General features: G+C 35.0%; 6 protein-coding genes across 11 annotated transcripts in view; 3 read left to right on the forward strand and 3 right to left on the reverse strand.

Annotated features, from left to right (window-relative positions):
* Positions 1–9,194, forward strand: part of LOC104904650 (N-terminal acetyltransferase A complex auxiliary subunit NAA15) — a 17,014-nt gene extending 7,820 nt beyond the window's left edge. Inside the window, exons 7-26 of the mRNA XM_010692967.3 lie at positions 1–14; positions 103–218; positions 533–665; positions 1,002–1,079; positions 1,161–1,214; positions 1,378–1,448; positions 3,610–3,664; positions 3,765–3,860; positions 4,029–4,157; positions 4,247–4,329; positions 4,415–4,645; positions 6,112–6,244; positions 6,318–6,425; positions 6,517–6,648; positions 6,847–6,903; positions 7,065–7,162; positions 7,253–7,311; positions 7,401–7,509; positions 7,619–7,713; positions 8,448–9,194. The exon at positions 1–14 is cut by the window's left edge and continues 58 nt beyond it. Of these exons, the coding sequence (XP_010691269.2) occupies positions 1–14; positions 103–218; positions 533–665; positions 1,002–1,079; positions 1,161–1,214; positions 1,378–1,448; positions 3,610–3,664; positions 3,765–3,860; positions 4,029–4,157; positions 4,247–4,329; positions 4,415–4,645; positions 6,112–6,244; positions 6,318–6,425; positions 6,517–6,648; positions 6,847–6,903; positions 7,065–7,162; positions 7,253–7,311; positions 7,401–7,509; positions 7,619–7,713; positions 8,448–8,641 (2,045 nt within the window). The 3' untranslated portion in view covers positions 8,642–9,194. The remainder of the gene's footprint in view (positions 15–102; positions 219–532; positions 666–1,001; positions 1,080–1,160; positions 1,215–1,377; positions 1,449–3,609; positions 3,665–3,764; positions 3,861–4,028; positions 4,158–4,246; positions 4,330–4,414; positions 4,646–6,111; positions 6,245–6,317; positions 6,426–6,516; positions 6,649–6,846; positions 6,904–7,064; positions 7,163–7,252; positions 7,312–7,400; positions 7,510–7,618; positions 7,714–8,447) is intronic.
* Positions 9,195–22,054: 12,860 nt separating this feature from the next.
* Positions 22,055–25,742, forward strand: LOC104905040 (probable LRR receptor-like serine/threonine-protein kinase At3g47570). The gene is made up of 2 exons (XM_010693486.4): positions 22,055–24,955; positions 25,109–25,742. Exons 1-2 carry the CDS (start codon positions 22,252–22,254, stop codon positions 25,513–25,515), a joined length of 3,111 nt encoding a protein of 1,036 aa, XP_010691788.2. The 5' UTR covers positions 22,055–22,251; the 3' UTR covers positions 25,516–25,742.
* Positions 25,743–26,192: 450 nt separating this feature from the next.
* LOC104904651 (probable calcium-binding protein CML22) lies at positions 26,193–30,101 on the forward strand. 5 transcript variants are annotated; one of them, XM_010692970.3, is made up of 6 exons: positions 26,265–26,391; positions 27,824–28,279; positions 28,759–29,022; positions 29,146–29,348; positions 29,432–29,603; positions 29,721–30,101. In XM_010692970.3, exons 2-6 carry the CDS (start codon positions 28,249–28,251, stop codon positions 29,843–29,845), a joined length of 795 nt encoding a protein of 264 aa, XP_010691272.2. In that variant the 5' UTR covers positions 26,265–26,391; positions 27,824–28,248; the 3' UTR covers positions 29,846–30,101. The 5 variants fall into 5 exon arrangements, with proteins under 5 accessions (XP_048493353.1, XP_048493352.1, XP_010691272.2 ...); XM_010692968.3 differs by having other exon boundaries at positions 26,271–26,391; positions 27,819–28,279; XM_048637397.2 differs by having other exon boundaries at positions 26,309–26,391; positions 27,883–28,279.
* A 370-nt stretch (positions 30,102–30,471) lies between these two features.
* On the reverse strand, positions 30,472–34,291 carry LOC104904653 (receptor like protein kinase S.2). Its single transcript, XM_010692975.4, has 2 exons — positions 33,970–34,291; positions 30,472–33,491 (listed from the first exon to the last, which is right to left on the reverse strand). The coding sequence occupies exon 2, from the start codon at positions 33,311–33,313 to the stop codon at positions 30,731–30,733; it is 2,583 nt and encodes an 860-aa protein (XP_010691277.2). The 5' UTR covers positions 33,314–33,491; positions 33,970–34,291; the 3' UTR covers positions 30,472–30,730.
* Positions 34,292–42,584: 8,293 nt separating this feature from the next.
* On the reverse strand, positions 42,585–54,285 carry LOC104904654 (coatomer subunit beta'-1). 2 transcript variants are annotated; one of them, XM_010692977.3, is made up of 26 exons: positions 53,957–54,285; positions 53,767–53,787; positions 53,595–53,656; positions 53,424–53,478; positions 51,718–51,754; positions 51,306–51,631; positions 51,085–51,216; positions 50,845–50,993; positions 50,197–50,265; positions 49,713–49,863; positions 49,533–49,598; positions 48,913–49,101; positions 48,461–48,601; positions 48,266–48,340; positions 47,964–48,140; positions 47,782–47,873; positions 47,567–47,683; positions 47,086–47,200; positions 46,939–47,010; positions 45,743–45,939; positions 45,565–45,658; positions 44,886–44,992; positions 44,559–44,724; positions 44,220–44,316; positions 43,637–43,706; positions 42,585–43,051 (listed from the first exon to the last, which is right to left on the reverse strand). In XM_010692977.3, the coding sequence occupies exons 1-25, from the start codon at positions 53,957–53,959 to the stop codon at positions 43,687–43,689; spliced, it is 2,730 nt and encodes a 909-aa protein (XP_010691279.1). In that variant the 5' UTR covers positions 53,960–54,285; the 3' UTR covers positions 42,585–43,051; positions 43,637–43,686. The 2 variants fall into 2 exon arrangements, with proteins under 2 accessions (XP_010691279.1, XP_010691278.1); XM_010692976.3 differs by having other exon boundaries at positions 44,143–44,316; positions 53,957–54,284.
* A 15,713-nt stretch (positions 54,286–69,998) lies between these two features.
* Positions 69,999–72,089, reverse strand: part of LOC109133762 (uncharacterized) — a 4,949-nt gene continuing 2,858 nt past the window's right edge. Inside the window, exon 2 of the mRNA XM_048635898.2 lies at positions 69,999–70,193. Coding sequence (XP_048491855.1) covers positions 70,170–70,193 — 24 coding nt within the window. The 3' untranslated portion in view covers positions 69,999–70,169. The remainder of the gene's footprint in view (positions 70,194–72,089) is intronic.

Consider the following 72,089-nt stretch of genomic DNA (forward strand, 5'->3'; position numbering starts at 1 on the left):
AGCAACCCAAAATTGTGAGATGAAAATATCTTATGACTTGTGCCCTAGGCACCTATTTCTTGAGTCAATAGGTTTTGAATTTCATTTTCATTTTGGGTTTAGGTTGATAGATTATCTTACAAAGAGCAGGAGGTTTCTCTTTTGGCGAAACTTAATCGCCTGGAAGAAGCTGCTAAATTATACAGGATACTGCTTTCCATGAATCCTGACAATTACAGGTGATTGTTTTTATATTCTCTTGTTTGCTAGCGAAGCCTATATGCGTATATTTTGGTGGAATTGCAAATATGTCAGGGGATCGGCTTGCAGGATTTGTGTCATTGTGTGTGGACTCTCACTTTTTTGTTTTGAGTTTTGGAAATGCTCGCTCAATTGTGCATAGTGAAATTAGTGCTTAAAAGAGTGGTGTTAGAATGTATTTTTATTATTCTGTTCCTGTTCACCCCCACTGCAGTTTTCTGGAATGTTGGGTTGGGCCTATCTTGTCCTCTCTCTCTTCTTTGAGTAAAATATTCTCCTTGCCCTTGTGTAGATACTATGAAGGGTTGCAAAGATGTCTTGGACTGTATTCTGAAATAGGGCAATACTCTGCTGATGAGATAGTGCAACTTGACGCCTTATATCAATCATTGCAGCAAGAATATAAATGGTCATCCGCTGCTAAGGTTGGATCACGATCAGTATTATAATGCTAAATTCAATGCTTGATTCTTGTTCTCAATTTGATTCACTAAGCAAATATGATGTTCCTTAATTATGTCCCTCAATTTTGATCGCGTTATATGTGTGTCACCCATGGCTAATGCTGTGTTCTTTTCTTTTTACTTTTATTGTTATTTTTCATCCTTGTGTTACATTATGGCATATCTGTTGGATGGATTCCCATATGCTCTGGATTGTTTTTATCCTTCATTTTAGTGTATCCCATCAACTGGCCACCCCCTTGTTTAATAACCTTTTTTAATCTCCTTTTTCCTGTTTTACCTATTTTTCTATACTAGCGAATTCCACTTGATTTTCTACAAGGGGATAAGTTTCAAGAAGCTGCAGACAACTATATCCGGCCTTTGCTAACCAAGGTATAATGGTCCCTGTTACTACATATATCTGATTTATCAGTCTTGTCAAATTAATTCATGCTTGCTATTTGATGCTTGCAGGGAGTTCCGTCTTTATTTTCAGATCTGTCTCCACTGTATGATCAACCTGGAAAGGTCAGTGTGCTTTATATTTTCAATAATGTGGAATAAAGCAGTTATAAATTTGGTTGACATTCGCTGTTTGGTTTTGAACTTTTATCCTTGTCCTATACTTTGTTTTTGTTGGTTTTACCATTTCTTTTGTATTTCTTATCTTGCTCTTTTTTCTTTTTAACAGGCAGACATTCTTGAAAAGTTGATATTTGACTTGGAGAGTTCGATCAGGAAAACAGGAGGTTATCCTGGGAGGTAAAGTTGACTACTTGATTTTTATGCCGGTTGTTATAGATAAAGATGCATCTGCCATGTTCTCAGGCTAGGTGTGATCTTGAAACTGTAGGTTACATATGTCATAAGGTGGTAATGTCTTGTAATGTGGTGCTTTCATGAATGTGATGTACATTACATGTTTTCCATTAGGTTTTTAGCTAGTTGAATGCCTGCATGTTTCAGTACACATATAAAGCTTTTAGGATCTGTTGGGATTTGAGGGACAATAGTTTTAGAAAAAATTGGATACTGCTTATACATTATGGGATCTTGGTGTATATTTATTGATAGTATAGCTGTGTCTATGCTCTTATTTTCTCACTGCCATGGTCAAGAGTTCCTATACCCTGTACTGGGTAGTGCTGTCTCATCAATAGTTTCCTTGTTCAAATTTATTTGTCTCCTATTTTTGCGGAGTTCCGTTGGCAGAATTCAGAACCGTGTGGTTATGTTGGTTGTCTTTTGTAGCCAAGCTTATCTCTGCCTGTTCGTAATGCCTCAATGAACTGAATTTGGAACTCTACTCGCAGTTTTAGAGGCAGACTACTTTTAGTTGCATACTTCTACTTGCTAACATCCCCTTATTTCTTAGAGGGGGATTAATATGGAACTTCAAAAGACCTGGTTTTCAAATGGACCTGAAATCAACAGCTGACACAAAAAGTTGTAGAAATCCTGTTTTGATGACTCAAAATCAATATCAACCTATTCAAAATTGTGCTGATTTGCGAGGTCCTTTTATGGAACCCCTCCAATGTGTTGATGAGCAAAATAGCAATTACTATACCAGTTGTATATGAGAGTTATGCTGGCATTGCATGACCCGTTGAGGACACAAAGCATTGTCCTCATGTCGTCACTTATGCTCTAACTCAAGAATACCCTATGCCCCACCAGGAGCATTTTAGAAATGTCATTTTCTAGTAAACCAAAGTTGCCCTTTATGATTTTTTTTTTTTTTGGAGATGTAGTATACATCAGTTGTATAAAGCTCAAGCCTTTTCTACTAAACCAAAGTTGCTCTTTTCATCTCTCTTTCCATGTTACCAGATAAGTTCACATGGTAGGTGAACATTAACCTAAAGAGTCCTTGATATCTAATCTTTGCCATCATCGAATGAAAATGATAGCTTTTAAAAATGTTATTTAATGTGAAAAGAGATTGTCTTTGACTCCTAGTGTTGATTTGCCTTCTTAATTCTTATTGCGTTTCTTGCTTATAGATCCCTTCAGAAGCCTGAGAGCCTCTTTACTGTTGCTTGTCTCTGGTTGCCATGGTCCGAAAACAAGGGTTGGTGATGGTTGTGGAAACGGTTGCGGTTCAGCATGGACCGCATGGTTTATCATACTGTTATTTGCACTATATATCATAAAGTGAACTTAGCATTTATCTTTTCCCCTATAAAACCACCATAGATCCTATGATTATTGTTTGTTCCCCTTTCTTCTCTCTATCTATATCTTTTTGTGTTGATTCATATCATTATTGGAGGGAGGTGTGGGGAGCAGTGGGAATATTTAGGGGAAAAAGTTCTGAAAAGTAGCGTCTTGATATCGGAAATGCGAGCAAAATTGCCTTGTCACGGTTGGTTGGGGTGAAATTTCGGCTTATTTAAATTCACTGGTTTGAAATGGTTAAATTCGGTTTGCCAAAGTTGAATACCATTCCAATACCGGCGAACTAAATTGATTCACATTACCGGTTTGTGGTACTGTAGTTATCAGGATGTTATGTCTCTAATCACAAATATAAGAGCAATCGATTATTGATTAATTTTTGTGATATCTTAGACTTAAGAGTGGGTAGGGGATTGACTTTATTCTGTTAAATTAATATTTGTAAAAAGATAGAGTGGGCAGTGTGGCTGAGGCCATGCAAGTTTTGTAGAGCAATATATTTTCCGATGATACTAGAGGATAGTGAAGCATGCTATAGTGGGTCTGCATATAAGATCTGGGATATTGTACAATGTGCATGAAGGCAAATGGAGGCTTTCAATGAAAATTATGGCGGTGTCAATTTATTTTGTACAAGATTTATGGTTGCTTGTGTTTATTTCACTGTAGATATTGTTTCTTTTCTTATTTTCTCGGTTTCATTTTGACTGCTGAAAACTTGTAACCTTTTTGCCTGTTGCAGAACCGAAAAAGAGCCTCCTTCTACCCTATTGTGGACCATGTTTTTAGTAGCACAGGTCTGTTTTTCTAACATATGATTATGTATACACTATCAAGATATATGCTTTTGACTTTTTCTGAAAGTTTGTTTGCTTCTCTACACTTTTGCTTTTTCAGCATTACGATAGGCGTAGTCAGTACAGCAATGCTCTTGAAAAAATTGATGAAGCTATAAATCACACTCCTACTGTGATTGACTTGTACTCTGCTAAGGTTTGTATTCCTTCAGATATTTGAGGAATTCTCGAATTTGTCTTGTGCAAGCTAGTTTGTGAATCTATCACATAATGCTGTTTGTGGAACTGAACAGTGGACCACCTTTGTTCTTTGCAATCTGAACTCCTTCATTGGTGCTAAAGACCTTTTACAATGTTATTGCAGAGCCGAATCTTGAAGCATGCTGGTGACTTGAAGGCCGCTGCTGCTTTGGCAGATGAAGCTCGATGCATGGATCTTGCTGATCGCTACATAAATAGTGAATGTGTCAAGCGTATGCTGCAAGCTGATCAGGTCGGGCAATTCTTTCTTCTATTCTTAACTTGTTTGCACATAGTGTGTTGCTTCTATGTGTTGATTTTCTTTATTTGACTTCTATGCAGGTAACTTTAGCTGAAAAAACAGCTGTCTTGTTCACAAAAGATGGTGATCAGCACAACAATTTGTACGACATGCAGTGCATGTGGTATGTATTTGATTTGCATTGAGTATCTACAATGCAATACATACATATAAGAAAGATTTTTATTGTGCTTCTGATGGTATGAAAGGTATGAGCTCGCATCTGGTGAAAGCTACTTTAGGCAAGGTGATCTTGGACGTTCATTAAAAAAGTTCTTAGCCGTGGAGAAGCATTATGCTGATATAACTGAAGATCAATTTGATTTCCACTCATACTGTTTAAGAAAAATGACCTTGAGAACGTATGTGGAAATGCTGAAGTTCCAGGATCGTTTGCATTCACACTCGTACTTCCAGAAAGCTGCATCTGGGGCAATCAGGTGAATCCTTCTCTCCCCCTAATATTATGGTGATGATCCGTGCATTGTTCTGTATATTTATTATTCAAGTCAATTGCTATTTTCAACTGTTTCTAATTTGGAGTCATATCTTAGTTTTCTCACTTTATATCTCAATGAAAATTTGTCTAAAATATTTAAAGATCTCAGGTAAGATATTACTTTCTTTGTTATTCCTTTTTTGTAAAGTTGCAATGCTTCCCATTTTAGGAAGTTGCATAATACTTGTAACATTGACATTTTTGGTAGTACATTCTCTCTTCCTCTCTCCTAGCAAATGGTGTCCTTTTTTTTCAATCTCTCTCCCCATCTTTCTTCTCTCCTAAATTCTTGTGCCATGCTCCAATGTTGCAACTTGCAAGTAAAAAAAGAGGAAGTTTGCTATTAAAAGCTGGCTAGAACATCCAGCTAGAACTTACAGAAACAGTAAAAATTTCAAAACTTCTCCAGTTCTGCAATGTCTTCTAACAACAGCAACCTTAGCTATAAGTGGTGCAATATCTAGAGAGTCCGTGACCCAATATGTCTGCCATTGATACTACACAAGGTTTGAGGCGAAGGTGAGCGCGTGGAGGTACACTTTTGCTTAAAATATATCTGATATACTTGTAAATAATTTATTGAGACAAAATTCCATTAATTTGCCCAAAATCCAAAGACAAATTGGTACAGCCAAAATGTATAGCCAATAGCCCAATAGCTCCAATAGGCTGATATTTGAAATGAAAAGAATACTAGATATAAAAGCCTTTCTGGAGAATAAAACGAGAAAAAGTGACAGCTAAAAGGTATTTGTGGTCCACAAAATTCCCATAGAGGACACCTTATACAGAGAGAGGAACGAGATGTAGAGTTCAGAGATTTCTTCAAGTGAGTTGTTGGAGAAGATGCTGTCGCCTCTGGCTGCTGGAGCATAGGCATTCTTTTCAAAAATATAGACTGCAGCTTTTAATCTGTTCAAATGTTGAAATTTAGGTAAAATATCTTCAGAAATTATGTTTATAAACCTTCGTCGTGTAGCATAATGTATATGTTCAATTGTATGGTTCACTTACTCTTCTGTATTTTGTGTACTATAGGGTTTAATTGTATTTTGCGTATTTGCATATGTTCAATCTTGTAACTTTATTGCTGCTACTGCATAGGAGTGTCATATCTTAGTAGTTCAGCATTGTAGATGTTCATCCGATGGTAAAATTATTAGTGTGTAAGAGATGGCTCAGTGTATCCTAACATTTATTTTTTTCTTTGGCATTCATTAAGATGTGTACTAAAATGTAGCTTATCTTGTTCCTGCCACCTATTCTAGTTTTGTGTTTGTAATGTCCTTTTTATGTTTTAGTTTTCCAAGTTTTTGCTCAAAAATATGCTTGTCAAGGTTGATTTTCTACTGTGTATTTATTTATGTTTTTTTTCCTTTGTTGCTGATTGTCTATATCTGGCTTCAGGTGCTATATTAAGTTGTTTGACGCCCCTTCCAAGTCAGAAACTGAAGACGATGAGGAGATGTCGAAGTTGCTTCCTTCACAGAAAAAGAAATTGAGGCAAAGGCAGAGGAAGGCAGAAGCACGGGCTAAGAAAGTACAGTTTGTCTTCATATGTTTGCTGATCATTATAGCTCATCAAATGTTTACTAATTTCTGTGTGATTCCAGGAAGCAGAAAGTAAAAACGAGGAAACAACTACAAGCAATGTTTCTAAATCTGGGAAACGACAGGTCAAAGCTGTGGATCCTGACCCTCATGGAGAAAAACTGTTGCAGGTTCTTTTTTTTTTTTTTTTTGTACGTTTATCCTGTCATTTAAATGAATTTAAATTATATTACCTTATCATGGAACAATTTGCTCTTGTAGGTTGAGGACCCAATGATGGAAGCTACAAAGTATTTGAAATTGCTGCAGAAAAATTCAGCCGATTCCTTAGAAACACATTTGCTCTCTTTTGAAGTAAATATGAGAAAGCAGAAGGTTCTACTTGCGTTTCAGGTAATTGGTCTGCCTAATGAACTCAAAAATTCCAATAGGACAACTGTAAATTTGTAATTTCATAATTGGCTTTTTTATTTGGAAATGTCACTGTAAATTGTAATTCCTTTCATTTGAGTGCATGCACTCATTCATTTGTTGTTACTACATAAAACACTATATGTCTTGCTCTCTAATTTACATTTATTTCGCATGAAGGCTGTGAAGAATTTATTGAGGTTGGATGCCGAAAATCCAGATTCACATCGCTGTTTGGTACACTATCCTCTCTTTTTGTCAAACTTGAGTTAAATTCTTGAGGGTTTCTATAATAGTTTAGCTAGTATACCATAATTTGGTTTGTGTCATTGGCCGTCTTTGCACTACATTTATTATTAAGAGTAGGTGAGTGCTGATTTTTTTTCCATTGACTGCAGATAAGATTCTTTAATAAGGTGAGCTCTATGCCTGCTCCTGTCTCTGATGCTGAGAGGCTTGTCTGGAACGTCATTGAAGCAGAGCGTCTATCTATCAGGTTTTCTAGTTTTCTGTACAGCAATAGACAATTATTTGGATTCATCCGGTTTATTTAATCTAATCGTTTCTTATTCCTTTCTATATACAGTCAAGTGAATGAAAAATCATTAATGGATGCAAACATGTCGTTCCTGAAGAAGCATGAAGGTCTCATATGGAAATTCATTGGTCTCATTTTATTTTTTGTCGTGTTCTATCGACAATGCTGACTATTTTTGTTTGTTATATCTCTGCAGACTCCTTGATGCACAGAACAGCAGTTGCAGAAATGCTCCATCTTTTGGAGCCAAATAAGAAGTCTGAGGCTGTCAAATTGATTGAGGAATCATCTAATAACATGTCGATGTAATATACTCTCATCTTTAGGTCTCCCCCTTGTCTGTTATGATGTTCTTGCTGTACAACATATACCATTTATCAAACTTCCTGAGTTATGTGTTGGAACTTTCTACAGAAATGATGGCCCTGTCACACAGTGGAAGCTTATGGACTGTATTGCAGTTCACAAAGTCTTAGAAAATGGTTTGGTTGATAAGGATGCATCAACTAGTAAGTTTGTTGTGACCTTTCCTTTTTGATCTCCTGCATCGACATAGTTGTGCATCATACGTAGTGCTGGAGTATTAATTGTGTGTCTTGTATATGCAAACAATTTTTGAAGTAGTTTGTTCAAATTCTGACAAGTTTTTCATGTCTTCCAAAACATGTTCAATTTTTCACGTCAATAATTTATCGGTTATATCTTAAGGATACTCGCAATTATGGCATATAAATGTCCATTTATATAAACCAACTTCCTATCCTGGTCCCACTAGAATCAGGATACACGATATTACTAGGATATGATTTAGGAGATGCCAACCTAATAAGAAATATATTTTTGCAGTTAATACAGTATATCCCTGAAGTGCAACACATAGTGTATAATGTATATGTCCATAATCCTAAAATAACGTCGATTAATGTTATTAAAACTAACGCGAACCATCAAAGTACTCTGAACGTGTTGCATCAACGAGCTTGAGAAATCATGGGCTGCAAATATGAAATATCCAATTGGCAATCAAACTCTAAAATGCTATGAATTCACTATGAATCTTATAATCACGGCTTTCAGTTTCCACTATCCCATGTTGGGTTATTTCTCACGATATCTGTAACCTAGCTGATCATATTGTGAGTTAGATGTATGCCTTTTTCTGGGTAAACTTGGATCGTTACTGTCGTAATTTTTGTTTCCTTCAGATCATTTAATCTTCAACATGGTAATATGAATCTTGCAGGATGGAAGACCCGATGTGCTGAATATTTCCCTAATTCAGTGTATTTTGAAGGGAGCCGGAGCTCTGCTGTCTCGAATGCCTATCTGAATTCTGCAATCCAAAATTCTGAAAACGGTGCTGCAGATCATCCAGAGATTATTGGATCAGTTGGATCAAACGGGAAACTGGAATCATTTAAAGACCTCCAGATTTAACATACTGACTTCTGCTCAGCAGACTGATCTACGAGTATAGGACATGCCTATTTAAACATGACAAGGTCAGAAAGTCGCAGAGAGAAGGGATTGATTGTGATACTGTCGAGTCAAGGCAATCTTTATCCCGGATGATATGCAAGTCATACTTAAGTTATCGAACTCAGAAGCCGCAGGTTCTATTGTGCAAGTTTTGGTCCCCACGATTCACGATTATCTATATGCCTTGCAAATGTGTATAATTAGATCCATTATGATTAGTATTTTTTTTCTTAATTTTTCCCCACCTCAGCGCTTACAGTGAGATCCTTGCTTTGGGTTGTGATAATGGTTGGGTCGCATACTCTGCATTTGGAGTTTGATTCTTCTTTCCAAGGAACCCGGACGGATAACAGAAGTTTTTGAACTACAGGGTTCCGTTTTGTGATCTTAAAAATGTGGTGCTCCAAATTGTTGTATTTCTTTTTGAGATTTTTTTGAAATTGTCTTGTATAAACGCCATATTTCATGGGAAAATTTTGGTCAATACTATAATTTAAGTAGGGTTCATGTCTTTTTGGATCGTTGCTACTCTTGATTAGTTCATTGATCTTTATAAGCTATTACTAGATGCCAAACCTTTACAAGGGCTAATATAAAATAGTTTGCTTGTTGAGTTTCCTAAATATGGTCTAATTGCTTTTTTAACTACTTGAGGATTGGAAAATAAAACAAAATCTAACATGTTTTTCTGTAAAAATTCCGAAATACCTAAATTTTCCAAAATTTACATATATATCAGTCAAGAGGGAAAGTAATGGTTTCTCCTTTAAATTTACATATTTAACCCTCTACAATATAAAGATATTATACACATAACCATACCAAAAAAACTTTAACCAAATCTTTATTAAATCTAATCAACTCATATAATTGTCAATCACATAAACTTGTTAATAAAACAGATTCAATCAAACTAAATTTAGATCCAATCAACTAAAATAATCGTAATTATGAACTAACCAAAATTTAATAACACAGACAATAAAAAAAAACTATGGCGTTCTCATTACAATGATAACTCATACACAAGATTAATTACAAATACAAACATAAAAAAAAAATTCAGTTTCTTCATTACCTAGATATACAATTTCATCACTTATAGACTTATAGTTACTTTGAAATGTTTTTAGATACTATTTTTAAGTATTTAAATAATTTTTACTCACTCACCAATTGAAAGTGAATCTAGATACGTGCTTTCATAATTTACTTTTTTTCATTTCTTTTAATACCGAGTAATAGTTATGTCTAAAATGTCATCGCACGCATAACGTGCAGAAAAAACTAGTATATGTAAAAGTCACGCTTTTAGACGTCCACGAGACCCATGCACCGAATGCCGTGGGATGCCTCGAGGGACATGGGATGGTATATTAAGGATCCCATGTCCCCTCGAGCCATACCACGGTATTCAGTGCACGGGTCCCGATGACGTCTAAAACCGTGACTTATAGCCTTCAATTTTGAACGTTTTAAAGCTGTTTCGGGTCCGGTCATATTTTTCGCCAAAAACATTCTTATGAGTGTGGCACGACTTAAGATGCATCCTGGACGCTTGGCACTATATGAATTGCCCCAGAATGCCTCCAAACTACTCATTTATGATTTTGTGGTGCAGCCACGGAATGACTCTGAAACGGTCGTAAAAGTTGTTCTAATACCCGTTCAAAGTCGTGGAAGTCACTAATATACCATCCCATGTACCCTCGAGGCATACCACAATATTCAGTGCACGGGTCTCGGGGAAGTCTAAAACCGTGACTTATAGCCTTCAATTTTGACCGTTTTAGGGCTACTCCGGGCCTGGTCATATCGTCGAAAACCTTCCTATGTGTGTGACACAACTTAAAATGAATCCCGGACGCTTCGCACCATATGAATTACCCCAAAATTCCAAACTATCCATTTATGATTTTGTGGTGCAACAACGGAATGGCTCCGAAAAGTTCGTAAAAGTCGTTCTTATACCCGTTCAAAGTTTGGGAAATCCCTAATATACCATCCCATGTACCCTCGAGGCATACCATGGTATTCGGTGCACGGGTCCCGGGGAAGTCTAAAACCGTGACTTATAGCCTTCAATTTTGCCCGTTTTAGACCTCCTCTGTGCCCGGTTATATTTTTCGCCGAAAACCTTCCTATGGAGTGTCGCACGACCTATAATGCATCCCGCATGTTTCGCACCATATCAATTGTCCCAGAATGCCACCAAACCACCAATTTAATATTTTGTGGTGCACCGAATGAATGGCTCCGAAACGGTCGTAAAAGTTGTTCTTATTCCCGTTCAAAGTTGTGGAAGTCCTTAATATATCATTCAATGTCCCCTCGAGGCATCATACAGCATTCGGTGCACGCGTGGCGGCCGACGACGTCTAAAATCGTGACTTATAACCTTCAATTTTGACAGTTTTATGGCTTCTCCGGTCCTGTCAAATTTTTTGCCGAAAACCTTCCTATGTGTTGCGGCAAGATTTATAATACATCCCGGGTGCTTCCCACCATCTGAATTGGCCCACAATTAGGGATGGCAATGGGCAGGGTCTGGGTAGGGTAAGGCTAGACCCATACCCATACCCTAATTTTTGGTTGTAGACCCATACCTTACCCATACCCATAGGGTATTTTTTTTAGGACCCTTACCCATACCCGTAGGGTCTGATAGAGTCTGGGTAGGGTCTAGGGTCTAAAATGGGTCCAACACAAAAAAAAAATTCCGCGTACATTATCACATGTATATATAATCGTTAAGCACAATTTTATATATTAATTTTGCAATTAGCTTCTACTAGTTCTACACTTCTACTTCATTATATTATTTATATAGTGAGAATTCAGAACTTTACCTGGCTTGGCTATTCGGCTAACAATAATTGAATGGTCACCGGTGGAGAGTGATTAGAGACAGAGAGTAGACTAAGAGAGTAAGAGTAGTGCGTGAGAGAGAGATGGTGAGTCTGCTAGACGTGAGATTTGCGGCTAGTAAGTGAGGGAGGGTAAGGGTTTTAATTTATAGGAAGTCTGCTGGAAGTTAGATGTTCATGTTTATATCTATATTTATTTTAATTTTAAAAAATAAAAAAATATATATTTTATTTAGATGGGTCTATGGGTAGGGTCTGGGTATTTGAGAAGTGGACCCATACCCTACCCTTACCCGATAGGATCAAGACCCATACCCTACCCTTACCCATAGGGTCCAAAAAATTAAGACCCATACCCTAATTTTAGGGTAGGGTCTGGGTAGGGGCCTGGACCCATTGCCATCCCTACCCACAATGCCATCAAACCACCCATTTATGATTTTGTGGTGCAGCCAAGAAGTGACCCCGAAACGGTCGTAAATGTTGTTCTTATGCTCGGTTAAAGTCGTGGAATTCCTTAATATACCATCCTATTTCCCCCCGAGACATCACACGACAGTCAGTGCACAGGTCCCGAGGACGTTTAAAACCGTAACTTATAGCCTTTAATTTTGACCGTTTTAAGGCTCTTTCGGGATCGGACTTATTTTTTTGCCGAAAAGCTTCCTATGGGGTCTGACACGTCATATAATGCATCAAGGGTGCTTCGCACCATCTGAATTGCCCCATAATGCCATCAAACCACCCATTTATGATTTTGTGGTGCAACAACGGAATGACTCCGAAACGGTAGTAAAAGTCATTCTTATCCTCGTTCAAAGTTGGGGAAATCCTTAATATACCATCTTATGTCCCCTCGAGGCATACCATGATATTCAGTGCACGGGTCCCGGAGACGTCTAAAATCGTGACTTATAGCCTTCAATTTTGACCGTTTTAGGGCTCCTCCAGGCCCGGTCATATTTTTCGTCGAAAACTTTCCTATGTGTGTGGCACAACATAAAATGCATCTCGGACGCTTCGCACCATATGAATTGCGTCAGAATGCCTCCAAACTACCCATTTATGATTTTGTGGTGTAGCCACGGAATGACCCTGAAACGATAGTAAAACTTGTTCTTATGTCCGTTCAAAGTCGTGGAAGTCCTTAATATATCATTCCATGTCCCTCGAGGCATCACACGGCATTCGGTGCACGGGTCGTGGGGACGTCTAAAATCGTGACTTATAACCTTCAATTTTGATTATTTTATGGCTCCTCCGGTCCCTGTCAAATTTTTTGACGAAAACCTTCCTATGTGTTGCGGCACGATTTATAATGCATCCCGAGTGATTCACACCATCTGAATTGCCCCTACAATGCCATCAAACCACCCATTTATGATTTTGTGGTGCAGCCAAGGAATGGCCCCGAAACAGTCGTAAATATTGTTCTTATGCCCGGTTAAGGTTGTGGAAGTCCTTAATATACCATCCTATGTCCCCTCGAGACATCACACGATAATCAGTACACGGGTCCCGGGCACCTTTAAAATTGTGACTTATAGCCTTCAATTTTGACAGTTTTTAAGGTTTTTGTGAGCCCGATCATATTTTTTGCCAAAAAGATTCCTATAGGGTTTCAGTGAAGGCCCCGAGGAGCCTTAAAACGGTCAAGTCCCCGAGGAGCCTCAAAACGGTCAAAATTGAAGGCTATAAGTCACGGTTTTAGACGTCTCCGGGACCCTTGCACTGAATGTCTTGTGATGCCTCGAAGGGACATGGGATGGTATATCTATGACTCCCTTGGCTTACCGGCATAAGGACATCTTCTACGATTGTTTCGGGGTCATTCTTTGACTGCACGACAAAATTATAAATGGGTCGTTTGGTGGCATTCTAGAGAAATTAAGATGGTGTGAAGCACACGGGATGCATTATAAGTCGTGTCGCACCCCAAAGGAAGGTTTTTGGGTGAAAAATATGACCGGGCCTAGAGGAGCCCTAAAACGGTCAAAATTGAAAGATATAAGTAACGCTTTAAGACGTCTATGGGACATATGGACGGAATGTCGTGGGATACCTCCAGGGGACATGTGATGGTATATTTAGGACTTCCACGACTTTGAACAGATATAACACTTTTACAACCGTTTCGGGGTCATTCCGTGGCTGCACGAGAAAATAATAGATGGGTTGTTTGGTGGCATTCTGTGGCAATTCAGATAGTGCGAAGCACCCGAGATGCATTGAAAGTCGTGTCGCACCCCATAGGAAGGTTTTGGGTGAAAAATATGACCGGACCCGGAGGAGCCCTGAAATGGTCAAAATTGAAGCTTATAAGTCATGCTTTTAGACGTCCACGGGACCCGTGCATCGAATTTTGTGGCATGCCTCGAGGGGACATGGGATGGTATATTAAGGACTCTCATGGCTTTGAACGGGAATAAGAACAACTTTTACGACCGTTTTCGACGTCATTCCGTGGCTGAACCACAAAAACGTAAATGGATGGTTGAAGGCATTTTCGGGCAATTCAAATGGCGTGAAGCACCTGGATGCATTATATGTCGTGTCGCACCCCACACGAAGATTTTTGGCGAAAAATATGACCAGGACCGGAGGAGCCTTAAAATGGTAAAAGTTGAAGGCTATAAGTCACACTTTTAGATGGTATATTAAGGATTGCTCGAGGGAACATGGGATGGTATATTAAGGACTCCCACAGCTTTGAATGAGAATAAGAACAGCTTTTACGACCCTTTCGAGGTCATTCCGTGGCTGCACGATTAAATTTTAATGGGTCCTTTGGTGGCATTCGGGGGTGATTCAGATGGTGCGAAGCACCCGAGATGTATTATAAGTCGTGCCTCACCCTATAGGTAGGTTTTCGGCAAAAAATATGACCGGGCCCGAAAGAGCCCTAAAACGATCAAAATTGAAGGCTAAAGTCACGCTTTTAGACGTCATCGGGATTTGTGCACCAAATGTCGTGGGATGTCTCGATGGGACATTGGATGGTATATTTAGAACTTGCATTACTTTGAACTGCTATAAGAACAACTTTTATGACTCTTTCGGGGTTATTCCATGGTTGCACGACAAAATAATAAATGGGTCATTTGGTGGCATTCTTGGATAATTCATATGGTGCAAAGAACCCGAAATGCATTATAAGTCGTGCTGCCCCCATAGGTAAGTTTTCGGCGTAAAATATGACGGGGACTGGGGGAGCCCTAAAACGGTCAAAATTGAATGCTATAAGTCATGTTTTTAGACGTCCCTGGGACCCGTGCATTGAATGTCATGGGATGCCTCGAGGGGACATTGAATGGTATATTACGGAGTTGCATGACTTTGAACGGGCATAAGAACAACGTTTTCGACTGTTTCGGGGAGAATCCGTGATTACACCATAGAATCATAAATGGGTGGTTTGATGGCATTCTGGGGAAATTCAGATGGTTCGAAGCACTCAGGAGACATTATAAGTCGTGTTGCACCCCATAGGAAGGTATTCGGCGAAAAATATGACCAGGCCTGGAGGAACCCTAAAACGCTCAAAATTGAAGGCTATAAGTCACACTCCTAGACGTCCATGGTACCCGTACGCCGAATGTCGTGGGATGCCTCGAGCGGACATGAGATGGTATATTACGGACTCCCACAACTTTGAACAAGAATAAGAATAACTTTCCGACAGTTTCAGGATAATTCTGTGGCTGCACGACAAAATAATAAATGGGTCGTTTGGTGGCATTATGGGGCAATTCAGATGGTGCGACGCATCCGAGATGCATTATAAGTCGTATCGCACTCCATATGAAGGCTTTGGGTGAAAAAAATGACTGGGCCCGGAGGAGTCCTAAAACGGTCAAAATTGAAGGTTATAAGTCACGCTTTTAGATTTCCACGGGACCCGTGCACCCAATGTCGTGGGATGGCTCTAGGGGCATGGGATGGTATATTATGAATTCCCACGACTTTGAACAGGAATATGAACAACTTTGACGACCACTTCAGCACCATTCTGTGGCCGCACCACAAAATCATAAATGGGAGGTTTGATGATATTCTGGGAGATTCAGATGGTGAAAAGCACTTAGGATGCATTATAAGTCGTGACGCACCCCATAGTTAGGTTTTCGGCGAAAAATATAATCGAGCCCGGAGGAGCCCTAAAACGGTCAAAATTGAAGGTTAAGTCACGCTTTTAGACGTCCACGAGACCCGCGCACCGAATGTCGTGGGATGCCTCGAGAGGACATGGGATGGTATATTTAGGACTCCCATGGCTTTGATCCGGCATAAGGACATCTTTTACGACTGTTTTGAGATCATTCTGTGGCTGCGCAACAAAATAATAAATGGGTCGTTTGGTGGGAGTCTGGAGCAATTCAGATGGTGTGAATCACCTGGGATGTATTATAAGTCATGTCGCACCCCATAGGAAAGTTTTGGTTGAAAAAATGATCGGGCTTAGAGGAACCCTTAAACGCAAAATTGAAGGCTATAAGTCATGCTTTTAGACGTCCACGGGACCCTTGCACCAAATGTCGTAGGATGCCTCCAGAGGACATGTGTGATGATATATTTAGGACTCCCACGACTTTGAACAGGCATAAGAACAACTTTTACGACCGTTTTGGGGTTGTTCCGTGTCTGCACGAGAAAATAATAAATGGGTGGTTTGGTGGCATTCTGGGGAAAATAAGATGGTGCGATGCACCCAGGAAGCATTGAAAGTTGTGCCGCACCTCATAGGAATGACCAGGCCCGGAGGAACCCTAAAATGGTAAAAATTGAAAGCTTTAAGTCACACTTTTTGACGTCCCTGGAACTTGTGCGCCGAATGTCGTGGGATGGCTCGAGGGGACATTATATTAAAAACTCCCACGACTTGGAACGGGCATAAGAACAACTTCTACGACTGTTTCGGGGACATTCTATGGTTGCACCACAAAATCATAAACGGGTGGTTTGGTGGCATTCTGGGGCAAGTTAGATGTTGCGAATCACTCGGGATGCATTATAAGTCGTACCGAGCCGTATAAGAAGTTTTTCGGCGAAAAATATAATCGGGCCTGGAGGATCCCTAAAACGGTGAAAATTAAAGGCTATTCTTTTAGACGTCAACGGGTCCTGTGCACCAAATGTCGTCGTATGCGTTGAGGGGACATGGGATGGTATATTAAGGACTGTCATGGCTCTGAACGGGCATAAGAACGGATTTTATGATCGTTTCTGGGTCATTCCGTGGCTGCATGACAAAATAATAAATAAGTCATTTGGTGGCATTCTGGGCAAGTCAAATGGTGTGAAGCACCCGATATGCATTATAAGTCATGACGCACCCCATAGGAAGGTTTTTTGGGTGAAAAATATGATCAGGCCCGGAGGAGCACTAAAACGATCAGAATTGAAGGCTTTAAGTCACGCTTCTAGACGTCCATGCGACCCATGCACCGAATGTAGTGGGATGCCTCCAGGGGACATGTGATGATTTATTTAGGACTCCCACGGCTTTAAACGGGCTTAAGAACAACTTTTACGATCTTTTCGGGGTCATTCGGTGGCTGCACGTCAAAATAATAAATGGGTCGTTTTGGTGGCATTATGGGGCAATTCAGATGGTGCGAAGCACCCAAGATGCATTATAAGTCGTGCCGCACCCCATAGGAAGGTTTTGGGTGAAAAATATGACATGCGCCCGAGGAGTCTTAATACGGTCTAAATTTAAGGCTATAAGTCAGCCTTTTAGACGTCCCCGAGACTTGTGCTCCGAATGTCGTAGGATGCTTAGAGGGGACATGGGATGGTAATATATATATATATATATATTGCCGTAACTGCTCAGGATGTTCTTTGTCGAGTTGACTGGCTTTAGTTCATACAGCGGATCCTGGTTTTGGGTTATAGCCCGGAAAGGTCAACCACTACCCCCCTATTTGTTGCTAAAAACAGGCTCTGGAAGCGGTTTTTGCTAGGATGAATACAGGATAACAAATTCTTTTGTCGGGAAGGGTTATATATAGAAGTGGGTTCATATGAAAATACATACTTACATGAGACATGAGAATGAATTTTACGCGTTATAACTTTAATGAAAAAGTGATGTAATTCAAAAAAAAGAATATTAGAATAAAAAAAATTCATTTTTTTTTTTGGCTCAAAATATTTTAGGGGGTATAACTCTAATGAACCAATGTTGTAACTCTAATGCATTCGTGTGGTTGAGATTAATTCTCATTTCTCATGTGAACTGATATTTCCCATATGATATTTCACTATTTTTAATCAATACAATTTGACTTGCTAGTGTAAAATCTTGTCTGTTAAATTACTAATTCTAAATAAGTTAAAATTATAAAAAGTTAATAATTAAAAAGTACATATTGAGACTAATCTAATAAGACATTACATGACTACTTCTTTCAATGACAAATGATGTTCAAAGTGAATTATGTAATCAGCGTCAAAATACAAAGTGTATAGAAAGAAACGGGAAGTATATTTTTTGCCTATCATGTTGATGATTTAGGAATTACTCAACTTGCATACCCCATCGATAGGTAGTTTAAGAGTATCTTCATTGCTTATTGGTCACGCAGGAGGCTATGCCATGTCTACAAGCAAGAAACTCGAGACTTGGTGAGTCAATATTGAAGAAAATGCTGTCTATGTAGATTCTTTACATTCAATCAAGATTTTAATTTTTCAGTCAGAATTTTCTTTTGGATTGTTTGACCCATGAAGCTTGCAATAGTTAGTACTTCTCCGCTTCCTCTGCTTGCTTTCATGTAGTTTCTTCCGGCTAGACTTTCTTCTTGTCTTGACTTTCTTTTCTATTCGTTGACGTACTTTTCACTCTTTCGAGGATGTAACAAGTCCTTCTTTCCAGTCCTTTGATGCTTACTTTTCTTTTTTGAAATAAAAAAAGGTAGTTTCTACTCACTTACGAGCGTGATGTAGCTATATGTTATATTGAATGCAAAAGTTATAAATCACATGTTATGATAAGCATTAATCAACAAGCAAAACAATCAAATCATTTAAACATAATGAGCTTTTACCAATATGAACAGTTGAACACATCCACACGCTTATCTTCAGACCTTTCACAAACGTGGTTTGAAGTTTGAACAACGTAATTAACAATTCCATGCAACAACGTAACCTCGATAATTATTCGAATCGTTTTGAGCATATCTTAGTAACTCCATAATTTATCGCACAATTAAATTAGTCATATCGAAATTAATCATTTGAATTGATCCGACTTAATTAACTTAATATATGACATATTACTTTTCTTTAGGCAAAATTGACCACAACATCCTGAACTATAGGTTTAAAGCGCAGGTACACCAAACAGCCCCAACTACGACTTATAGCCAAAACACCCCAAGTACGAACCTGGGTGCAGTCCGTACCATAAATGAGGTCCGTGACCGGAATTTTCATGGGCTATACTTTGAGTGCTAGACATTGGGAAGCATAGAAGCATTTTCCTTAATTGTGGTTGAACTTCCAAGTATTTTGGACTTCTGCAGGCAATCGATGTCGACTTTAAATCCTACAATTAGCTAAACTGGTATTTGAATTCTTCTTGAAACTTGAAGATGAAGTTGAGCTTGTTGTTATGCGAATTCTCTTTCAGAACTTAGGGTTCATTTGGAAAGAGAGAGGAAATTTGGGGAAGTAAGAGGGAATTTGGGGAAGAAAGTCTTTGTGTTCAGTGAGGAAGAAGAAAATGAAGGCACACGCTTTTTTTTTTGTTTAAGTAAAAAAATTAAGGTTAAAAAAGAAGAAAATAAGAAAGCGGGGAAAATCCAATGAGAATTTTGGGCACAACCTCATTTATGGTACGTACAACACCTAGATCCGTACTTTAGGGTGTTCTGGCTAGTAGTTGGGGATGCTTGGTGCACCCGAGCTATAGTTCAGTTGAGACCAATTTTACCTTTTTTTTTTAATAGTTATAATATTTGATTATTTTAATACACTCATCAAAAAGGCAAATGTTGCATCTAAAAAACATAGAGGAAGTATATTTATTATTTTATCATAAGAAGTCGTTAGACAATCATTATGGATATAACTTGTAGCTCATCTTTTGTGTGATGTGTGATTGTGTGACGCATTAAGAGTAGCATAACTTAGGTAGGGTTACTAATCTATTATTTTATGGAGGTACTTAAATCTCAACAGCTTAACTTTGTTAAACTAAGCTTATATTTGTAGAAATTAACTAATTTTTACTTATCTTAATGCTTTGAAAGAACAAAACCCCTATTATTTGAAAATTATTATGTACATCACAAAAGGGTTCATTATCATGAAGTATTATTTATGTACTACGTACCGTACTATACAAGGCTGCCTAATACTCCCTCCGGTATTTATTAACTAGCATTTTTTGCACGCGATGCGTGCTTGAATTCTTTTCAAGACATGAACTCGATTTTTTTCGACTTATGTAAAAGTCAAAATTTGAACATTAGACAAATAAAGTATAATTATTTTTAGTTACAAAATTTAATTGGTTTAATCTCTGTCACTTAAGTCTCTCACCAGTCTCTTTTCTTTTTTACTTCTCAAGGTCAAAATTCTATGAACAAAATAGAAATTTTATTAATTTATCTATGATTTCTAATATTATAATTTTTTAGTTGATTTTTAAATTAAGTACACTACTTCATATATTGTGAAGAAAGTGGACACTTGGATTTCAAGTCAAATTTTTGTGAGTATGTATTGACGTGGTAGTGTATTGGTTGTAGTTTGTAAGTTAATTTTTTGTTTTTGTAAAGTTTCATCATTTGAGTGATTTGATAATGTAAATTATGCAATTCTATGTTTAAGTTGACTTGTGAATGATTGTTATAATTTTATTTCAGTATTTTTATTTAATCTCCTTTGGTTTTAAGTGATTTGTAATTTACAAAGGAAAAGGGGTAAAATAGTCTCTTCATTCGGGGACCCATACCCCCCTCCCTCCCTTATATAATAGAGATATGTTGTACTTTAATTCTTGAATGATATTTACATAAATCTTTTTACCTTGATAATTAATTGCTATTATATAATAGAAAAAGATAGGTCCAAATATAGTAAAAGTTTATTATATATAGGAAACACTATAAAAAGTAAATAATATTTTTTTTCCTTGTCTAACTTCTAAATTAGATTTCACTACAAATACACCTCAGGTTTTTTTCCTTGTCTAACTTCTAAATTAGTTTGCACACATTGATATTTAAAAATTTTCATCGTTTAATTTTTGTCCTTTTCTAAATTTTAACACTTTGAGCTTCAATTATATTTGAAATGAAATTTTGATTTTTTTCATACACAATTTGATATTGATTTTTTTTTGTAGAAAAACAAAAATCGTTACTTTTCGCAAATTAATTTAGTTTTTTTTTTTCTGAAAATGGATTTTTGAAAAATTGTTCGCAAAAAGTTTGATATTGTTTTGTTTTTCAAAATTTATTTCTGAACATGGATTTTTTGCAAAAGTTATGGGCAAAAATTTTAATATTGGCATTTTTTTTAGAAAAAAACTAAATTTGTTTTATATGAAAATGAATTAAATTTAAGTCTATTGTATAAAAGCCCTTTTGAACTCATTGTTGTCATCTCCATTTTTTTAACTACATAACAGTCAACTAATTTGCTATTGTTTATTTCAACTTATGTGAAATAATTTTGAAGGTTAAAAGAATTATGTACCTTTTTGAAGTTCGCAAATTGCCGATGGATGAATGTGTGATATCGCCGTCAAAATCTTATCTTTTCTCAAATTTTTGTTTATAGGTAACTTTTGTGAGTATGTAATTGTGAATGGTTCTTGAGAACAGTGATTTGTAAGTAAATTTTTGTAGTAAATTTTTGTATGTATTGACGTTCTAGGTTATTAGTTTTACTTTGTATGTTAATTTTAAGTTTCAATAAAGTTTCTGATTATTTGAGTGATTTGCGTGATTTTTATAGCATGATTTTCTTAATTATGAGTGATTTGTAAAATTTCTTCTTTTAAGTGATTTGTGAGTGAGTGTTAAATTAATTTTCGGTAGTTTTTTTGAGTCCCAATTTTAATTTTGAGATTCCTTTTGTAATTTAGAAAGGGAAGGGGGGCAAAATAGTCCGTTCAAAAGAGGACACCATAGCTCCCCCCTTCCCTTATATAATAGAGATTTACCCGTATTCTTCTTGCGATATCCCTTATTAGTTTACTTATTTCTTTTGTTTCTATTTTTGGAATGAGATCAAACTTTCCATCACATACATCGATCCAACTTTAACATAAAATAATAAAAGTTTCTTTTAATTTCCTTCTATGTCCCACAACATTGTTTCTCCTAAAACATTGTGCAAAAGAAACGGATAAACTAATAAAGATCGGAGGGAGTATATTGTTTAGGGATAGACTTATTGCCTTGTAAAGGGGGTTATTAGAGAGATTACTTAGAGAGTGACTTGTACGTTACATTATTGTATTAAAATTTGTGTATTACAACATGAACCAACTAGGTAATAAGGTAGCCACCTCTATAGACTAACTAATCACCTAAGTCAACACATCACTACAAAATATTGCATCAAGTACTCTATATGTCTATATATATATAGAGTAGTATATATATATGAACTAGTAATATGCATACAATAAGCAGCAAAAAGAGTTAGCTAGGAGCTGAGATTTTATCATCTTAAGTCATGATTCTCATCTTCTTTACTTGCTTCTTCTGTCTCCATAACCTTTTCCACACCTCAAACCTTATTTTAGCCACTTCTAACATACATGAAACCAATCATCAAGGCTCTGAATCTAATGATAATAATACATCAGACATGGTTGCCCTCTTAGCTATCAAGTCTGAGATCATTAATGATCCTCAAGGTGTTCTTAACTCTTGGAATGATTCCCTTTCTATATGTGAATGGCAAGGTGTCACCTGTGGCGCGACACGAAAACGAGTAGTTAGCTTACATCTTGTCTCCTATAGTTTACAAGGAACTTTATCACCTTCTGTAGGAAACTTGAGTTTTCTACACCATCTTAGATTGTCTGACAATGATCTCAGTAATCACATTCCACCTCAAATTGGTAGACTTCTTAGATTAAGAACATTAGTATTAGAAAGAAACTCTTTTGAAGGCCAAATCCCAGCTAACATATCACAGTGTTCAAAATTAGAAATACTTAGTTTAGCAGGAAATCATTTAAGTGGAAACATTCCTCCTCAACTTAGTAAGCTGTCTAACTTAAGACTCTTATTACTGCAGAGGAATCAATTCACTGGTGATCTCCTTAACACAGTTATGAATATGACTTCCTTGCAGAAGTTATCTGCAGCTTCAAATTTTTTTCAAGGAACAATTTCAAAAAATATTGGAAGTGTTTTAAGAAATTTAACTTACATTGGTCTTGCACAAAATCAGATATCAGGTACTATACCTTCTTCTTTTTACAATCTTTCTTCTCTCAATGTTGTTGATTTAGACCTTAATAGATTAGAAGGAACTCTTCCATTCGATATTGGGTTTCGTCTTCCTCAACTTACTTACTTCAAAATTAGTGGTAACTCCTTCCATGGAAGTCTTCCTGTATCTCTTTCTAACCTCACCCAGCTCCAGGGACTAGCTGTTTACTCTAATAATTTCGCGGGTAAATTTAAGTTTAGTGGTACAAACATGCCGAATTTAGAACGTTTGGATATCTCCCTTAATTATCTAGGAATGGGAGAATCTGATGACTTGAGTTTTATACAAACTCTTGATAATTGTACCATGTTAAGGTGGTTAGAATGTGGTTCTAACAGATTTGGTGGGAATTTGCCTCATTCTTTTGGTAACTTGTCAACTGAATTAACTGTCATAGACTTTCAGCAAAACTTAATAACAGGAAGCATTCCACCTGAGTTATTTAACCTCATTAACTTAGAGCGATTAGGATTGTCAGATAATCAACTCACTGGACATCTTCCACATCAAATCAAGAATCTAAGAAAAATAGAGCACTTTTCTTGTAGTAACAATCATCTCATTGGAGATATTCCTAATTCATTAGGAAATTTATCGCGGTTGAGTGAGCTATATATGGATAATAATAGTTTTGAAGGAACAATTCCCTCAAGTCTAGGAGAGTGTACAAATTTATTGTACCTAATTCTTTCCAAAAACAACCTCACCGGACCTGTACCTTCTCGCCTATTACATGCTTCGATGTTGCTTGAGCTTCGATTGGATCATAATCATCTAAATGGAGCCATCCCTGTTGAAGTTGATCAACTTAGGAATATGGTGGTGTTGGATGTGTCTGGAAATTCCTTCTCTGGGGATGTGCCTTCTAGCCTCGGTAGTTGCATTGGCCTTCTTGAGCTACATATGGGTGGAAACTTGATTAATGGATCTATTCCTCAATCTTTCAAGTCATTAACTAGTCTAGTGCAATTGAATCTATCACATAACAGGTTTTCAGGCCAAATTCCAAGCTTTTTGTCTAATTTTTCGTTGCTCAGACTCGATTTATCTTATAATGACTTGGAAGGTGAGGTACCAAGAAAAGGGGTTTTTGCAAATTTGAGTGCTGTGACAATTTTGGGGAATAGCAAGATTTGTGGTGGGATATCCGAACTTCATTTGCCAACATGCTTAATCACAACTACGACCATAAAACGATCTAAAAAGAAGGGTGGATTATCAGTTGTTGTGACTTTGATAATTGCAATAGCTTCTTTGGTTGTTAGTGTGTCCATGGTGTCTGTTTTATACTTCCTACTTTGTTCTAGGAAGAAACTGTCTAAGGTATCATCATTGAATCTGAAAGAGCTGTTTCCCAAAGTATCCTACGGTATGATTTTGAAAGCAACTGACAGATTTTCAGAAGAAAATTTAGTAGGTGCAGGGGGTTTTGGTTCTGTTTATAAAGGAGTTTTTGATCTAGAAAGCAGCATAGTTGTGGCAGTAAAGGTTATCAGGCTTGAAATGAAAGGTGCTAGAAAGAGTTTCATGGCGGAGTGTGAAGCATTGAGAAATATCCGTCACAGAAACCTTGTAAAGATCGTTACTGCTTGCTCGAGTACTGATTTTCAAGGCAATGATTTCAAGGCTTTAGTTTACGAGTACATGCCAAATGGAAATCTTCAACAATGGATTCATGTTGATCAACTCGAGAAAGCCTTGAGCTTGCTCCAAAGAGTAAACATTGCTATTGATGTCGCTTGTGCACTGGATTATTTGCACAACAATGGTGATGTTCCGATAATCCATTGTGACTTAAAACCAAGCAATGTTCTGCTTGACAGTGACATGGTTGCCCATGTTGGGGACTTTGGTTTAGCTACATTCTCTATACATGCAAGCACATATAATAGCAGTTCAGTTGCAGTTAAAGGGACAGTTGGATATGCTGCTCCAGGTAACTATACTGGTCCTCTTTTTTTCTCTTTTAAATTAGTACGAGCCTACAAGGCCTTAATGTTAGCCGACCTCAAATCATTTTGGGACTAAGGCGTTGTTGTTGTTTATTCATATATCGTTTCTCACTTCTGATATGTTCTGTTATGCACAGAATATGGCTTGGGAAGCATGGTATCTAAAGAAGGTGACATGTATAGTTATGGTATTGTATTGATAGAGATGATGACAGGAAAAAGTCCCACAGATAGGATGTTTGAAGAAGGTTTAGACCTCCATAAGTACGCGAAATCAGCATTTTCTGAACAATCAACAAGTATCATTGATCCCACGCTTCTGTATGATAGTGCAGTTGCAAGAAATGGAACCCAAGCTGAAATTTTGGCAGAAATTGACAGTAACATAAATTGCATAAGATCTGTCATTGAAATTGGAGTGAAATGTTCGATGGAGTCACCACAAGATCGAATGAGAATCGAGGATGCCATCTTAGAGCTACACATAACAAGGGATGTCTTCCTTAAAGAGCTAAGAAACATTGGGGAAATAATGCAGTTTTAGACCTGTGTGATTCCTGTTTAAGAAGCATTTTTTCATAGACATTGCTTGTTTTAGCTCTTACAGTTATTCTTTTTCATACCAGTCTCTTCTCATCAACTTGCAGCAGATTGCTTCTAGTTAGTACTTGGTAGATCTTTGTATTAAGCCCATCAAATGGATGAAAAATCTCGTTCTTGATGTTTTAGATTATCTTTTATGTAAGGGTTTTTATTGTTGTAGATATTGTATGACAGTTTATTAATGACAATTTTCATGTTCTTTTTTTGAAAAAACCTACCAAACTTACCATGCATATAGAAGTACATATATAGATATATTTAGTGATTATAGTAACAAGGTCACTTATAGTTGCATACTTGCATTTACGGATAGCTAAACTAAAGGATTCATTCCTTCAAAATTAGGGTATGTTCTGTTCGACATAAAATTACTGAAGTGAACTGAAATGAATTGAACTGAATTAAACTGAATTCAACTGAAATGAATTGAACTGAATTGAAATTAAATTGAGATGAGATATGTGAGAGTAAAAGTATTATCCAAAGCTAAACTGATCTGAAATGTACTAAATTAAACTGAACTAAAAATAACTTGGGAAGAGAGGTCCTACTACATTTCTCAACATAGATTGGATTGAAAGTAAAATAGTAAAGCTTTTTTTATTTCTCTCCAGGAAGACTTTACCAATTAAACTAGTCGACATCGAACTACTATCTTGATAGTATTAGACCATAGAACAATTAGTTACAAACTTGCAATGTTTCAAAGAGGAAATTTATAGTAAACCTCCATTAAATTCCATGGTTTTTGAAACCATCGCAACTCGCAGCCTCCGAGAAGAAAACCAACAACCTCACATTTCCTCGCCGAATTGGGGTAATTCTCTCTCCATACTCTCACCTACAGAATTATATTTTGTATTGCTCAATTGTTTGCTTAAATCTTTTTTTATATATAGTTTGATTTCAAGTATAGTGTTGGTATTCTATGTAAACCCTAATTGAAGTTGAGTAGCGAATTTAGGATTCTGGCGTTGTTAAAATTTGAGTTTATGTAATCTTCAAATTTATTGGTTTTCTTTACATTTTCAAGTTAAGCATAGAATAACTCTGCTTTTTAACAGTTGCAACGCTTTGACTTTTGCATTATTTATGTACTTTGACGGGAATTTGTGACTAATGTATAGAAGTAATAGAAACTTTAGCATGTAAGATGCTAGATTTATCTCAATATATTTATACAGAGTTAGGCAATGGTAAGCCTAATATTAAAAAGAGAATTAGTCTAATAGTGACTACTGACTAGTTTAATTTCTTTCGGTTACTAGTTTAATTCATTTAGTAACTAGGTCTACTTTTATATTAAAATTAGACCGTCTCTTTTTAACAATTTTTGATTTATACAAGATCTCAACTTTTTATAATTTTCACAAATAGATAATTAGAGATATTAATGGTCCAAGTTGTCTATTAGGAAGTGTCAAATACTCAAATTCAAAATGTTGTAACTAATAAAAACCGGGGGAAGTATACTACTACGACTTCATTGGATGTGCAAAGTCAGCAGTTTACCTGATGAACTTTTAACTGGCAGCGACTTTGGCGCCAGGGTTGCCTTAATCTTCGACGTAGGAAAAGTTTAACACAACTTGATGCGTAGATCTCTTTTCCGCTCAACCAAACACTTTCTTAGGGAGACTAACCTTTGGATTTATGTGATAGTAAGCTACCTTAGGATCTTTTTACGTGTGAAATGTTTGAGGTATTCAAGCTCTATGTCAACCGTGGTCTTGATCAAGTTCCCATCACGCCATTGTATCGTCTTCCAAAGTTGGAACAACTTCACTTATGAGCATCTCTCATATATGATGATGACTTATTGACGAGGCTAGGTGGAACCATGTCCATTGCACAGTCATTGCTTTGTCTTCTCTTCAGGGTTTTTAAGGTTTGCAGAAACTTAACACAATGGATAACAGTGACATTTTGGTTATCAATACTCCAAACATGGAGTTCCTTGAGTTCTTGAATACCATAATATCTTATCATTAAAGCTTATCTGATTATCTCTGACAAGTATTATCAAGCTTTTGAATGATGTGTGCTGCATTGTGTTCCCTGGACCTCTACTCCTGCTTTTAATTAGACTTCAAATTGAGTCATCATTTCGGCTGTGCCTTTGTTATGTGTTTTGTACTTCTTTTTTCTTTTCAAATACATTGATGTCCCTATATTGTTATCTCTGATAGTTATTGTAATGGAGAAGTAAACAAGAAAAATGTAAAGATAGTTTTTTTTTTGGAGGGAAGGTAAAAAGAGAAAAGAAAGCAGAATCATATTCTAACTTGTTTTGCACTACATTTTTAAGCAAGAAGAGCAAGAAAGAATTCCAATACAGTACTGAGTTGTCGCTGTTTCAAAGATAAGGATTTTTTTGATGGCCCATTTTATAGGCGATGGTACTGGTAAGTGGTAATTTGTGATCTTATGAGAAGAACAAAATTATTGATAGTAATGACTAGAATAGGCAGGGTATGCCCCTCAGCTGCATAGTTCATTTCTAGTCTGTGTTTTTGCTTGTTTGTTGGTGGATGTGATTGTGAAGGTGCCTTGTTAGTTGTCACTTAATTTTGGTCACCAACCACCACTACCCCTTCTCTTTTTTGTGTCTCCTTCCTTGTCTCTACTCCCTCCTTCCAAACGCAAAATCTTTGCAAGGCATCAGCTATCAGGCATGGACAAATCGACTTCATTGACTCACACTGGTAAGTAGTAAATGATGTATTGTTTCCTTCTTTTTTTTGCATTAAGTTCTTCCTGTTTCTGAAGTTGTGACTTTTATTATTACTAGTTTACTATTACTAGTGTTTCTCAAGCTCATCCCTTCCGTTGTCACTTGTAAGTAGATGTATGTCGAGCCTTTTCTCTAAACTTTATTGCAGTAAGTGGCCTTCTGTATAATACAATTATGTGAGCTTCCTTGTCCTAGATTTCAAATTTTTTGAAGACCCTCACTCTTTTTGCTAGTATCTTTTATTTCTATGTCACATTTAATATAATAAGTTATTTGTTCTATTTAACAAGCAACGTCTAGATGAGTCTTCTGGGTAATCCATAGTTACTGCAGATACCATACCAGGAAGTACTCTTTATTTTTACAAGTTGATTACCTCCCTGCTTTGCTATTAGAAACTCTCTCTGGCTTATGCTTTATGCCCTATGTGGTTGTCCATCAATTTTGAAGGGAGATCTCGTTCCTGCCCTGCTCTCAAGTCCATCTGTTATAAAGTTGGAAGCATGCTTTGGGGATGTAATTGTGCTAGTAGTACTACTAACAAATATAGGAGGTTGGATGCCAAATTGGAACGGAAAATGATTGAGCTTAAAAGACAAGCTTCAACTTCAGGACATACGAATAAAAAATTCCGGTCAATTAACAGTGTCATTATGAAATTTCCACAACTCAAAGAGCAGGTCAAGAAGCTCAGAGGTGTGTTTGAGCATTATGGTGAGTTTCTAGCCACCAAACTGTCTGTGACCATAAGCTAAGTCACTCTTTTCCACTCTTTAGACTGCACTGCTTGTTTTTCACAGTCAAACAGAACTACTTATGTTTTACCATCTCTATCAGATGAAGATGGTGATGGAAGTATTGATCGTGAGGAGCTTAAGCAATGCTTCAAGGAATTGCAAGTCAATCTTACAGTAGAAGAATTTGATGATCTTTTTGAATCGTGTGATGTAGATAGGAATGGACGCATACAGTTTCTCGAGTTCATTGTTCTCCTCTGTCTCATATACCTCATAACTAAACCTTCCAGTCCCACTGATGCTGTATTATTCACCAAAAACTTGAGATTTTGATTTGTGGCCTTAAGCCCATCTTAACCCTTCTGAATTTTGATGCTTCATTTTAGGTCTCAAGGACGGAATCTCCCAACTGGGAAGCAACCTTTGACATAATTGTTCAAGTATTCATCTACATGGACAAAAATGGTGATGGAAAACTTAGCAAGAAAGATATGGTCGCGGCATTAACTGAGCCTCCTTGGGAGAGATCACCTTCACATGTCATGAAAACCAGATTTAGTATGTGAATGCGAGCTATATTTCTCTTCTTCATAGTTACTTGTTTTTAATCCCATATCTTTAAAGCCTTAAATGTTTTCATTTTTAACCTTAGATTCATCCTTGAACATATTGCAGTGGAGATGGACAAGGACAAGGATGGGAATGTCACTTTCAGAGAGTACCTTTTCGGTTTGACCAGTTGGCTCGGGATTGATTCTGATTCCGATTCTGATAAAGAAATTCATGTCACTGATGAGTGACGACAATAACCGTGTGTTACTTTGCATTATGTAGCAGCCAATGTAAATATAAATTGTTTCATGAACAAAAATAACTGACTTCAGGTCAGAATTGTGTGCATCCAGTATGATTTTCCCTAGATGTGAAAAATGTTGGATTATAACAAGCTAAAACAGTGCTGCACAGAACTTCTAATTTTATCTCGCTTGCTTGTACATTGTAACAGCTGAAACAATGCTGCATCCTGTGTGTATATGATGTCATCTGGTTATGATTTGTTACTGCTTTCATTTTTCTTAAGATATAAATACATGAAATTCAGTATGAACTACAGAACTCTGAAGATACAAAGTTTCTTGCATATCTATTAATTCATAAGCAAAGACAAGGCGTCTCCCTATTTACCACAGCGTACTGGTGTTGTAGTAGAATATTTTGCTGATAGATTGAGAAACACCGTGAACACAATTGTTAATTAGCAAATTTTGTATTATAATATAATCACTAAAGAAATACTCCATAACTAATCAAATTAAGGTTCTTTCAGTTGCAGCAGCATACTGTATAGCACTGTATTCTGTCTTTATAGCCAATGTTTCCCAGTAGATAGGGAAACACCTACAACTACAACACGGTAAGTCGGTAATAGAGACAAGTGACAAAATTTGAATTACACCATCTATTTGTACACTATATATGCAATGCAATTGCATATTAATATAAGCGAATTTCGTTCTAATTGCAGTTGTATGCTGCATAGCATATCTAGTATGCCAGTAAATTGGGACACACAACTACGGGTTATAGCTACAACACAGTAGTAGGGACAACGACAAACTATTACAAACACTATCTTACTCTGTAGGCTGTACATTGTATCTCCATGAGTGATTTGAATCAGTTAATTATTGGATTCCTAATGCCTGAATTCTTCTAATCATTGACAATGAATAGGCATTTGCTCGTTTCCAATCACCGATTCTCTCCGTGCAACCTTGGATGAAGCACAAACTGTTACCATCGAGTATGCTAGTAACCTGTCTCATACTTGGTCGTAAATGTGGATTAGAATGTGTACATTCCAATCCTAGTTTTAGCAGTCTTACAAATTCTTGATGGTCATACTCTCCATCCAACTGTGAATCTGCCAACTCTTCTAAAGCCCTGTCTGTAGCCTCAAATTCACGGATCCTTTTGACTAATAGCACCTCAGGATGCCGAAAATCAACAGCCATCTGTCCAGTGACCACCTCAAGCACCACAACACCAAAGCTATAAACATCAGCTGCAGTGTTTGCTTCTCCAGACTCCATATACTCGGGTGACATGTACCCAAAGATCCCTCGAACTGAATTATCTGTGCTGTCCACATGATGCCCATGCTCATTTCTTGTCAAGAACTCAGCAAGTGCAAAGCTGGTGAGCCTAGGATTCATGTCTGGATCGACTATTATAGAAGAAGAGGTAATATGCCTATGGATAACTTGTTCATCCCATTCCTCATGGAGGTACACTATAGCGGATGCAAGTGATCTTATTATATTGTAACGATGATGCCATTGCAGGACCTTGAAGTTGTTATGAAACAACAAATGGGTGAGGAGGCGGCTGGCTAAGTAATCATAGACGACGAGCATTTCTCCTTGCTCTGTGCACCAGCCACGCAGCTGTACTAGATTGCGATGACGAAGCCTTCCCACATTCTGGAGCTCAGTTGAGAACCGGGCTCGTAGGGCAGGGCAGGTTTTCATTCCAAGCCGCTTCACCAAGACATGATGACTATTTTCGAGGAATCCTTGGTAAGCAGTCCCAAAATCTACCTCTGCCACCCTGTTTTTGTCTGAGAAATTGCGCGTTGCAGAAACAATCTCTTTGTATGATATCTCCCTTGGTGTCTCAACAACTGGAAGGGGGAAGGAGTTCTTAGCAGGCAGACTGCCCTTACTCTCTGTATCCGCAACAATAGAACCCTCTTTGTTATCCGGAATACCTTCAGCTGTTATAAATATGGTTTTCCCGGCAGCTGTAATATAGATAGTTGAAATAGATGATTCAGAGACGGTAGTAGTAGTAGTACTGGTAGAGTTGACAGCAGGGTTCACTCTGCTGGTGTCGGATGAGCTGCTGCTGCTGGACATGGAGATATAAAGAGGGTGTGTCTTAAAACAAGGGAGGGATGGGAGTTTGCCCGAAAGGTTTCCACAAAGGGCATCCAGAACCCATTTCATGTGAGGGCGTGATTTGGGATTGTGAAGGGTACAAAGAAGTCCCAAATGGATCAAGCGCTCCATGTCATAAAGCTGGTAAGATCCATCAGACAGTCGAGGATCTGCAGCTCTTAGCATCTTACCATTATCAGCCAATCGTCGAACCCAATCCAACATAATGATCTTATTATCAGGATATGTAAGATCAACAGCTCTTCTACCAGAAGCAACTTCCAAGACCACAATCCCAAAGCTAAAAACATCAGACTTCGCAGTGGCAATGTAGCGCTTCTGGAAGCTTTCAGGAGGAAGGTACCCTATAGTTCCGCCAATCCTGCTAGTTTCTGCAAGTCGAAATTGATAATCTGTTGATCTCCTAGAAGAGGACAGAGTATTGGGGGTGTTCTTTTGAGTAGTAGTAGGTCCTACCACTGGTGTATGAAGTTGGTAATCCTGCACTGGTTGGTGAAGATCATGCTCAAGCCAACGTGCAAGGCCAAAGTCACCAAGCCTGGCATTGTAGTGTGAGTCGAGCATAACGTTGCTCGTTTTGATATCTCTGTGTATGATCTGAGTCTCCAGCTGCTGATGCAGATAAAATAAGGCAGCAGCCAAACCAAGGACTATGTTACTCCTCTTTCGAAAATCAAGAAGAATGGTGTCGGAGTTGGAGTTGGAGTTATTCTTGAACAGGACCCTGTCAAGACTTCTGTTAGGCATGTAATCATAAACCAGCAGCAGCTGATACTCATGCACACACCAACCCCTTAACCTCACCAGATTCCTATGGCGTAAATGAGCCACAGCAACCAACTCAGCCGCGAAACTCTTATCAATATCTGTTGATGCTGCCTTATTATTGAGCAAACATTTGACAGCAACAAGTGTGCCATCACTCGGTAATTCAGCCTTGAAAACTTTACCAAATCCACCACTTCCAAGAACCTGATCTTCACTGAAACCATTAGTTCCAATATAAAGCTCAGCAAAACTAAACACTTTTGGGTTTGGATTGGGTTGACCATCTGAAAATTCTACACCTCTTATATCATGGAAAGCCACTTCTTCATCCATATTTTTATTCTTCCCACATAATCCTGATCCATTGATCATTAGACCTCTTAATGATCTTCGCACCATTGAAACTATTTGATCATGGCAGCTCCTGGCGCGACGACGTCGTCTTTTAATGTCTTCTGGTTTAGGTGGTTCAGCTTGAGCTACATCCTTGCTCTCCATCTTTGTATCCATGGAAAGTATGTGTAACGCCCCGACTTTCATAATCTTAATTAACTGTAACTAATCATAATTTACAGCAGAAATTATCCTTAAACTTGTGGGTTATGTTCCTACAGATACAATAATAATCTTACACAGTCCTTAAACTAAAAGAATATTATTGACCCACGTACACAATACATCTTTGTCATAGTTCAAACTTGAGTCATCGTAAGAATACCTGAATATTCATAGAAAAACAAAGAAATAAGCAAACGGATAAAATATTCCGAAATGAGTGAAAAACTCGTAACTTTTTGGTAAAATTTGTAGAACCCCTTTGAGTTATACATAAAACTCAATGTTCAATAAACGCATAGTTTTCTATGGGTTAAAGAGTTGGATAAAAATATTCTTCTTAAATGATTTTACTTCAAAATTCCCAAAGAGGCAATTTAGTTTTCTTGAAAACCAAAATATATCTTTGGGCTTCAATGAAATGACCAACAAATGATCAAGCCTTTTTTTCAAAAATACAAATAAAAAAACAAAACATTATTTGATTTTTTTAGTATAGAGAGAGGTAAATAATATAGACGGAATTTGATCTCCAGTCTTGATAACACTGCTTAAGACTTTAACCAACTAAACTAGCGACATACATTCAAAACATTATTTGGTCAACACAAGAGGAAATGGGATCATATTATGAATCATACCTTATTAAAGTGAACAAATAACTTTGGGTCTTTTGATAACATGAGTAAGAAGTATGTGGAGCTTCTGGTGGAGCTATGGAGGGAACAACGCGAAGACGACAAACGCCGAAAGAAGGTGGTGTAAAGTCAAAGGAGAGAGAAAATGGAGAAAATAAGGGAAGAAGATGAACTTTAAAATTGGAGATACCAACAAAATTTTATTGGTTAAAGTTGGGTATCTAGCTTGAACAATGGAGTATTAGCTAAGTATATATAGGAGCACATAAGAGAGTTTTAAAAAACTACTACTTGCATATTGTCAAAGGTGGTGGGTGGATGAAATGAGGGGTTATCTTAAACTACCCATTTTATAGGTGATACTAAATGGCGATAATGGTTGTTCATTAATATTTTATATAGTGTTTTATTTTATTTTAAAGGAAATAGAAAAATTATTATTAATAATCTCGTATGACATCTAAAATGATGGTAGTGCTATATGAGATTTTTCGTTCAATTTATTAATATAAACTAGTTATTAGGCCCGTGCTATATCCCGGGTAAGAAAATTTTCATTTATTAATATTGTACTTTGATATGATAGTACTAAATTCTACTTGGTCTAGTGGATAAAACTTTAGTACATGAACTTGAGGTCACGGAATCAAAACCTATACTATGTAATTTTTAATTTTTTTATTGTACATAGATTACATGATTTAAAACTCCTAGGCAGAGCGCCACGTGGCAGTGGCACCGTTCTTGATTTACGCACGCCTTTTAATATATTAGTATAGATGTTTCGAAAATGCTTCTTTGATATGGTAATATTTCAACTACAAACGAAATATGACTCAAACATATTCTATGCTTGATATAATAGTAAATTGAAATCTGATCGTCATCGTGTTATTCTTGATCTTCAACCAATAAATATCGTTTCTCATCTATTCAGACTCGCAGACTAAACAATAGAATAAGATTGTCAAGACGAGAGTAGATAAAACCATCATATTGATCGAGAAAATGCTCACAACAAAAGGAAGAGACAACCCTCACAACAGGAGGAGAGTTATTATATATATATATAAACTTGTAGACTAAAAGAATCAGGTGATGAAAACAACAAATTTAGGGTTTTTATCGATACTAAATGGTGATAATAGTTATTGATATACCGTCATTTTTTTTTTTGGGTCCTACGGGATACCCATTGTTAAGAAAAATGACCTTACTAGAACAACATCTCGCTTAGATTAGCCAGCCCAACTATACAGGTCAACACTTAAAATACCGTCATTTATTAACGTCTATCAAATAAGTGGTGGAGTATATAATAAAGTATTGTATTCATGTGACAAATTGAAATTCCAATTAATTGCTAATTGTGTTAAGACAACGCGCTATAGTGACAAGCATTTTCCAACCGACTTTTTATCTTTTGTAGGGAGGGAGTGGAAGTGCTTTTATTGAAGTCTGGGGTTAGGTTTCATTGTTGAATTTGTTGATGACACATCAGATAAACAATACTATCATCTCACTTTCATATTTTTAGGTCCACTACTCCATAATTAATAATGTGAACCCTTTTAATAAAGATACCCTATCTTATTATAAAAACTTATTTAATTACCCATCCACGTGTTTCAACTTACAATCTCATCAATATATATTTTCTGAGGCTTATGCTATATGCAGCGTTATATATTGCATATAAGACACTAGCAAATTCAGCATGCAATGCGTGTCTGGATCTTTTGTCAAACATAATTCTAAACTTTTTGGATATAAGTAGAGGTAAAAATTTAAACATTAAATATCTTTTTCGCTAAATTTGTAGGTTAAGTTTCTGTCATTTAACCATTCTTTTATTAATTTTCTAAAACTTGTATGCTTTCTTTCAAGTTTTTAAAATTAAACTTGATGAACGGTAAAAGAATGTTAAGTGAATTTTTGTAGGATTTCTTATGTTTTATGAACATAGTTTTTTGTGTTAAAATAATCATTTAACTTTTTTTAATTAATTGAATTTTCCATTTTGATGTAATACCTGGTTGTGTTAGTGAATTGATTGATAAGATATTTAATTGATGTAATATCCTTTTTACTTTTTTAAGCATAAATATACTAAATCTTATGATCAATGTTTTTTTTGGTGGTTCAATTATACCTTGATTGCCTTTACTATTTAAGTTAATTTCTTAATGTTATATTTGAGTTTAACTTTCTTATTTCTTTTTTTTGGTTGTAGTTGATAACCTAATGGGCAATTAAGTAAATTAATAAGGAGATACCATCCCCTCTCCCTTATATAATAGCAATAAATACATTGCTTAAAATGGAAATTAGCTAGTTGTCAATTTATGACAAAAGTTTGCATTAATCTATGTAATAAATGATCAGTTAATGCTTGTTTTTTTTTCATTTTTAACTTCTTATATACAACCTTTAGAGCTGCATTTAGCTTTTTGCATTTTGTAATTAAGAATCTTCACATTATACATAGATTTACTCGAACAAAAGATGAGAATATAAAAAAGCATATACTAACCTTTGTTTTCAGGGGAAGTATGTCACTTATTAAAAAAAAAAGAAAAGAAGGAAGTATATAATAGTATTAGTCAAATTATGAGATTGAACATTATTTTAAGGTTCGGCTATATATGATATCAAATTGTTAAGCGTCTCTAAGTTTTCCCGTCACAAAGATATGCTATGATACTTACAACACGTCAAATTTTCTCATAATTAAAGTCATTGATGAAAAATTGAAAATGCTTAAAGTAACATATACCATAAGTAAGTGAATCGACATTACTTTATTGTGGATTAAGTTAGATAGTGTCTTATAAAAAGATTCTAACTAAAAAGAACAAAAAGGAATTGAGAGAGTACAATTACAATATATGTTTGCATTTTTTGGGGGTTATAAAATTGGATTTGTCCAGTACCCTACTAAGATTATGTTCATACATTAAATTTATTTTCATATTCAAAATATCCCACGTAACTTCTTTAGTAATAGTAAACTTTTTATTGTTCAAAAATGGATCTTATTATCCTTTTTTTCTAGAAACTTGTGAAATATCCAAGTAGTCTCGACGAAAGACCCATTCTTGGGTCAAATTCTTGAGCAAGAAAGTATAATATTATCTCATTTCAATTTTCATCTCACATCACATATTTACTTTTGTTTTTAAGAATCTCGTGAACATCAGCACCTCATTTACCATCTAGGGCGCTGTTCTAGATAGTACTTGACTGGTTGTAGGTATACATGCATACAATTCAAGCTTGTCTAACTTTTGCAAAATCATGACTTTCATGTCAACTCCAAACCATTAGAGGTTGAGCTAAGGTCAACACAGGCCGTAGTTGCGGGTGTGCAACGAGTCCTTTCGCACAGACTTTTCAGTATAATTTTTTTGGTTTTATTTAAAAGGACTTAATTTGAAAAACATCATGCTTTATATAAATGACAAATGTTTTATATTTTCATCTCCAGACTCCACAATTCATGTTATCCCTTATCATCTTCTTCAATCTCTCACCAAAAATTCAACATTTCATGTCTTTAACTTTAGTATTGTCATCAATACATTTTCATAATTATCAATAATAAAATCAATCCATCACTTAGTATTGATTTTCTCTACTCTTTATGAAAATTTGTATGGTCTTTTTCTCTCACTAAAGGAGAAAAAAAGGACCCAATTTTTATTATAGAACAGAGTCTCATAAATATCTAAGACAACCTTGAGCTCAACATGTGACAAGTGTGTTCTTAATTCTTAAGTCTTAACTCCCATTCTTTAAAATATGTAGAGAATCATAATTCATAGATGTAGCATTATGGGGAAAAAAATTGATCCAAGAAGTCATGGATGGGTGTCACTTCAAGATTCTAGTAATTAAGTTAGTTGATATTTAGTGTTTGGTTGGTTTAAGTTATGGAATGAAAAAAGAAAGGAATTATACAAAGGAGATGATAACAAAATGCATTATCTGTATTTGATTTAAGCCATGAAATTTGAAAAGGAATGGTAATCATTACTATCAAGTAATGCATTTTGTTATTTGAGGGTGAAGCGGAGATAACAAATTAGGGAGTCTGTTGCCACTAAGTAATATTAAGAAGGGTTTGAACCAAACAAGAATAAAAAGAATAGATAATTAATTCCGTTTCATGAAGCGAAAATTTTTGAACCAAACATGCTCTTACAATAATAAAGCCTTAATGTTGAATTATAAAACAAAAATATAGCTTTAATGATGCTCATTTGTGCAATAGGTAGCCCTTTCAAGTGGAGAAAGGCTTGGTAACCAACGGTTTGAGTCCAAAAAAGACTCAAACACCCAAAATAAAACACATTGGTACCATTATAACCTGACATTGGTATCAAATTGTTATCAGGACTGGTACCAAGGTATCAATATTTTCGAAGAATGGTACCATTATAACCTAGCATTGGTACCAAGCAAATGTCATCCACACGCGCGTGAAATCTTCCAGCGCATAAAATGACCAAATTACCCCCGTTTGAGTCTTCTAAGAGACTCAAACAGTTGGTTGCCAAGACAAGCTCTTTCAAGTGTCTTATCACTTTCAAGTTCTCAAATCCCACATTAATATTGCCCTCTACCCCACCCCCCAACACAAATGGTAAAACGTTTAAAAGAATGCATAGTTTAGGAGTGAAGTTGTGAGGTCTTTTTCCTAGTTAGTTGCATATATGGGTAAATGTGATCGGATTTATTAGTAAACTAGTTCTAAAATGTAGTTTATGGTTTCTAAATTTAGTTTCACATTTTTTCGTAATTTGTCTAGAAAACTGTATTTCATTATCTATTTGCTTCTTGAAATTAGTTTTTTGCTTTAATTATTCAACCAGATGGTTATATTTAATGCTTTTCACCAAATATTCTTCGTTCTCTCTCCTAAAATCATCTTTTCTCATACAACATATATTTAAATAAACAAAAAATCTTTATTATCTCTCTTAGATTCTACGTACCTTGATTCCCGTGAAAAAATATAATCATGAACTATATTTTGAAACGGAGGGAGTACTAAGGGATTGTTCTCTTCGGCATAAAACAATTGAACTGAATTGAACTGAACTGAAATGAATAGTGATATGTGAGAGTAAAAGTATTGTCCGGAGCTGAACTAAACTGAACTGAATTGAATTGAACTAAAAAAAAAATTGGAGAGAATATGCCCGAAGAAGAAAAAGATGGATTTTCAAGATTTTAAATTGAATATCTAAACTAGTCTAATAATTGGTTAAAAAAACTAATATGAACCCGCTGCACACTAATTATTGTGCACCCGATCCATATCACGTGAGTTTATGATAGTGTATATTGATATGATATATTGTATGTTAAAATGATATAGTGTATGTTACAGTGATATAGTGTATGTTAAAATGATATAGTGTATGTTACAGTGAATCAGTGATATAGTGTATGTTAAAGTGATATAGTGTGTGTTACAATGATATAGTGTGTGTTACAGTGATATAGTGTGTGTTAAAGTGATATAGTGTGTGTTAAAATGATATAGTGTATGTTAAAAGTGATATAGTGTATGTTAAAGTGATATAGGGTGTGTTAAAGTGATATAGGGTGTGTTAAAGTGATATAGTATATGTTATAATGATATAGTGTATGTTGAAGTGATATAACGGGTCACGTGCCTGGACCTAGTCCACACTATCTTTAGTGTAAATCGGGTCCACGCAAGTCGGATTGATAATTGGTAAATTCTTATAAATGTTAAATCCAAAACTTCAAATCGAATCTTGTCTATATTATTATTTTTCGTGGCACTTCATACTAAGAAAAAGAAAATTTTCTATCTATCTGGAATTACTCATAACATCAGTTTTACCAAGCTACTTCTAAATTCATTAGTAAATAAAGTTGAATATAAAGTATTAGTTTATTCACTTTGAGCCAATTGGATCCAAACTACTTTTACCTAGTATGGAACCATGAGTATTGTGTAGTATTCTGAATACTAAACGTTATGCGTCATTTGACGACCACTCACATAAAAATTGGATGATTCCTAAAATAAAATGTTGTTGAAAAAAAAGGCTTCATATGATAACAACGAAAAGAATATAATATCCAAGATCCAACCTAAAATTAACACAAGACCCAAATTATTAGAATGGACGGTCTAATTTTAACATAAAATTAGACGAACTCAAGATTGAATTTTTCTAACAAATTCATTCCATTTCACTCTAACCCAACACTATCCTAGTCATCCCTCATCTTCTCCTTCCTTTTTTTTTCTTGATTATTGAACTACAACAGATAACTTCAAAAAAATAACTCTAGTTTTACCGAACGGATTAAACTAGTTACTAAATGGATTAAACTACTCACTAAATGGATTAAAAAATGTCATTATTCTATAAATTAAACCGGTCACGGAAAAGATTAACCTAATTCCTAAATAAATTAAACTAGTCACTGTTCTCCTCTTAATATTGAGCTTCGGTCGTGACTCTTTTACAAGACACACTGCAAGACACAAATTGGAGTAAGTATGAAATATGAATTTAATTATTTGAACACCCACCAGACAAATAGGATTAGTTCACCTATCTTCGAGAAAAAGCAGCAAATGCCAAATGGGTTCAAGTCAAAAAGTTTAAGGTGTTAGTGCAATTAGGCCACCCTAATGTCAATGAATTTTGATATACTAACCAATTTCACCATATTGTTATATCAACTTTTTGTCTTTATATCAACATTTGGTTGATATGGCGCCAATTTAGGCGGAGATCATAGCAAATATTCCCTCATGTCCCTCTGTCCTGTATTTTCAAAGTGATTAAATCGTTTCTGAAGAGGACACATATATTTCAAAATGATTCCATCTATAAGCGCAAACCATAATTGTTAAAATTCCGATTCGAATCTTACGATTCTACGATTAAAAAGGATCTCATCGACCCCAATCCTACATAGGATCTTTCGATCCTATCCAACGATCCTACAATCCACGATTAGAAAGAACCTCATCGATCCCGATCCTATCCAACCATATCTTAATGCGATTATACGATTCTATGACTCTATGATCTGATCCTACCATAAAAAATATTATTAAGAAATTTCACATAATATATTTCTCCTATAAGATTATGGTTGCATGCTATTTCAATCATATAGTATTGAAAAACTATCACCATTTGTTAATGAAATAAATCATTATTAATATGTGTAAATTTTTAAAATGAGTTTCTTACCATATTCTAGCATAGTTATCTTTATTTTATGATATTGTAGGATCTCACGATCCTATAATCCGATCCCACAGATTCGATCCTACCAACCCCACGATTCAACGTATGATCTCGATCCTGATAACATTGGCGCAAACTTGTAAACATTAGGTCCTTAACTCTAAAAATCATTATACTTCAAGTCCTTAACTCTTAGCGCAACTATTCTTATGCAATACTGTCATTTTCTCTATCACATTTTCTTTCCTCTCTTCTCTACGTACATAATTAAGTGATGGATGAAATATATTTTTTAAATAAACGAAGGAAACGAAAAATACTGAACCACAGCCTCAAAAGGAAGTGGTTATGGTGGTTGTGATGGTAGTTGTTTGTAAGTTACGAGAAAAAATACATTTGAAAATCCTTCTATTGAGAGAAAAAACTAATACACATTATCGTAATAGTATATGTGGGAGTTAAGTAGTCCACATGTAGGGTTTTACAATTATTACGCTTGTATGTATTTAGATTTAAAGTCGTATTCGTAGTAATAGTAAATGGAAAGAAAACAATGTACACATTATTCTGATGGTAGTGGCAATTGGGTTTAGTATAGGTAAAGGTAGGGCTAAGCAGAAACTCTGTTACTTGAACCCAAACCCGGACCGATTTGGACTCGCCGGATCCGGACCAAGACCCAGTTCAAACGGGTCCAAAAAAGACCCGGTTGCATACGATTCCAAATCTGAGTAGTATTTTTTCAGACCCGATATCTGGTGTGTGCCTGATATAATTGGTTCTGGATCTGGATACCCGTTGAAACATGGTCTAGGATGGGGTACCCGATACGTGGCATATGCAATGTCGTCAGATGGCCCAAATATAATTAAGTTAAAAGTTACTAAATAAAAAGTTAGTTGAACTTTAGACTCAATTAAAATTTTTCCCCCGGGGTACCTAGTTGTGTTCACCTCTGGTAGAGGTCTGAAGTGGGAAGTTGTGGTGGTGGTTTCCGCAACCGCAAGGCCAATAAGGTGGCCACAATTAATTACAATACCTCAAATTTATTTTAAGTTATCAAGTTCTTTGACACGAAGGAGGAAAATAGACTAGGACAATCACTCCTTTTTATAGTGTTAAATTGTAAAAAGTTACATCCCTTAAGAACAGAGATTAAGGCATGAATAATGGCAGACTCTTAAAAGAGAGGAACTTTTAAAAGCCAACTCTTAGGTGAAAATCAGAACTAATTAGTAATTGGGGACTCTTGCTCACAGCAACATACCAAATAAAAAATTGTATCAAAAGACACCGGAAACAAAGTACTCGCACAATCCCATAGGTTTACTCAATTGTGTCAAGATGACACTGTCTATGACAATAGAATAAAAGGATAATCAGTCTAATACACATTTATCATTTTGCTCCCTCATGAAACAAAACTCTATTACACTATTTAAGAAAATTGCTTAAACTTAAAATACGTTCGGGTAATAATGCTTTAGATAACAAGCCTTTTCGGAAACATCCTATTTTGCCGCAACAATGCGCAAACCAAATATATGAAGATCAAATATTGTGGGTTGATCTAACAACCATGCATACTATATAAAAGGAAAGAAAAGCCTTTCTACATTCACATTGGCAGTTTATATTTTACTACTTTTTCGGGACGGTAAGGAGAAGGCCACAAAGAATATCCTACGAAAAATTAACTAAAAGAACAACAGAAACAGGAAAAACTGTCTAAAATGTGGCCCTCCATTGGAACTTCCAAGCGCGCTACAAAACCACCTAATAATAGCAACACCGTGAACAATCCAGTCCCTTAACCTGCAATCCTGTCCAAAAACCTGCCACAAGAATCATCAATATTGTTATGAGGCAATTGTGAAAGTCAGAGACTGCATGACAGGAAGTAAGTGAAATATCCCACATACATGATTCGAGAATAAAAGATTAACAATGTTTGCAAGGATGAGCAAGGTTTTTCATTTGAAGAAAAGTCGAATTGCAATAAACTACTTATAATTTGACTTGATTTTGGACCTAAAAAGTAAGACTAAAGTCGATTATACTTCCTCAGTTTTACATTAATTGCAACATGCGGGAAGGCACAAGTGTTTAGGAGTGCATAAGAAGGGAGACTCGTGTGATAAGGAGATAAAAACAAAAAACTTATTACCAAATAAACTTCCTGTAAAGGGAATTATTACAACTAATATGGAATGGAGGAAGTATTAGACAAAAAAAAAAAATGGTGCTGCAAGTGCTGGTGTATTTCTAATTAAATACAAAGTCGTCATTCCAGCCAGTTGCTTCACTGAGTTTAACAATGCCATGAGAACAGGCAAAAGTGAAAGCACAAAAGGCAGATCAAGCAAATATGGGAAGGCTTAAAAAAGGAACTTACGGAAACTAACTGCATATTTCCTTACCTTAAGCAAGGAGATGTGTACAGCCAAAACCAGCAATTTTACAAGGGACCTTATGGATGTTGAGTAAGCACTGCAAGATCAATACAAAAATAATTAGTCACACCACCACACATGTAAAGTACCACAATATATATTGACATGACGGCAAGAGTAGAACAAATGAACCAGTAGTGCTAAAGAGAAGTTAAAGTGATCAAATGTTTCAGTTAATGCTGAAAGAAATGAACAAGGCAGGTTAATCTCCTTTTTCTCATTGTTAAAAACACTTGCAAACAATTGATACAGGCATACAGTGAAGAAAACAATTCTAGTGTAACAAATTAAAACATTTAAAAACCAACAAAGAGCAAGGTATATGTAAACTCACAGTTGAAAAATCAACAAGGTTCAATACCAAAAACAAAGTTAAGAAGAACACCATTCAAAATTGAGAGTTATGATAAGGGCAAGGAAAGAAAAGAGTTCAGCAATTGGACTTCAGAAGGGGAAAAAAATCAATTAATCACCAGAGACAAAATTTGGATTTTCAACACTGGCCCAACCAATTGCCCTTAAGCTGATGGGGTTCCGTCATTATTCGTACCCCATTCTTCGGTTTCGTTACCGTTGACCAGCACAGCACCATCATTCGAATCAGCATCTACAACAACACCCTCTTCCTGACTTTCATCTGCTCCATTCTGCTCAAAGAAAACACCAAAACTGAGAAGCAGAAGAGTTGTCTCCCAACATTTTGATTCAAAATTTCGACAAGAGTAGAGTAGCTAACAGTTCATCACTTGGATAATACATGCTATATTTTGCAGAATAAAAAGGAACCTGAACTTTAGCTTTCTGAACATCATGGTTGATATAAAAGCATAATGAGATCAAACATATAGCATAAAAATAATATTTTATAAGGAAAAGATATAGTAAATACCTCATCTTCATGCACGTCATCTTCATGTACCTCATCTTCATGCACTGCATCACCATTTTCGAGGGGTTGATCTTCCTCTACCTGCATGCTCTTAAAGGCTTCAACAAGATCAATTTTTGATTTCTCAGCATATTGCAGGTATTGCTCAGCAGGAGGATAACTGCCCCTGTATACATTAATAAAAAGGTTAACTCAAGTTTCTTCATATGACACACTAGAAAAAGGAAAAAAATTAAATGAATAAAAGTTCATCACAATGTTACTAACCTACTGATCATATAAAAGTATTATGACTAGGGGAGGGGGAAGCTTCTCAATTACTCTTACCTTTCTTCAGCAACTCTAGACTCAACAGCAAGAGCAATTTGCCAATCCTCGAACAAATTAGGATACTCCTGAGGATCTGCCAATGACTCTGCAGCCTTTGGATTCACCTGTAGCAATGTCATAAGATCCTGTTAGATTAAAATAAACAGTTCTCCACTTTAGCTATGAATAAATTGCTACTCTAAGGCATTGACATCGATCACCATTCTTTCCGTGCGGAAACACTAATTATACTGGTCAGCCATCTGCATCTTCCTAGTCCAGGCAACCTATATGGACTAACATCACTTTAAAGATTTGCACGACAAATTGACAATACCTCAAATAGGGTCTAAATAAAGAACCTTGCTGAAATCAGTATATTCATTTGACTATAAACTCCTCATCATATTAGAACTCATATTAAGAGGGATGCAAGATGTCTTCCTACTAAATCCAAAATAACATGCTTTTCTGGATGCCTATGCTGCCAAACATCTTAAGGTGATGCAGATGGGAAGCATTAACACACATGCACATCATAAGTGAGCCCAGATCTTATTTATCGTCCAATGCAATTTCCAAACAAAAAAAGTTTGTTAAAGGAGCAACAAAAAGGTCTCAAATCCTTTCTTGAAGATGAACGAATGCCAGGACTTTCTCATTACACAACCAATGATACACATAATAAGTAACTGACCTTACTAAGATCCTTTCTCCATAATGCAACAATATCTGAAACTTTGCTGGGAAGATACGAACGTGCCATCAAAGCAGCCTCGGGTATTCGGTTACTGAAAAGGAAATCGGGTTAGTGTGACATTTAAGAGGAACAGACAAGCCTTATACAAAAGTACATATCTGAAGTGATAGATAACCTGTCTATCAATAGCTGAAGACACTCTTCTAATTTACCCAGCATAAATAAGCAAAGGAAAGCAACATTATTTTTCCCTTGCTCTTTAGATAAGGAAGCGAGTGTTGAAATTCCCTCCGCATCTCCAATTGAAGAATAAAGCAGCAACATGCCACTAAAATCCTTTGCATGCTTCAGGCATTCTTCTGCCATTTCAAACTGCATGTAGCAAAAACAGTGAGAATCCTAAACATAGAATTCCAATACTTTGGCAGATTATTTTGCTCTAAGGCTTAGTAGCATTCCTGTAGCTAAACGAAATGTTAAATTTCCTATGGCACCCAAATTAAGCAGACATCTCAGAAAAATTATAGTATGAAAACTAACAGCTTCCTTGGAAAGTGGGATGGGACTAGGATTAAGGGAATAATTTCCACAAAATTCATAGTTGGTACAAGGACAAAGGCTACGAGGGGGAGATGAAAATTGAATTTGGATGCCTTTAGTTACCACACTGTTATTTCCAGGGGAGGAGCAATGTTATCAAAAAACTTCCCATATTAATATAAATATCGCATTATTGTAGTTACACTTTCATACTATTCCCATAAGTACTTATATACCAATCGATATAGGTGGCAAAGGAGACATTCTGATTTACTTATTGGATCAATCCAGTTCATGTCATAGTTCAGTGATGAATCATTAAACTTAGGTTCAAGTACGGCACATGATCAATTAGTTTACTATGAAAAAGGATAATCTTAGTCCTACTGATTTTTGGGTCTAGCCTACATAGATTTGGGTCAGTTCTGGGCACACTTCAGGTTTCGGTCAGCTTATTTTAAGTCAGATACATTTTGCCAGGCTGGAGTGAGAATGACAAATTTCATTCCCACTCCAATATTCAGATGATTCTCAAATGCCAAGCAAATCCAGATAAAATAATTATAAAACAGTAGGAAACAGCCTACATTAAAATTCCCTACTATAGATGGTCTGAGTGACAAGAATATGGGATTAAAGAAAGGTAAGGCAAGGCCAAAATGTACACAGCCTCAAAGGAAGTCATAAGGTAGAATGTTATTTTTGCTTCATGTGAGAGGGATCCCATGATTTTAGCAATTTATGAACATGAAACTCCATTATAATAAAAAAAAAAATTAAAAAAATAGACAGAATAGTGGGATACATAATACATAAAGAGCAATTTATCACCTTTCCTGTAGACATGGCCAGTTCTCCCAACTGCTTCCACTTTGACTCACTCTGAACTTCCGTAGCTATCTCCTGCAGAAAGGAACATCCACAATCAGCAGTCTAAATCAGTAGCTTCAATAACATAGTACAAACAGCACCACTTACCTTTGCAACCTCTAGTCTGCCGAGCTGTATTGCGAGCTCAAACCTATAATCAGGGTCAGTTGCCACTTCAAGAGCCTCTGCGACCATATTACGTGATTCAAGGAACCGAGCCACACTGGACATGTAAAATTTAGATTATTAATAAAGAAAAGGTGTCGCACGAAGAAGTCTATATTACTCATACTAAGAATGAAGAACCATTATAAATTGCAGAAAAGGCAAACACATCCAGGAAAGTAGTAGTAAAAAGAACTTAAGAAAAAAGAATAAGCACTGCAACAGATTTTAAAACCAAAAGGGGACACAAAATATTGCTAAGTCAATTAGTAAACATGTATAAACAAAAAAAGAAACTACTCATGCTATAGCTCCACTCTCTCCCCCTAACAACTCCTAGTATTCTAAGCATTTAATAGAGAGAAACAAAAGGAAGAAGGGGTCCTTAAAACAGGATTTCCAGACAACCCATGTAAATGCTGACCTATTATGATGCTCCTTTGGAATTGTAGGTAAAATTTCATTGGCACGATCGAAATCTCCACGCATCACAAGAGTCTTGTATTCAATCAAGCTAAGAAGTAAAGTGTATCCTATCACACTGCAATACACAAAGAAGAACGAAAACAAGAGGGTTTAGTAATTTAGATCATAATAGTATCCGTGTTATATATTTAAGGTCACATGATTGAAGCTCACTTGAATTCTTTGTCAATAAGATAAACCCGACTTTGACTGGCAAGGTAGCCCATCAAGTACATTGGACGGTCCAAGTGAAACATTGTGGTTACCTGAAGCCATAACATCAAGACAATTTCTCAGGGGAATCTAGTCTAATTATGCCACGAAAGAATATTCATATAAAGTTTAGCGGGCTATACCTCACCACCAACGCAGTAATTGAGCCTCCAAGAGGAATTATTGTAAATGAAACAATCTCCAACCCATAATCCTGTTCTCACACGTTCGTTTGTTTCATGGAGGAGCTCAAATGCATCCTCCACTCCCTGCTCATCTATTGGCTTTCCGCTATCCACATAGGAAGACACAGCATCACGCTGTTTCAAGAGCCACAATAAATTTTTACCCAGAAGCACTCTGAGTTCATAAACAATTGAATAACAGTGGCTAGGAAGAAAAAATAAAGGGGATCAGGAGTGGGGAAGGCGGAGGCCGTTCTTACATTGTACTTAAGGATGTAAAAAGATGTGTCACTAGCAATAGCCACTAAGTCACCACTATCAGCCCAGTAAAGATTCTGCAATGATCAGTAAAGAAAATCCACATTAAAGTCTACCACACACCATGGCATTGATACTGTAATTGATAGCCACTTCAAGATGACAAGGGCAAAGTACACCATGGATATACTACTTACTTTAACATTGACATCTATCCTCCGAATAAATCTGCATTCAGTCCAGTCGTAGAAAGAAATAAAATCATTTGAACACATAGCCAGCAAATTTCCACCATATATCCGCTCTGCAGAAAAAGTTGGTCTGATACTCTTCTTTTCCTATAACCAGCCATGAAAAATACCGCAATGAGTATACCTCATCAGTCATGCACCAATAAATCTAGAATATTACATTAGAAATTTCAACAAAAAAAAAAAATACCTACTCATAAAGATACAGATAAGCTCTCTTAAATATCACGATAATAAAGAGAGCCTCCCAAACAACAGTTTAAACTCCTAAACTCATTGTACAAACTAGAAAGAATGGAGGCCGTACAGAAAAATTTACAATTGTGCCAAAAGATATACATAAAATGCCCTACAGAAATAAAACATCGGCAACATTCTAAGAAACATAGAATAAGAACCTGGAAATTTTTGCTGAAAATCTTGATCTTGGAAGTGCTTTCTCTAACAGCATATTCTCCTTCAGACGACCAAACAAACTCCAATGCTGAACCAAATGACCTATTCCTCCAAGCCACGGCTGTATAAATGATGTACTCTCCATCTCCACATACCACAACAAACCTCCCATTTGGATTGTGCTTTAAAAACTGAACATACCAATACCGATACATAAGAAATATATACATTTAACCAGAATGAAAAACCACTAGGTGTCTTAATCATGTAAAAACTAAATACATAGCAGAAATCAGGTCATAAGTTGATACATCACCGGAACACACAGCAATTTGGTTTACATTCACTAATAACCGTTTTCTAAACCTGCCAATATTTTTTTTCTGAACGCATACATCATAGGAGCTACATCTGAAACTTGAAATCTATTGATTTAAATACACTAGTCAATCATTCAGAGCTAAGATAAATACTATGCTAAAGCGAAAAAGGCAGAATAAAATTGCTACTCCGAGCATGGAAAGAAAGAGGCAAAGGGGTTGTATCATTGACATATTAAAATAATAAATTATCTTTTGATGAAAACTGTAGTTCAGGCTAAGTGAAAGCATAAATGACTCACCTGTGGGTAAAGATCACAGGAACCCAACTCCTTCACTGCCAAAGGCAACCTTTCACCATCTGTCACCTAAAAACACAAGTACAAAACAAAATTTGGAAGACATCAAAGTAATTAGTAACTAGATTGAAAACTTGTCTTACATGGCAAAACAGAGCAAGACACATTCTATCAGGTTCAAACCTCATAACCAGCACCAACACGCCTGATATCCACAGTCTGAATCTCATTATGCTTTGCCCATATAATCTTTCCACTATTATCCATGCTAGCAACAGGTATTTCACGACCCATTTTCACCATGATTGTTCCTTCATCATATCCTATCACAACACTATATGAAATTGAAAATAAATTAGAGTCAGACAATAGATTACAAGAAACTCTGCCAAACATAAACTGTTGATATATTATAGAACAATGACTACAATGTCCAGAATTCACACTCAGATCCAACCAGAGATATATAAAGATACAATTATTTTAGAAGAAAAAGAGTGAGAAAAACAGGTTTCATTACTAGTTGTGCAGACAAACAAAGCACACGACCTCAGATTGATAAAGCTTTACAGCCCAAAAATATGTACACTAAGATATAGCTGAGATTGTATTCAAACTAGTAGGTAACTCCCAAAGAAGGAATATACAGAAGAAGTGAAGAACTTACCGACGGGATCCCTTCATGTATCCGATAGCCCAAACCCTTTCAAGACCATAATTAAGGGTATTCTCAAGCCTGCAAATCAAACTCAAAGAATTAGGGACTATATTCATGTCAGAAATTTCAAAAATCACGGGATGACTTATAAGCAATTAAGTATCAATATGTACAATTGTAAACTATAATTAGCCTATAACTGAAAGAGTATAGATGTGAAGAAGCAAAAAAAAAAAAAAATTCCAGAAATCAAGGTACTGCCAGATTTCTCATATATGTGAGGCCACAAACTACATTGCTACTCAGGCCTTTAGCATACCATGGTCTTATCGTTCACCAGTTCAACTATATAACAGACCTAGGTGTCTTGTACAATCTCAAAAACAAACTCTAAGTGAAACCCAAAGCCCAAAATAATTACTCATGCTCTCTCTAATACATGGAGGGAAAGAAATCGAAGACTTGGGACTCAAGTGACTGGAATCAAGTGGTCAAAAGACACTATAATTTTATATCTTCAATTAAGACTTCAATAAGGCACCCTTCAGACCGAGAAAGTACAGGTCTGCTGATGGGAGCTAGAAAACAATTTCATCTTTAAAATCCCACCACAACCAGAACACTGAGTAGATAATAGAGAATATAGCAGCAATTCACCTGTAAGTAGTTGAATGCCATATGCGAACTGTTCCATCCTCAGAACCAGTGATTATTATGGGAAGTTCAGGATGAAAACAGACAGCAGAAACATTGTGTGTATGCCCTTCCAGAGTCTGAACACAGCTTTTTGTCTGATAGTCCCACACCTATATATAAATGACATGCAAACAGCTAAGATCGCAATAGCCAAGTGTCAGAACATCACATTATAAGATCAAGCCTCAGCAAAATATAAACCTTGGCCGTGTGGTCATCAGAACCAGTAATCAGGTATGGCTTGTCACCGCCGGTAAAATAGTCAACACAATTAACCCCTTTTACGTGGGCATCCAAAGTAAAATTTGGATCAGGTGAGCCAAGATTCCAGATCTGAAAAATATAAGCAATGCATCAGCATAATTCAAGCTAGAAATTATTTAGAAAGCAAAGTGCATAGAGCATATATATCAAGTGAATACCTTTATGGTGCGATCAAGGGATGCACTAGCAAAGGTGTTTGTATCTTTGGGGTTAAAAGTGACTTGCATCACATAGTGGGAATGTCCTTCAAAAATTTGAGTGCAAACCCAACCCTTATCCCAATCCCAGAGCTTAATGAGCATATCATCTGATGATGACAGCACATATGGGAGTGTGGGATGCACAGCTACACACCTAATATAATCTGTATGAGCCTCAAAAACTTTAACTTTATCCATAGTATTGTAGTTGTACACACGTATAAACATGTCATCTGCTCCAGCAACAACCCATTGTTTCCGTGAAATAAACTTCGCTGACCTAACTGCAAATAGTTGAACAAAATTTTATTTATCAAGAAGTCAGTGTTACGCCGCAAGCATATGTTAACTTGAAGAAAATAATATATACCTGGTAATTCGGAGACTTCGAAAGACTTTGCCATGGTCTGCAAGAAGCAGAAATTGTGTTTGATGTCATTACCAACAAATTATAAGAACACAAATATATAGTCCTAAACTTTCTATATAATTTCATCTTCATTGCAATCTCACTTAAAGACAATATTGTTCTACAAGTTCAATAAGTAGAGCTAAGTAGTAAAGTAGTAGTGCATAACTACAAATCTACAATGACTCCAAATAACAATACTTCCTGTAAACAGTACCAAGAGAGGCAAGACAAACGTTGTGTATGATTAACATCTCAAAAACAAACTGGTGGAAATATTAAACAGATTGGCCACAAGTGCAAACACAAAAATAAATTGTAGGAAAAAAAAACTCTCATAAAAAAGAAGACGAAAGAATCAGATAGAATCTTTCCAATTCGGTTTTCATTTATCCTTGACGTGTCATAAGCATAGCATGTGAAATTCTCTATAACCAAACCTTTAGGCCCTAACAAAAGAAGCAGCAATAAAGGCCCTAGATAACAGATAAACATTAGGCACTTAAACAAAATGAAAAGGAAAAAGAAATATGCTGAGGGTCGAAATTACAAACTGAGTACGGACAGACAAAGTGTTTAGTGAGCAGGTTAAAAAACAGATGCAGAAACATTATTCATACAACGGATCTAGTCCAAAGAGAGTGAAGACGGCCACAAGAAATAAACATGTATAAAAAATTCAGCTAGGTGAGCAAAGTATGATAAAAAAAAAAAAAAACTAAAGCTTATTATGGAAAACTGGAGTACAAGGCCCAAAGGCCAAAACTATTGGCATATACACTTTCTGTATTCTCAAGATCAAAAGGACTACTAATTTGCCTCTTTCAGTCTTTTGTCTTTCCTCAATTCAGCAGCTCACTATTTAGCCTCGATCTGACCTTTCCTCACGTAATTGCTGCAGGTGGACACGGGATGAGGAAAAGGCCACAAGACTCTAGACAGCTAAAAGTTGCACTTGGCAATTGTGGCAACATATCTACAAAGAAGGGGAAGTAATGTTGGAAGAAAGATATAGAATATGTCAGCCTTTCCCTTAGTTGGTCGTGCTTCACAAATGCACTGATAATATTTGGAGAAGCACTGGAATTTCCAATCACACATGACGAACAAATGTTCAACACGTGGGTATTGAAGCTTAGATGGCAGTGGCATGTGACTAAGCTTAACATGATATCCATAATAGCCTTGGGTCACACAACCCCCTCAAACTTCTATCCAAAATTATGCAGGATCAAAAGAATGTCCAACATGTTCAGTTATTGGATATCACCAGCAGGCTGAACCTAGTCCCTTGGTAAGATTGATGGTCAAGCTAAAAACTTCCGAACTATTTCAGACTTGCGATTAAAAATTACCGTAGACAATCAACCAAAGAGGTTCCTAATCTAGAAAATTTGCCTCCACAGACATTGTGTATGAGGATATCTTGATAGTTCGGGCTTCTAGTCACACATCAACCATCTCAAGTTTAAGCTTCGAAATGATCACATTGGATAATCAAGTACTAACTTATTGCACAAAGTAGATTACCGCAACATGATCATACATTACAAAATAAACCTGATCCTAAACTTTAGTAACTCTTAAGTGAATTTCAGAATATTAAACAAAACACAAGCTAATAGTATAAGATATAAACAATCAATAAAGTTCCATTATCATCATACCTGTGACTGGTAGTTCCAGATAACAACAGTTCCTGAATAAAGACTCGCTAAAATCCTGTAACACCATAACAGATAATGTGACATTGTGATCATGATATAATATAACAACTAGAAATGTAACCATAATGTAGCATAAAATTAGCATCACATATACAGAACAAAACTAATTACCATGGTTCTGTCGGATGTAGATCCACAGACTTTACTCTCTCTGATCTTTGCGCAAGTTTTCTCTGATCCAATGCAAACAAATCATCAAACGAATCGAAACAACAATCTTCAAATTCAAATAACAGAAAGATCTCAAAACTAAAAAAAACTAATCAAATCAATTAAAATTTACCTTGATATTGAGGCGAAGAGGCTGACGATTGAAACGAACACAAAAACAACGAAAATTCCATCAGATCTCAAGCAAATTCAATGTAATAATCCAAACGAAAACATAAACTTTACAATTTGATGAGAATTGGGGGAAAATGGATCGAATCACATCAGATCTAAACCACGTACGAAAATGTAGAGAAACTCACCATTTTTAGAGATTAAATCTGCCGACAATCAAGTGTGAAGAGTGTTGAGATTGAAATCGAGAAATCAAAATCGAATTCGAAATTGAAAAGTTAGGGATCAACAATTTGCAGAGAGAGAAAGTGTATGTGTGAGAGAGAGAGAGAAGATCTTAGGTAAGCGGAGCTTCAATGGCGACGAAGTGAAGTGAGGAGAGAGAAAGAGAGAGAAAAATGGAGGAGAGAGGGGTTTGGCGTTGTATTGTAGAGTGTAGTATTGTTGTTGGCATGAAGAGAAAGAGATTGATATCGGGGGAGACCCAAATGTAGCTTCGTTTATTTTTTTTTTCTCTCTCTCTTTGAATTCAAGAGTAGAGACAAGACAATAATAAAATGCTTGTTGCATAATACTTCGAAATTAAGATTTGGGGATGCTTTAGAAAAAATGGACTTGAATTAGGAACGAGTTAGGATCCTCTATTTTATTCGATATCTATATTAATGTCTAATATGTTAAAAGGTGTTTTTAAATAAGAAATTGTGTTACATGTCGCTCTATCTTACAGTGTTTATTTTATGTACTTCGCATACAATAAAAGAAATTAGAAAATGCATGACATCAAACTTATATTAACCATCGAACAAAGTGAAGTTTAATGTTGTGATTTTAAAGTAAAATATTTATAAATGAAAAGTATAATTACCCGTGACATATCATGTAACTAAAAACTAGTTTATATTTTGTATTGTGTTTTAAGATGGGATATATGATAGGACATGATATTTCAATTGATTTTTTTTGAAGGGATGATATTTCAATTGATTAGCAGGGGCGGCTTTTAGCATGTTCAACATGTTCCATGGAACAGGGCCCCTTAATTGTGAGGGCCCCAAAATAAAGAAAGTTCAAGTAGTAAAAAGAAAAAGTTTATCTACTTATTTGGACTACTTTTTTTCATAATATGATTATGTGAAGTATGGATGAGCTATTATATTATTGAATTCTTCAAATACGAGATCGCACAGGGCCTCTATATAGTTTGAGACGGGCCTGTTGATTAGTAACTCCTACTTTGTGAAAATAATATTCATCCTATCCTATATTACATGGGTTTTTGAAATATAATCATATTCGTGAAAAGGAAAGGCAAAGCGTGCATAATAAAATAAAATGGAGGAAATATTGAATTTATCTCGTTTATTATCATTTATTCGCATTTAATGACATCAATGAGTTCATGTATAATGATTAATGAATATAATATTAGGCCATTCATATAACAAGTCAATTAATTATTAGTATAATGATCAATAGTATTTGTATTTTTCGGGCCCTCAAATTTCAGGAGCCATCATCCATGAATAACGTATGAATATAATCCTAACCTTATAAAAAATTTCAAGAGCCAACACCAACAATTTGTACTAGTGTATTGCACGGACTTGAGAAACTAGTACTTAGCTATTAAAGATGTAAAATATCTTACCACCATCTTATTTGTTGGATGAAACGAGAATTTCTTTCTTGAGTTTAAAAGATACGAAGAATTAGCTTGCAGTATAAATGGCTAGACTTGAAATATTGCATGTAGATGTAGTAGCAATTGGGTTTGATGGCTATATGCCTTTTAAGTCTTGACTTTGTAGTCAAGTCAAAACTCAAAACTAGAATCTATATATATATATAAAACAAGGTTCATTTATCCTACTTGGCATGTCCACAATGATTCTCCAATTGCTTATGCCACGTGTCATAGCTCTCCACCATTTTGCCATGTGTCAATACATTTTGACAAAATTAAACAATGGGTTGTTTGATTACCTCTTGCGGCAATGATTTCATTGCTTTGCATTGAAAGATTTTGGCAGAATTTAAGGAAAGAATTATGGTAATATATCAGACAATAGTAAGGAAGAATGATTTTATTTCGGTATATAATTATTTTCCAAGTGATTATACATCCTAAAATAACAGATATATATACATAATATGACAACGTAATGGGCTATATTAGTCAACAATAGCTCGAAATATGTCAATTGGTATAAAGCAAATATATATCATCAAGACAATATTCTAAAATTTTGTTATTTTGGGAACATATTATGATCATGATTTTTGCTATACTAATTGGCTTTCAAATTTCTCACAACTATATATATTTACATGCATGTTGCAACTCCTAGATCCTGCTTTTTTTTTCTCCATTATGTCCATCTGGTCAATTAAAAAAAAAATTTAACATTATTTCAACTTATGATCCCAAAAAAATTGAAAAGACATGTGGATCAACCAGTTAATAGGAAGACATTTTTTGATGGAGCAAACATGAAAATATTAAAAAGGTTGATTGAAGATTAACGACGTTTGCAAGGAAGGCACTGAAGAAATTTAATTTTATAATGAAGATGAAATACATACTATCAACCACCTTCTTTTTAATTCTCGATAAAAAAATATACTTTTTAAAAAAGTTGTTAAAAATTAAAGTTTAAATCATCAACTCATAAATTCAATGGCCACCTAATTAGGATTTAGTGGGGTTAAAGCAAAAAGAATTGGTACAACTTTTAATTAAACAAAAATATTAAGTGCATATTCACCGATTTGAAGTATAAACAAAAAAACGATGAAGGGCCTGTTCTCTTCGGCATAAAACAGCTGAACTGAACTGAACTGAACTGAACTTATCAGAGCTGAACTGAACTGAACTGAACTTATAAGAGCTGAACTGAACTGAACTTATAAGAGATGAACTGAACTGAACTGAACTGAACTGAATTGAATTGAATTGAATTGAATTGAATTGAATTGAATGTAATAAATATATAAATAATATTTTAAACAATAATAATATGAATATTAAATAATAAGTATAATGATAAGTAATAATAATGAATAATAATAATAGTAGTATTTTGGATATTTTTAAATAATAGTTATAAATAAATAATATTAATAATCATAAATTAATAATAATAATAATTAATGATAATAATGATAATTAATAATAATTATTTTATATTATTTGTTTAATATATTAATACTTGACGATGATATATAATAACAATAATATCTAAGAAGTAAATTAATATTACTATTTTAATAATTAGATTTAATAATATAAAAAATTTAGTAATAAAAATAATGATTGGGTTGGACCGCGAAAATTACATCATAAACCGTCTTGACGCAATTTGATTGGTTTATGGGCTAAAAAAAGTGGGTTTATTTGTACTTTGACCTAAACCATGTTCCTCTTAATAATAATAGTAATAATAATGAGTAAAGCTATTATAAAAAAAATATATATATAGAAACAACAATAATAATAATACTTAATAGTAATGATATATATTTAAATAATAATAATAATAATAGTAATTAGTAAAATAAATTATACCAACATAATAATAAAAATAATATTTAACAAAATGGTTATAAAAGAATAGAGCTGAACTGAACTGAACTGATCTGAATTGAACTGAACTTATTGGAGCTGAACTGAATTGAACTTATTGGAGCTGAACTGAACTGAACTGAAAATAAGCTGGGGAGAACATGCCCGAAGTGTCATATAAAAAAAAACTGCCACGTTAGAAAGTTGACAATCTATGATTCCACTCTCATAGGCTCACTTAGATTTGCACTGGATTAAGAAGAAACAACAGCGACATTAATAGAGTTTTTTCAAAATAGAGTTTGGTTTATATAATTGAAATTAAATGGAATGACAAAAACAACCATATTATTATACAGTCAGGCTTGGATGACGAAGATTGAAAAAATTCGTGTAAAATAAATTACCTTATGTAATTATTATACAACCATATTATTAGATAATTGTATCTCAAGAAGATTTGATATACCATTGTCAATTACCATCACAAACAAAATAGTGGTATCGAAGTGTAGCAGCCTTTTAATGGATATATCTAATAGGAAGATAATCAAAAAATAACAAAGAATCTAGAAAAGGGGAAAATAATTATTCTTTAAATAATCTTCAAAAAATATAATTAAGGAAAAAAAATCAAATGTGTGATTTCACAAGTTAAAAGAGGTACCTTTTAAGCAAATTGTAACTTTTAATTTTAAATGGGTCACTTTTAGATTAATAAAATTGACGTATTTAAGGCAAAAAGTTACCGCTATCCCACATTAATTTATTGATATGTGTTACTAAAGATTTGTATACATAAATAGTCATCAATATTTTTAGTATATCTAATCAACAAAAATCTCCCGTGTATTTTATCATGACATTAGCTACATCAGTCATTGAACACACGGGTCATAAGCCGGTTTTAAATTTTTTTTTATTATACGATATGATTATAAAAAACTTTAAATCACGAGCTAATATTCAAACCATGATTTTAGGAGAAACATCCTAAAATCCTAAATTTACAAAACAAATATCCCGCGCACTTTAATGTGTATTTTGTTTCATCTATGTATTTATATATGTATATTACGATTACAAGATTTTTAAAGTTTAAAATGTTGTAACAAAGGATTTTTATATATCATGAAATATAATTTTACATTTTACATTATTTCCATCTTAAAGGCACGAATTTAATAATTATGGATTCAATAAATTTGAAACGAAAAACAACTAATTAATTAACAAAAGAATTCCCATGCATTATGCACGGGTTCAAATCATATCTATATAAAACCTCCCGTGCATTTTTGCACGGGCTAAAAGCTAGTCTATACTAATATATTAAAAGTCGTGTGTAAACCAGAAACGGTGCCACGTGGCGCTCTCCCTAGAGAGTTTTAGTTCATGTAATTCATGTACAATAAATAAAAATTAGAAAATGAATATTATAGGTTTTGATCCCGTGACCTCAAGTTCATGAACTAAAGTTTTAACCACTAAACCAAGTTGTATTTAGTGCTATTATATCAAAATACAATATTAATAAATGAAATTTTTCTTACCCGAGGCATAACCCGGGCCTAATAACTAGTTACAATGTCAAAACACGTTAAATTAATATTGTCATCAGATATACTTCTGACCGTTGGATCAGATCATTTTGCAAACGAAAGGTAGATATTCAAGTGTGAGATACCTTATGCATTATTGCCTTAATTGGCTTTTGCTGACTAACTATGTGCCACTAATTCTCCACACCATACGTTGCAAGCCCACTGGGCCTTCACTATCAAAAGCCCAGTGTTGATACCTTAGTAGCCCAGCCCAGCCCATATTACAAGCCCATAGCTCGCTTGTCCAAACTAATTCGACATTCTATGCGCTCATAAAACCACAAAGTTCTGCTATATATGGCATAAGCCCTAATGGCCCCCTCCAACTACAAGTTTGATTTTTCGTCCTCTACTTGTGAGTAAATGAATAAATTTGCACATTCTTATACTAACTTCCATTTCTAAATAAATACAAGTACAATAGTTTATTTTGTACATTTGTCAACGTATAACTTTGACCAGTAATATCTTTAAATATGTATTTGTAAAAGTTATTAAAAATTGATATTATGAAAATATTTATCAAACAAATTCAACAACATTTTATATGATCATTTTTATTTTTACATATTACAAAAAAAATACGGTTACAATAAGATGTGTGACTAATGTAAAAATCAAAATGTTGTACTTAAAAAGAAACATATGAAGTATTTGTTATCATGTCTATAGTTTATGATAGAAGATAATGTAAGAGAGCAATGATAGAGCTTCGTTGGAGCCTAATTGGAAGGTGGCCTCGTTAATATTCATACATAATTATAAATAGAGATGACAATGGATTGGGTCTACCTGGACCCATATCCAAACCCGTTTATTTTTATAAATCTAAACCCGTTTCAGACTCGTTGGGTCTAGAAATTTCAGACCCAAATACGTTGAGTCTAGTTGGTTCACGAGTCCTAACTGGATCCTAAATTGGTCCTTCTTAATTTCACATTTTGAATCTATGTAAATTGTTTCGTCCTAATATATAGGTTATGCATCCATGGGTAAAATATTATGTAAAGATTTTTTAAAAAATAACTCATGAAATCTTAAAACAATATAACTTGCAAAGTTACAAGTTTTAAGTGGAGTCACAACACCGACGAGTTCACAAAGTCACAACTGATAAAACCTTAGAGTTTAAATATATATATATATATATATATATATATAAAAAAAATGGGTCCGCAAGTTGGGTTTGACACATATGGACCCGGACCCGACACATGTTTCCCTAGACCTAGACCCGTTGGGTCTAAGAAGTATGGACCTATACCCTTATAAATAGGGTGGGCCCTAACAGGTGTTGGTCGGATCCGGGACTCATTGCCATCTCTAATTATAAAGTACAAGGTAATGAATCATACATGAGGAGCAGGTATGGTTGGTCTGGATGGGAATAGGCTCCAAGCCTCCAATTTACAATGCTCTTTAATGTGTGTTGTGAGTAAGTGATGCTAATCGCGTCAAGCAGCTCGTGAGCAACTGCAGCTCGACTCGGTCACAAGTCACAACTCTATTCGAGCTGGCTCGGCTTGAGCTAGACCCGACTCACGATCTTAACGAACACGAGTCTAGCAGGGTCATGCTTGACTCGTTAAGCTCGCGAGCAATTCGACAATTCTTTCTTATATATATTTTTCTAAGAATTACTTTTATTTAATATAAAAGTTTCTAAAATTTTGAGAAATAAGGTTCAAGTCAACAAGCTCAATTAAAAAATTTACCTCATGATCTATGCCTCCATGATCATACTTCATGAACTAGTAATATGCATGAGTTAAAAGAATTAACAAATTTTAAAAAATGATTTTCGAGAAATCGTCGAGTTAATGGAGCTTGAACCAAGCTACCCGAGCTTGAGTCGAGTTGAAAAAAAGTTAACAAGCACGAGTCGAGCAAGAGTTTGGCGTATTTGACGAGTTTTCGAGTCGAGCATGATTTTTAAGTTTTTTAGTCGAGTCGAGCAAGGTCATGTTCGCAATCGACTCACTTGATTAACACCCTGATTGTGTAATTATAAGCTGTGATATATGATTTTTAATAAAATTGTAATAGTTGACTTACTCCTTTCTACTTTACTTTATCTACTCCTTTATTCTAGATAGATTAGAAGAAAACTCTCTCTCTCACTCATTTTCTTTCTCTATGAAAACAAGTTCCTATAGAGATCGAGGCTTCATAGTTCATACACACATATGCTTTCCTTTTGCCTTTTGTTTCACGTAACTTCCTTTAATTTGTTTAGTTAAATAGGTAGTTTATATCCTTTTTAATGCAATAATTCCAATAAGATTTTGTGTTTACTTTCTGTTTTCACATTTTTTAATTCATTGAAAAGTGATAACTCTGAACTAATAACCTCCTTCACTACCTTCTTTTCCTATAATTTTGTTCGCTTTAATTTGCTAATCGATCAATTATCAAACACTCACAATCTAATTCAAAATATCTCTATGTAGACGAGGTTTTATCTCAAGTTTTGAGGTATCACATATATAGTGTCTCACTAAATTTTACCATCTAAGTGTATTAACATATAAAAATCGGACGTATATATTTGCAGTCGCGAGTCACGACCCTTTTAAAATTTCAATCCTAACCTTGTCCCAGTAAGAGAGTGTAAATTTACTCCCAGATATAATAGGCACATCATGAGCCATTTTAAACCTCCCTTACTCATACAATGAGCAACTACAAAACATATCCCATATTCTCATACAGTCATACATGCATTGGACAAGATTAAATACCTAATAAAAATATCCTTCTATTGCTAGATCGCCAATTTAATAGTTTTATTTTGAATGATGAATTACTTGTTTAGTTTGCAGACCTTCATGTAAACTGTGAAGACATACATAGAATAATAATAGTAGCAACATTAAGGGGGTCAACATTCTACTAACATTCAATAATTAAAGTATTGTAAGACTTCTTCAAAAAAATCAACCAAATTCAACTCTTCATCCCTCAAACTCATTTAATTTAAGATCCCTCGATTTATATATCATATTCTTGAGTTTGTCTTATAAAAGACTACCTACTTTTAAAGTAAAATTACACAATGGTAAGTTCACTATTAAAAAGAGAATTAGCCCAACGGTGACTAGGTTAATTTCTTTCAGTGACTAGTCTAATCCATGTAGTTATTATGTCTATTCTTATATTAAAATTAGGCTATGTTTAGTTCACCTGAAATTTTCTGATCTGAACTTATCTAATCTGATCTGAACTTATTTTTTCTGATCTGATCTGAACTGATCTGATTACAAGATCTTATCTTTTAGATTTTTCTCAATATATAAGAAAAAATATAGTCATGTGGGGTCTTGTTTGATTCGTCTCAATAAGTACTTTATTAATATTCAATTATTATAATTTTTACTAATATGTAATGAAAGATATAATGATTTTTAAATATAAGCATGATCTGAACTGATCTGATCTGATCTGAACTTATTTTTTCTGATCTGATCTGATCTGATCTGATTAGATCTGAAATAAGCAAAAATAAGGTGAACTGAATATAGCCTTAGACCGTCTTTCAAATGGCAAGTGCATGCACTATCCTTAATTTGTTCCAAGTGTACATTTACTACACTCATCAGCATCACCCTACTTAAATTTTTTTCTCGGCACACACATTATAATTTGCGCTATAACAAGTACCAAAAATTATTAAAAGAGATGGTGTAATTTTAATATAAAAGTAAACCTAGTCACTAAATGGATTAAACTAGTCACCGAAAGAAATTAACCTAGTCATTATTGGGCTATTTCTCTTTTTAATATTGGGCTTACCGTTGCCTAATTTTAATTTAAAAGTAGACGGTCTCTTACAAGACAAACTCAACCAGTACAAAGTTGCCACATATTTCAGCCTATCATTTTATTTCCACCCTATTAGAGAAGCCTTAATGCATTAATAGGGTATTCATGATTATGTTTGTTGCCTCTAGTCTCAAGAAAATCACACACAATCTACGGTTCATCACCTTTGTAGCCAACTAAACTATAGGCTATAGCCCTTTTATGGACAATAGAGGTGGAAGCAAATCAAAATAAGTAGCTAACACGTACACTAGGACTATTATATTTTACATAATGACTGTATATAGTAGTAAAGAGAATATTCTTTGAAGATCCCAACACCACTAAAAGTTCATGATAATTGTCCCATTTTAATTTTATGAGGGGTAGGGTAAATATGAACAAAAATAATGGAAGTTTTGTACAATTTTTTTAATTGAGTCCTTCATTTGTATTACTTCCTCTGTTTCTTTTTACTTGCAACAGTTTGACTTTCACGCTTGCCAATGCATAACTTCAACCATTAATATTTTTTATTACCGAAAGCTAAAAATTATAAAAAGTATATTTTTAGAAAATATACATTGAGACAAATCTAACAAGATTCCACATGAATATGTTTTTCCTTGACTATAAATCACCAAAGATAAATTAAATAGAGTTTGTGAATAGTGTAAAAGTCAAACCGTTGCAAGTAAAAAGAAACGGAGGAAGTATATTTCAAAAAAGAAAGAAGTATAAGATTCGTATTTACAGTTGGCTAATGACGACTATCTTCAATAATTTAAACAACAAAACTTTGATGAATTTCATGCTCTCATTATTCCTCCCCTTCACTTTTACTACTGATCCAAATATTTTCTTTTATCTAATCTTTAAACAATTAAAAATACATATATTTTGGGGCCCTTATATTTTTGGGGATCTATTCTATCGCCGTGATTGCATGGGCCAAGAACCATTTGTGCATTTTATGGTCAAAAATAGGGAAGACATGCATACACTGATACACACCAGTCTATGGTGAAGAATGAAGACAAATGCAATTGATTAAAAAGTTTAAAATTATGAATAAGTATTACTTTAGCTACTATTAGATGTTTTAAAAATAATAAACAAACAGAAAGAGTGAAAACAAAGCTTCACTTTTCCTATTTTTGAAACAATTCTTTTTATCATTATATGCATACTACTTGATGATCTTTTACACTTTATTTTGTAAAAATGTAGGGTCAAGAAGGCTTAATTAATCACTTCGTGAAAACACAATGATTTCCTATATTTTCAATGTGGACTTAAACGTCCAATGATAGAGTAATTTTACTAATACACGCGATTTCTCTAGCTTGTGTTCTAGTGTGACTTCTATCATTTGGTCTAATTAGAGAAAGTAAGAAAAACATTGAGGACTGAAAAGTGCCCTACAAAATACAAATATATACTTTCTCTCTTTTGGAGTATTTATAAACCTTATGATTTTTCCAATATCCATATGCAAACACTTATTTCTTTTTTTTGAATTGAGATACTTGAAAAATGTGTTATTTTGTAGAGTAAATATATCCAAAAGAAATATTTATAATTACTAATAAATTATAGAGATAATAATGATCAAAATTGTACAATTACAAGCGTAAGGTCAAAGTTTTTTTTTTTTTTGAAAAAAGAACGAGATAGTAATGTAGAAGCAAAATATGCCACAAAAACAAAAAAGAAGAGCATATCAATTTCCTTTTTCATATAAGGTCAAGTAGTTGCTAATTAACTAGTATTTTGGCCTGGTCGATGTCACGGGTCAGTTACAATTATTAAATATATTATTATTCATGTGTCTCATATTTGATTTTTTTAGTTTTTCTTAATATGTTGTCTAGTGTAAAATTCAAATATGGACATTATGACATGATAAATTGTTTTGAAAAACACTTCTAAGGAATTGGGGAATAAAATAAGCTAATAAAAGTGATAAAACTTGTGTATGGCTTTATAATTACATATAATTATAAGACTTTATTGCGTTCTACTTTGAAACATGAAGCATTGAAATTGTAGTGGATTAGTGGTAATATTTTTAAATGAGATTGTAAATACATGCATTAGAAGTTTGAATAGAGTGTCATGTGACACCGTTCCTTTAAAATGAACCTTTTTAATATATTTGTATATATTGCTACTCCCTTAGTTTCCTTTTATTCTTCCTATTAACATTAAGTTGTCATGACTTATTTTAAAATTTGATATAACTGAAAATGGGCATGGGCAACCCAATACGGAGAAGGAGAGTTCGGTCCACATACAAGCACAAAGGAGGTTCCATACTAAAACCAATTGGCAATAGTAGAATACGGAGAAGGAGAGTTCGGTCCACATACAAGCACAAAGGAGGTTCCATACTAAAACCAATTGGCAATAGTAGAAGTAGCCCTCTAGCTTATATTGTGGTACTTTATCTCCTCTTTCTCCATTGTGGGACAACTCACATGTGCACAACATACATGGGGTTCAACAACTTACCAATGATGTCTTGGTCTAGTAGATTAGTGGTTAAGATTGAGGTGCTGTGAACAGTAAGTTACGGATTCAAATCCCTCCTCACCTTCTTTGTACTTTGTACTGGCTTCGTGACTCATATTTGAATAATAATAAAAAAAAAAGTTACATAACAAGTCAAAAATCAAAATATTTAGAGCAAATCTAGATGAACGATGGAGGAACCTAACAACCTAACTAGCTAGCTAGCCTCACTCATATATAAATCAAAAACCCTATTATATAAATCTTGGCCAACAAGTCCGCGAGTTGATTTGCTGCCCCACTTCTATTCGCGAAGGTTAACCTCACTTCATTCCCACAAGTCACATCGTTGGAGCTCCCTCAACCAAGCTATGTTTCACAAGAAATCATGTCGTCTAAGCTTATCCACCACTTTAAATTCGACACAAAAGACTTTCTATGCGCAGTTCCAACTCCCATTACAATGACGATAATTTTCAAGGCAGTTGACTTAAACTCCAAGCTAGTAAACTACGACAAGCAAAAAAATATTATCATGCAACATGATCATCCATTCATGAACCTAAAGTATAAATAAAGATGGGAAATTTTACCTAGTAACTCTCAATCTTTAACTAGGTTTTCTACATGGTGATGGTATTATTTCTTAAAATTTTCATACTTAGTAGCCATGAACTTATGTTGACGTTAATCCGTAGCTCTGATCTCGTGAGTGAATTACGTTAAATTATCATTGATTTTGACATTTATTAGTCTAGCACGCAAACGAGACGTTTTTTTTGACACTCAAAACGAGTATTTCTAATCATATTTTGACAATTTCGACCTCAAATCGTGTCCTTAAGGACCAAATTGCCCTCCTAAACCTAGATTCTAGCCATACAATCGAGAAGTCTTCTAAAACGCAAATCGAGACGATTTCAAATACGAAAATAGAGGTAATCGTGGTCGTTTTTTTGTCAATTTTTCCTACCTTAAATCGAGTCCTTAGGGGTAAAATTACCCCCCGAAACCTAATTAAACTGATCGACTAGAATTTGCATGTCTAAAAATTAACAAAAAAATTATACCTTAATTTACGTGTATGAAAACGTCTCTGTTAGAATGCCTAGAAAAAATACTCAGTGAAGGTTTTTTTTTGGGGGGGGGGGGATTTCGTACAGGGTCGATTTGAGGTCGAAATGGTTAAAAAAATGACTAGATTACTCGTTTTGGGTTTTAAAAAACGTCTCGGTTTGCGTGCCAAATTAATAAATGTCAAAACTAGCGACAATTTAACGAAATTCACTTAAGAGGGCTATAAAATTAACGTTGTTCGGAGCTACCAAGCACAAAAAAATTTAAGAAGAGCTCATGTAAAAATTGGAGGTTATCATGTAAAATTTTTGTTAAAGATATGACATAATTGACATTACACTTCAAATTTTACTCCTAAAGTATACTTCCTCCGTTTCTAAATAAGTGCAACATTTGCATAGTGTTTACTATTCACAGTTTAAACTTTAATTAACTTTGGTGATTTACATTTTAGGAAAAACATAGTCATGTGGGATCTTGTTTGATTCGTCTAAATGTAAATTTTTTTAATATCAACTTTTTATAATTTTTACTTATTAATAATTAAAGATATTAATGGTTAAAATAATGCATTGGCAAACGTGAAAACAAGAAATGTTGCACTTATTTAGAAACAGAGGAAGTATATAAGTATATACAAAATTAGAACTTTTTGGGTACATTTAAAACTAGTAGTCATTTTTATATATGATGGAGAAATGATATGCTAGGATTAGTCTATTGGAAAAGTGCAGCAGAAAGATGAATATAGGGCTAGACATGTATAGGGCTGCACATGTGAACAGGGTCTAATTGCATGCTGGTTGTCGTGGTTGAGTATATTCCTAGCATATCCATCTTCTTTGACAACACTTCACGAGTTTATATTATGCTCAAAGAGGAGCTACAATGAATGATATGTTGGTTCATAAGAAATAGGGAATTACAATATACTTCCTCCGTTTCTAAATAAGTGCAACACTTCTTGTTTTCACATTTGCCAATGCATTATTTTAACCATTAATATCTTCAATTATCTATAAGTAAAAATTATAAAAAGTTGATATTAAAAAAATTCACATTCAGACTAATCTAACAAGATCCCACATGACTATGTTTTTCCTAAAATGTAAATCACCAAAGCTAATTAAAGTTTAAACTGTGAATAGTAAACACTATGCAAATGTTGCACTTATTTAGAAACGGAGGAAGTATATCGCATATCGAGTATGTATTGACTTACCTATGAGTGGAAATGTTAGGTTGCACATTGAAAGTGATAATAGATATAGTCATATTACTCATATAGATAGTTTTATAGACTTGAGGAGTTTTTCTTGTATTGTTAATTGGTTTAAAATTTAGTATGAAAACTTCATTGAGTTTGTGTTTATCTAACAATTAACTACAATTTAACATATATAAATGTAAATTTTATGCACGAACTAAGATGAATTTACATTTGTAATACTATCATTGAATTAATCATGATTCTTATTCGTACATGAATTAGTTATACATTTTTTTTTTACTCGGTAAGTTATTTTTTATATATAGAAGATATATAAGTTGTATATGCATATTTTATGTACATCTTATTAAGAGCTAGCTATCTTTGTTCACCCAAAATTAAAGCTATTTTGCATTTTCTACGTACATCCATAATTATTTCCTACACCGAAAAGATATTCTATATTTTTCTTATTTAATATATATATATATATATATATATATATATATATATATATATGGCTAATTTGTTTGGATCCAAAATTTCTTCTATGCCCATCTCGATAATACGATTTTAAAAAAGCTTAGACATAGTTGATGAGTATGTACATCTATAGTCAAAGATAAAATTAAACATAATCATCTATATATACACTCATAGTCATAGATGCACCATTTGATCGTATCCAAAACAAACATTTGTTGTATATATATACGTATATATACAATGACTCTGATCTTATCTTTGAAAACATAAACTTTATGTTAGGAGTACTCAGTACTCATGGATGTATAATAATCATGCTACATTTCTTTGACATTATTGTGTTTTACGACTGTTGATTAATAACTTATTGAAGTTCTAAGAACAATATAGACATATAGTGTAGTAAGATTTCTTATTAGCGTTGATAATAACGTTATTATATTTATTTAACTTAGCAAAAATAGAGAAGCAAATATCATCGCAAACAGATTAATAGCTCGGAATCGACATGCAATATGTTCTCATATATATTGGTCTTAAATTATATTGTATAGGTGTTGATAGTTTTAGCTTTCTGGGCTTTATAAAACGTACCTTAAAAAAGCAGTTGTATCATGTGGCTTTTAAAATTCAACTATAGCATTGGTTTGCAACAATAAATAACAAGATAATTGGTACACTAACCCTAAAAATTTCTGGTGATCAAGGTCTACTTCGTGAAGATATGGACGGCACACTCGATATCCTACAAAATTGATAAATCCATGTTCAAAGGGTGGTATTGCTTTGGGGCCCAAAGCCACAAATAAATAGAATATTCACCATATGATTTGGAGGTTGGTCTTAATCCTTTTTTTCTTCTCATAATCTATATCTATACTAATATATTAAAAGGCGTGCGTAAACTAGGAACGGTGTCACGTGGCGCTCTCCCTAGGGAGTTTTAGTTCATGTAATCCATGTGCAATAAAAAAATTTAGAAATTGTATAGTATAGGTTTTGATCCCGTGACCTCAAGTTCATGTACTAAAATTTTAACCACTAGACCAAGTTGTATTTAGTGATATCATATCAAAGTACAATATTAATAAATAAAAATTTTCTTAACCGGGACATAGCCCGGGACTAATAACTAGTTTCTTCCTTAAACAAGGGACAGATCTATTATTTGACAGCTTTTAAGATAAAAACGTCTTATGGTAAGACCATTTCACTATTGTATCATAGAGGTTAATTTTTTTAGACTACTTATTAAGTGACCTTCAGATCTCAAATAACAAAATATGATGGTTTTTTATAGACCAATTAAGATCATTTATAGTGCATTTTCTTTACCTTATTTATCTTTAATTTATCTAAATTTATTAGAATTATTACTATTAATTTAAATTTATTTTTAAGGTGTTAGAACTTATTGAAACTTATTTGTACTTATTGGTATTCATTAAATTCTATTGAAATTTATTAGAACTTATTAGTATTAATTAGGCTTGAAAGTTGAAACTAGCCTTAAAATTAAAGGTGAAAAGAACGCACCCTTATAAAACTAATATATGCATGATTGATGGTCAAGTCATTTTACAATATGTCTGATGATTAATTACTACTATGATTGTATTATATAATGTTGATGATTGATTATATTTACATGCATAAAATGTAACTGAATAGCACCTAAGACTAACTTAGTCAATTATTATCAGTTTATTTCTTTATTTGTTTTTTATAAGTTAGAATGCATAAACTTTGAATATAAACTTCTAATATTATAATAAAGTGAAATATTATCATATGAAATTTTCAATTTAATGTGAATATATAAATGATCAAATATTTATAATTCTAATTTCTAGATATTAAATGTATTAATAGTAAAAAATATGTCTTTGAGACTATACTAAGAAAAGATAAAAGGAATTATATTAGGTTATAACTATTTTTTTTTTTGGTAAACAAAAAAATGCATTAATTAGGTAGTTGTAAAAATAAAGTTATTACAATCCGCTACGAAGTTGTTAATAGTATAACTCGGGGGATGGGGAAATGTTCGAGTTACATTCACTTCTTCATCACTTTTACGGGCTTCCTTGGCTAGACTGTCGGCCACTGCATTGTCCCTCCTAGGCACATAGATGATGCTCACGTTACTCAGTCTCCTGCACAAATCCCTGCAAATATTCACCACAAGTGTAAACATGTCAACCATATTCCTCTTTTCATTGATGGCTTGAATGGCCTCTTGGCAATCATTGTAAAGGGCCACATGGGTGATGTTCATATCAAGAGCAAATTGCAGGCCCATTTTGATGCTCTGGATTTCCGCCATTAAGCTGGATTGGGCAAAAACTTTCCTACCAAACCCCCTAACCCACTCCCCCCTCCTGTTACGGATTACCCCGCCCAGCCCAGCAGGGAGCAAAGGCCCAAGGAATGAGGCATCCGTATGGATCATTGTACACGGTTGGGGCTGAAAACGAAGGATTATGTGTTTGTGATGACCCTGTGAATCATTCATGGCTTTATAGAAATTAAGAGCTTGGGTCTTAGCCTTGGCCAGAACCGCAGCCGGGGTGGTATGTTTTCCCTCAAAAATGTATAGATTGCGGGCCTTCCAAATTTCAAAGCACACCCAAGGGAAGAGAGTGGCCCACGGGAGACCGCTATGTGAATGGTTTGCTAGCAGGTTGGCCCTCAGCCAGTCCGGTAAGAGTTGGGGGTGGGGGGAAACAACTTGAGGGAGAAGAGCCCAAACTTGGACACTGGTAGAACAATCTCTAAGTATGTGTTGGCTATTCTCCCAGCCCACCCCACACAAGGAACATATAGGGGAATTGATGATTCTTCTTTGGGCCAAGAGGCCATTGTGGGGGATCCTATCTCTCCAAAGGAGCCATAAGAAAAATTGGATTTTTGGTGTGGTGGGGGCTTGCCATAACCAACACAAGGAATCCAGTTGGGTTGGCTGCGGGAATTGGGCTTTGTAAGCAAGGGATGTGGAGAAGCCCCTAGGTGAGTGAAAAGTAGAGCATAGGAAGTCTGAGACATTAGGTCTAATTGAAATATTATGTATGAGGTAGATCACCTCCCTAGGTAAGGACAAGGATAGATTTTGAAAAGCCCATGAGTCATTGTTCCAAACTTCTCCCACCTTAAGATTTTCCTCCCCAAATGACAACGGCCCATAGACAAAATTCCTCAAAGGCCCAATTCCTACCCAATTATCTCTCCAAAAACTTATACCTTTACCATTACCCACAATCCAATAAGAATTTTCCTCTAACAATTTCCACCCTTTTCCAACACTTTTCCAAACTGGGGACCCATACTTAAATTTTGTGACGTGCTTCGGGTGAACATATTTCGAGAAGATACATTGACTAGCTAGATTGCTCTCAGGTTGACTCAGTTTCCACCCTAACTTGGCCATGAGGGCCATGTTCATTTTTTCCTGGCTCCTAATGCCCAAACCCCCCTCCTTTTTGGGCAGGTGAGTGGTCAATCTGTCCACTAGGTGAAGCTTTTTGACACCATTTGAAACACCCCAGAGAAAATTATTACAGATTTGATCAATGTCTTTTAGAGTTGCTTTAGGAAGGAAAGTGGCTTGCATATAGTAAGCTGGAATGGTGGACAGAGTAGAACGAATAAGGCATAGGCGTCCCGCCTTGGAGAGAAAGGAAGTTTTCCATTTAGCCAGCTTACTCCTAATCTTTTCCACAATGAATTGGACCTGGCTTCTTTTCGGTCTAGTATGGGTCAAAGGAAGGCCTAGGTATGTCCCAAGATTTTCCGACTTAGCAATCCCTAGTGTTTCCTGCATTAGGGAACCCTCCTCCTCCAAAGTATTTGGAGAGAAAGTAAGGCGACTCTTGTCCTCATTGACTTTTTGCCCTGACACCTCACAAAACTTTTTAAAAATATCCCTGACAGCAAAAGCAGTTTTTTCCTCTACTTTCCCAAATAGCAGCAAATCATCTGCAAACATGAGATGCGATATTGGTACTTTCTGACGACCAACCCAAAAAGGGGTCCACTCCTTATCTGCGCATGCTTGGTTAATCATA

The sequence above is a fragment of the Beta vulgaris genome, chromosome 9 (genome assembly GCF_026745355.1).
Source record: "Beta vulgaris subsp. vulgaris cultivar EL10 chromosome 9, EL10.2, whole genome shotgun sequence".
NCBI lineage: Eukaryota > Viridiplantae > Streptophyta > Magnoliopsida > Caryophyllales > Amaranthaceae > Beta > Beta vulgaris.

Coding starts and splice junctions, on each gene's coding strand:
- LOC104905040 (XM_010693486.4), top strand. CDS start 22,252: ATGATTCTCATCTTCTTTACTTGCTTCTTCTGTCTCCATAACCTTTTC. Junction 24,956..25,108: donor AGTTGGATATGCTGCTCCAG/GTAACTATACTG, acceptor TGTTATGCACAG/AATATGGCTTGGGAAGCATG.
- LOC104904651 (XM_048637395.2), top strand. CDS start 26,316: ATGGTTTTTGAAACCATCGCAACTCGCAGCCTCCGAGAAGAAAACCAA. Junction 26,392..28,758: donor CATTTCCTCGCCGAATTGGG/GTAATTCTCTCT, acceptor TCAATTTTGAAG/GGAGATCTCGTTCCTGCCCT. Junction 29,604..29,720: donor TGTCATGAAAACCAGATTTA/GTATGTGAATGC, acceptor AACATATTGCAG/TGGAGATGGACAAGGACAAG.
- LOC104904653 (XM_010692975.4), bottom strand. CDS start 33,313: ATGAAAGTCGGGGCGTTACACATACTTTCCATGGATACAAAGATGGAG.
- LOC104904654 (XM_010692976.3), bottom strand. Junction 49,864..50,196: donor TACATGAAGGGATCCCGTCG/GTAAGTTCTTCA, acceptor AATTTCATATAG/TGTTGTGATAGGATATGATG. Junction 48,341..48,460: donor GGATAGATGTCAATGTTAAA/GTAAGTAGTATA, acceptor TGATCATTGCAG/AATCTTTACTGGGCTGATAG.